Source organism: Coenobita brevimanus, chromosome 50 (genome assembly GCF_032717465.1).
Source record: "Coenobita brevimanus isolate Jiangsu-jjx chromosome 50, ASM3271746v2, whole genome shotgun sequence".
NCBI lineage: Eukaryota > Metazoa > Arthropoda > Malacostraca > Decapoda > Coenobitidae > Coenobita > Coenobita brevimanus.
In genome coordinates, this window is record NC_137003.1 from 20401667 (window position 1) to 20473755 (window position 72089).

The 72089-nt window shown below is 40.6% G+C and overlaps 1 protein-coding gene across 1 annotated transcript; it reads left to right on the top strand.

Moving 5' to 3' along the window:
* The first annotated feature begins 20053 nt into the window (after positions 1-20053).
* On the top strand, positions 20054-24393 carry LOC145399700 (uncharacterized). Its single transcript, XM_080272246.1, has 5 exons — positions 20054-20104; positions 21032-21255; positions 21536-21664; positions 22546-22695; positions 24306-24393. Exons 1-5 carry the CDS (start codon positions 20054-20056, stop codon positions 24391-24393), a joined length of 642 nt encoding a protein of 213 aa, XP_080128372.1.
* The last annotated feature ends 47696 nt before the right edge of the window (positions 24394-72089 follow it).

The window sequence follows — 72089 nt, forward strand, 5'->3', positions numbered from 1 at the left end:
ATAGCTGATCACTCAAAGTATACTGGAGATAATGGTCATAAAAATATCTGCAGATGATTTCAGTTACATGAAGCTAAGCATTTCTTCTTTAACCTACTGACGTGTTGACATATATGTATGTCCAAACGTTTTGTCACTGTGACTCCCATTGACATATATAAACGTGCTGCAATTGCAAGGTTCGTCATTTGCACACTTTTCAAATTTCACGTGTGATTTTTGTTACATATACACGGGACACTTTCCTCTACCCGATGCCAGGCAGGAACAATGCCTTACCCTGTGTGACCTCCCACCCACCCCACACGCCATTGTCTTAGCAAATCACCTGTTACCAGTTACCTGGCCAGTAAAAACATGTCATGCCACGGTATGATGTTCAAGGCCAGAGTGATTCCCCAATCAATGACAACATGGAGGACAAAATTTTATGTAGTGTTAGAGGAAGAAACAGCCAGAAATGACGATCAGTTAATGTCACCAAAAAAGATGCGGTATGCTGATGTGTTTGGTGAGTGAAACAATGCTTATATCGCCTATATTCCTGTGTGAAAACCAATATACTCTTGTACTACATATAAATTCATATCAAATAAATATCAAATATACCTATTATGAGTGGTTTGGAATAGTTACCCCTCCCATAGAACACGTTTTCTCTGGAGCCAGGCCCCATAAAAAACACAGCCAGGTGAGGGTATTGTTACCTGTGCCAGCATTTTAAAGCTCAAGTGAGTGATTTCTCTATGAATTTTCAATGTTTCTCATAAAAAGCGGAGGTTTTGGCCCCTCTCCCCCAAAAGAAAATTAAAATCTGCCGAGATTGGGGGAGGTCATTGGTAAAAAATCTGCTGGGATGGGGCGGGTTAACAGAGTTGTAAATATAAGGAACAAATTGCCTCTAAATGTAGGCTAGTAATCTGTGATGCAGTAATGACCTTTAAAAATCACATGGATAGGGGGCACCTCTCATCAAAGCCCCAGTTAAGTATGTTTTTTTTTTTTTTTCCTGAATGACACTGTTCTGTGGTCTATATGTTTTGTTTTCTTCAAAGCCTGGAAGTCACAACTGCAGAACAACATCGATAAATATTGCTGACTTATTATTACTCTTCCTTTCAGGTAGAGAGTGTAGAATTAAACTTCCATTTCTTCTTTCCTGTGATATTTCCATGACAGTTGTTTTACGTTGCATGGTGGCTCTTCTCTCTATTTTCTGCTGAAATCAGCTGAAGGGTTTGGTGGGTGAGAGGTGAAGGAGCCTCCCTGTTTTTCTATCCTTGTCGTTAGCTGATAGATTAGTTTTGTTAATTATAACCTTCCCTATACCAAACAACCACGGAAGGACCAACAGGTTTGTTTCTGCTTGTGTTCTTTTGTATTATTTTGTACTCTTTTGACCGATGAGAATCTGGGGACGAGTGGGAGGATGGTGATGTAGAGGGAGATAGGGAGTAGCAGCATCTAGTATTTTGGCTCCGTTGCAGCTCAGCAACTGCCTGTTCTAGAGTTTATTTTGAATCCACCAGTGAATCTATGGATGGTGGAGTAGTGAAGGCATGGGAGAAGGGTGACGTAGGTCGGTGATCCAAGTGAAAAAATTAGTGGTGGTATGGTGTCAATCACCCCCCCCCCCGCCCGTTTGTTCCGGGGATGGATGGTGGTGGCGAGTGGTGGAGGGTGTGAAGGAACCATGATTCTGTCTCTCCTCTTTTCCTTCACTGAACTACCCCTGTCAGCTATCTCAGCTACTGTCTGGGCGACACTTTCATGGGTTGGGGGAGCATGTCACGTCCTCTTCTTATTTATCTTGATGCTCTGGTTGTCTGGAGAGACCAAGTGATGAATTTCCTGGTCATTCGCTCTGGTGCTTGGGCATTGGCAGCATTTCTACTGTTAATCCTTCCCCCAGTGCAATATTTTGCCCTTTGTTTGTGCTTCATTAGGCTGGCTGAGGTGTTGGAGGAAGCAGCCACGACACTAGACCTGCTTCATTGGCGGAAACCAAGTTTCACATCCATCTCACTATCCTCCCACGTCAGCCTGCGTCCCCCATGGTGAGCTACTGGCTTTTAGACCCTCTTCCATTGGGGTGCCAGGTAGATGTACTTCGGGAGGCTGTCCAGATTTGGGTCACTAGACATGGTGTCCCTCCCTGATAGCAGATGTCACAGTGCTGGGGAATGACGATGTTTTCCTCTGTACAATCGCCCCAAGAAGTGACGGCAGAGTATGCTGAAGTTTTCGCTCGGGTGATAAGATATACTGTATATTTCTCCTCGTATAATCTTGAATTAAAACTTAATTTGTGTAATTGTATCATGCAAGCAGAGTGAGAGAAGAGTTCTGGACAAATGTGGAAGTGTGCATGGAAAAGTTTGGAAGGAACGAGAGTGTTTTTGATCGGTGATATGAATGGTAAAGTAGGGAATGTGAAGGTGGATGGTTGGTGAGTGGGGTGTGCCTGCTGAGATAGATGAGAATGGCAGTGCGTTAGTGGACATTTGTGCTGGGAGGGGGTTGGTGATAGCCAATACCCACTTCAGGCATAAAATGATCCACAGGTATACATGGCGAGTGATGAGAAGGGTGGGTGGTGAACTGAATGAAAGGAAGGCAATGATTGATTATGTGTGTGTGTAGATGAAAGGATGCGAAGATATGTAATGGATGCAAGAGCTTATAGAGGTTGGGGGAGTGGACTTTCTGACCACTACTTGGTGGTGGCCAGAATCAAGATACAAATAAAATGGAGTAATAAAAGAAGGGAAGGACGGGAAGAAGGAGTAGATGCAAGGAGAGTGGAATGGTTACAAAAGGATGAAAAAAAGGCAGAATATAAGAGAGAAAGGGAGGAACGATTGGGCAAATATGAATTGGAGCAGATGGGGGATGTGGAAGATGTGTGCAGGATATTCACAGAAGAAATATGTGCAGCATATGATGCGGTGTGTGAGATGAAGAGAAGACAGAGGGGGGGTGCAAGGAACAGCATGGTGGAAAGGAGAGGTGAGACAGGCTGTGACACAAAAGAAGAAAGCATACAATGAATGGATGAGAAATAGGGGCGTGGAAGAGTTGAGAGGCGGAAGAGAGAGTTATATGTAGAAAGAAAGAGAGAGGTAAAAAGTTTAGTAAGAGAGAGTAAGAAGAGAGTGGATGAGGAATTTGGGAGGAATTTGAGTGTAAGGTGGAGGGATTGTAAGAAAATGTTCTGGAAAGAGGTGAAGAGAGTAAGACAGGGTGGAAGTGAAGATAGCAGGGGAGTGAAAGATAAAAATGGTAGATTACTAGTGGAGAAGGGAGAAAAAGTGAGCAGATGGAGAGAACACTTTAAGGAATTGTTGAACATAGAGGATGGAAGTGATGCAAGTATAAGTGGCTGGGGAATGGCTGGGAGAAGAAGGGAGGTGAGAAGTCAAGAAGAAATCAGTAGGATAGAAGTTGTGGAAGCAATGAAGAAAGTTAAATTGGAGAAACCCCCAGGAACTGATGGAGTGTGTGGTAAAATGTTGAAGCATGGGGAAGAGATAGTAGTAGAATGGATGTGGAAGATGTGCAGATTGGCCTGGGAGGAAGGTAGAGTCCCAGAAGATTGGAAGTCAGGTATGATTATTCCCCTGTACAAAGGAAAAGGGGAAAAAGAAGTGTGTGGTAATCACAGGGGCATCTGTCTTCTTAGTATAATAGGAAAAGTGTATGGTAGGATAGTTACTGACAGAGTTAGGGAAATAACAGAGGAATTAGTTGGAGAAGAACAGGGAGGCTTTAGGAAGGGAAGAGGTTGTGTAGATCAGATATTCATTCTCAGATCTTTAGTGGAAAAGCTTCTAGAGAAGGGAAAGAAGTTGTATGCGGCGTTCATGGATTTGGAGAAAGCATATGACAGGATAGATAGACAAGGACTGTGGAAAGAATTAAGAATATATTATGGAGTAGATGGGAAGCTGCTGAATGCTGTGAAGAGTATGTATGATGGTGCTAAGGCTGCAGTGCGTGTGGATGGTGAACTGAGTGAATTTTTCTCTTTGAAGCTTGGGTTGAAACAGGGATGTGTCATGTCTCCATGGTTGTTCAATCTGTACATGGATGGGGTAATACAAGAGGTACAAGGTAGGGTAATGGATGTTGGAGTGGCCCTGGTGAGAGAGGGTAGTGTTTGGAAACTCCCTGTACTGTTGTTTGCAGATGATACTGTGTCGTTGAGTGAAGGCGAAAGGGAGCTGCAAGGCTTGGTGGATGAGTTTGGGAGAGTGTGTAAGAAACGGAATCTAAAGGTGGATGTAGGGAAGAGTGAAGTGATGGTCTTTGAGAGAGGTGAAGTCAGTGAATGTACAGCGAGGTTGGATGGTGAGGACTTGGAAAATGTGAGTACGTTTAAGTACTTGGGTAGTGTGATGAGTAAGGATGGAGGTTTGGAGGGTGAAGTGCTTGAAAGGGTACAGCAAGGAAGAAAGGTTGCTGGTTCCTTGAAAGCAGTGATAAGAAACAGGGAAGTGAGCATGGAAGTGAAAAAGTTACTACATGACAGTATTGTGATACCAACTCTAACGTATGGAAGTGAAGCTTGGACGTTGTTGGAAGGGCACAAATCAAGAGTGAGAGCAGTGGAAATGAGTTATTTAAGAGGAGCCTGCGGCGTTACATAGAGAGACAGGCTGACAAATGAGAATATAAAGGAGCATTGTGTTGTGGATGTGGATGTGATAGGAAGCGTTCGGAGGAATACACTGAGGTGGTTTGGCCATGTGGAGAGGATGGAGGGTGAAAGACTGACGAAGAGAGTGTATGTGAGTGAGGTGGAGGGGGGGGAGAGGGAGGGGGAGGCCGAGGATGAGATGGAGGGATGGGGTGGAGAGGTATATGAGAGAGGGGTGTGTGAGTTGGGAGCGGGGCAGTGAAATGGCGGGGGACAGGGCGACGTGGAGGCGATTTGTTTGTGGCCACCCCGAACGGGATTGAGGCGTCTGGCAATAGGTAGACAGATAGATAGTGTTAAAAAACAGTCAGTAAAGACTAAAATACATTTCCATTTCAGATTTGAAAGAATGAGTTTATTAGTTACGGTGGTAGGAAATCATCGGACGGAACTGCTTGAAACTCCCAGGACTATCGTTTCGGGGGAGTCGAGATTAATTTGTGGAGTTGAAATCTGTTATGGCCTAAACCAATAACTGATGAATAGCCTGACACTGAAATGATGTATAAATAAATACTGTTAAAATAAATAACTAATATTAATGAAATTCTTTGCTATAACACCAAACAATTACTCAGATAAATGACTTTCCGTTTTACTGTCTCCATGGACGGCAGAAGGCGAGATAATGAAGGAAGCAGGCTATTCAAGATGGACCATCCACAAGCACGAAGGGAGACCTCTGTTGCCCACAGACAATTACTGCATTATATATGCGACTTCAGATCTTGAACATAATTTGTATGCAAAGCCTAATTTAGTTTATTTATTCAGAAAAAAAAATATGAAAGAATAAGGTTGAGGAAAAAATGTATTCACTTGTCCATTATATGGATTAAGTGTGTTCAAGATTGCCTGGATTGCTAAGCCTAATTAAAAGAAATAATATTGACCGTGGCATTTATACCCTATAACAGAAAATATTTTGCTGCCTCGTGGAAAGAATAAAGCGGCAATAATTTTGATAGTATTCACTGAGGGGATAATGAGGGAGACGTGGGTAAGTGCCACCTAATATAATATATCCTTAATACCAAAGCATTTTCTGTGTCATCCTCTTTGTTATATCATGCTCACGGCATTTGAAAATCAACGACGGCACTGGATGAAAAAAAAAAAAAAATCTCAACTGGATTGATCCCGTGGAAATATCATTAGGCCAATGCTTCAGGAATATGTTGGGTATACTGTGCGGAGTAATGCGTAACATAATCACAATTGAAAGACGTGCATAGTAATACATAACACAATCACATTTGGAGACGTATCTGACAGTTTGAAATTCTGTGGGCGGGTTGGTCAGCGTCCTGATGTTCTTGTTGGAGCATCACTGCGCCTGCATCCCCTACTGATAGACTGTACCGCGCCATCAGCCATTCACTGAGATCGGCAATATACACTGATGATACTGAAAGACCACAGGGTCATGAAAGTACATTTTTACACCAAACTACTGGTGTTTTTATTAGTTCTTCGTACATATATAAACTGAGTTGTTACCACTTTCATCCAAACCTCCATTACCACCCACACACTCACAGAGATAAAAAGGTGCAATTGCTTTTATACTAGAGATACAGAGGCTTGGTTGCTGGTTAGACATCAAGCTGGTGGAGAGGTTTGACATGGTGGTGTGTCGTCAAGATTCGGTACAACAGGCTCTCCTCTCTTCGTCCTGAGAGTACCACAAAATAATGACCCCAGTAGTACATGCTTTCCTTTAAGCATTATAATCGACCCATTTGTTACAGGCAAAAAATCATGCCATGAAATGAATCTGTCCAAATAGTAATTACTGCATGCAAGGCAGCTGGAAGATTATTTGTGAGGAGGAAACTTAATGAATGGCACGGTTTACTCGCTGGATCTAAAACGACATTTCCCATTGATTTTGAGAGTCCAGTGTACGAGAATGTGCGATGCGTACCGGGGGTATAAAAGAGCTGGATTAAACTTGGCTCCCTCAGTGGCTGCCTGACCCTGCACAGCCAACTGCCTCACCCGCCACTGCCTCACCATTACCTCTTCAATGGTAAGTCTTGAGAGTGTGGCGCCTTGCTGGTGTGGCTGACGGTGTTAGTGTGGTGTTGGTGTGGCTGAGCGTGGTATTGTGATACCGTTGCGAGTGCAAATATGGTCGCGTGGATGTTTGCTGAATGTAATAGGGAAAAAGCGTATGATACCGTGCCAAGACAGGAAGTACGGAGATGTATGAGGGATAAGGGCGTTTCAGAAAAGAACTGGGGACTGGTTAAAGATAGGTACGACGGTCGTACCTATCTTTAACCAGTCGTACTACGACCGGGCCAGAACTCGGGTCAGAAGTAGTGTTGGTGTGACAGAAAAGTTTCCAGCACAAGTTGGGCTACATCAGGTATCCTCAATTTGTTAATGGATGTTTTGGAGAGAGACATCAGCGAAGAGGATCCCTGGGTTATGTTGTTTGGAGATGCTGTTATGCTGATATATACACCAGGGAGGGGAGTAGAACGGAAGTTGGAGTGGAGAAAGAAAATGGAGGATAGAGGACTTAAAATTAAAACAGTAGGGGAAAGACGGAATATCTATGCTTTAATGGAGAAGAAAAACAGGGAGATGTGAGTTTGTTAGGAGAAAAGTTGAAATGAGTTGGGACATTCAAGTATTTGGCCTGGACTATAACAAGTAACGGCAACCTAGATGCAGAAAATAACCAGAGGATACTGGCAGGATGTGAAACTGGAGGGATATGTCAGAAGTGTTATGTGATAGAAAAATCAGTGCAACTGTGAAAGGAAAATTGCATAAAACGGTGGTAAGGCCTCCAGTGATATCCGGTTCGAAAACTTGGTCCATAAAGAGTTCTCAGGAGAGAGAGCTGGGGATGGCGGAGATGTGGATGCTGAGATGGATGAACGGGGTCACGAGAATGATAAGATCAGGAATGAGAGAATTAGGGGAACGATTAAGGTTGTGGAAATCTCAAAGAAGGTGCAGGAGAGGGGACTACAATGGCACGGATGTGAAATGAGAAGGAATAGGACTATCTTTTTTTTAATAGATAATGAATGGAGGAAGGAAAAACAAAGGACAAAAAATCAGTCCATGTGCCTAAAGGCATCTTCCATTCATAAAATATTTATAACAACTGGATTTAAGTTGAAGTGGATTAAATGTTTCTGGGAAACAACTTCCAGGAAGTGAATTCCAGAGAGTAGTAGTTCTGGGGATAAATGAATTTTGATAAGCAGAGGTTCTCCATTGCGGGAGAGAGAGTGTGATTTCATGGGCGCTTCCAGCTGCCTGAGTATTTCGGGAGAAAATGTGAAGGGGAGGCACAACTGAAGCCAGTTCGTCAGAGCACTTACGGTAAAAATATCGATAAAATAATGCGAAAGAAGCAACATCTCTGCGTACTGATAATGGAGGAAGGTCCTGCGTAATGGCAGGATTATTGATTAATCTAATGGCTTTATTATGAATTTTACCCAACTGCCTCAATGCAACCGCTCCACATCCACTCCACAGTGGTGAACAGTATTCGATCTGAGAAAGCAAATGACTTTTGTATACTGTGGCTATCTGCTCGTCAGTGAAGAACTCACGAACTCTGTACATAAGTCCCATTTTTTTGTAAGCATTTTTAGCAAGGGATTTAACATAAGCTGTCCAGCTTAGGTTGGAGTTTAGAGTAACACCTAGGATATCAATTGTAGTGGATATGGGAATATTGACGTCATTTAAAATTATGTGAGAGTCTGAGGGATTCTTTCTGTTGGAGAAATTAATGTATTTAGTTTTCTGAGCATTAAATGAAGCTCGAGCGGCCGAGCACCACCACGGCACGCCAACCTGAACAACACATGTATACTTCTCGTGATTTACTGTTCAAAATTCGTTATTTAATCGAAACAAGGTATAATATATAGCAAAGTATCATTTGATAGATTTAATTATTTTCATATTTCATGTGTGTTGGTCATTTAGGCCATCAGGCCTGCTGTGATAATTTTTGTATTTAATGATGGTACAAAATTTTTCATTCCTCCAGAATATTCACCAGCCGCTAGATGATACATTTTGCTGCAATTATAAAACTAAATACTCTAGATCTAGCTACTTTTCCGCTGATTTGGCGACACTGATTAAAATCACACAGGACAGTATTTTCTCATGCAGTTTTAATGGTGAGGACACTTAGCTGTGAAGACAGAGAGTCAAATAAACTTGGATCTGAAGGGGCATTAGGGGAACGATAAACACAACAGAAATACTTAACTTTACCAAAAGAATTTAATTAGTATATGGAATAGTCGCAATAAGGACAATTAAATTTAGTAATCTCCTCCAGGACAATTTCTGATTTAGCAAGGCAACATACGCCTCCTTTAGGTCTGATATTTTGAATCAAGATATAACCAGGAAAGTTAAATCTAGCTTAATCAGATGTGGAGCTTACTTGTGTCTCTGTCAAAAATAACAGATCAGGGGATTCAAACTGGAGGAAATTTTGAACAGATTTGATGTTGGAGTGAAGTCTCCTAATATTGCAAAAGAAAATTTTACTGCACTGACAAACAGATTTAGGGCCCCGCAACACTGGAGGTGGCACAGTCGCTTGATGACGACCTGGAGGGCCCCTTGCAGTCGGACCAGCCCTGCCGGTGGTCACCCGAGAAACCACTGCACTAATTCCCAGTATAGCAGCAGACATGGTTCATTTTAAGGGGGGGAGAGCAGGGATGTGTTGTGGAATGTGTATGATATGCAATGACAAGAACGGTGTTTTATGGAGAGAGAATAGCTGGTTTAAGGCAATGTGATATAATATGGATGTGTGTGTTGTGTAAAGAGGGCAGCCTGATGCCCTCTGATGTTTGAAGCAGAAAGATGTGTAACCAGCTACCAAGGCCTAGAAGAGAAAATGGAATCCAGGCTATTCCCTGAGTTTCCCAATATCTTGGCGGTAGTACTTCCCTGGGCGGGGCTGCCTACCCCTAGTACTCTGAGAGAAGGAATAGGACTGAGTTGAAGAGTGATCGGTATGGAATTGGAGTGTAGACGGAGAAGGGGTCGGCCGAGGAGACGTTGGATGGACTGTATACATCAAGATATTATGGAGAAGAATATAGAAAGGGATGTATTTCGAGATGTGGGAGAATGGAGACGAAAACAGTGACCCCATATAAACATAGGCAACACTGCGGAAGAAGAAGAAAAGTAGGAGAGGTAAGGAATGTAATATAATAATACGGTAATAATAGCATAATGATAATGAAAATAATAATAATAATAAATGTTATATTAATAATGATAATAATAATAATAATAATAATAATAATAAAGAAGAAGGTACAGGAGGTAAGAATGGCGGAGAGTATCAACTGGGACTGTGTTCATATCGGCAGGGAATGTGTGAATCCATATTTTAAACTAAGACTGACGATAGAAAGCCAGATAGTGGAGAGACCAATAGTGGAAAGACATTGTGGAGAGATACTGTATAAGAAGAACTGTGTGATATATATATATATATATATATATATATATATATATATATATATATATATATATATACAGGTAAGCCCTTAATTCACACGAGGGTTACGTTCCCAGACCCTTCGCGTATGTGGTAAATTCGCGTATATGTTCTGCCCATGTGTGCACGTAATTACGCATGTGTATTAAGTGTATTACATCTGAATAATACTGTTATGCACTACATACACCTAATAAACTAGCATAAAGTAAGAAAAACAACAATAATGTAAGAAATTTACCACTGAAAGCTGAGAAGCACAGGTACAGGTGGAGACAGTATCAGTCTGGTGCCTCCCGTATGCTACATTCTCTACCTTCTTTATTGTACGAACAGTTGACTCATTCACTCCAAACATACGGTTCCAAGACAATTCACAGGTGTAGGTGGAGACACTTTAGCACAGTCCGAATCACTAGCTCTCACTGCCTCCCGTATGCTATGTTCTGCCTTCTTTATTGTACGAAGAGTTGACTCATTCACCCCAAACATGCGATTCCAAGACAATTCACCGTCAAAACATGGACGATTCCCCATCAGGACAATTCGCACCCTGGACGATTTCCCGTCATTCTATAAACATACGTATTATTGATTAATTAATACTTTAATAACTAATTTTCAGGGGGATTTTATAACTCATGTAAGTAAAAAACTAGTATACTCTACTTGCTAAATAAACTGGTATGTAAATAAATGACGGGGAATCGTCCTGACGGCGAATTGTCACCGACATTCCTTTACTAAGTTTGCCTAACACTTTAACTTTCTCTGTCAGCGACATCACCTAACGAGTCCATTTTGGTGTGTTACCACATGCATCACTAGCAATATGCTTAGGCCCCATGTTGGCAAACAAGGCAAGCAATCACTGGAAGGCAGAAAAATAAGCCATAAATGACGACTCGCGAGTCAAGCACGGTTCGACCGTCAGATTCAAACTGACTGTGTGTGCATGGTAGGCCGACCTTCCGCACACACACACACACACACACACACACACACACACACACACACACACACACACACATGTATGCACACGGGCAGTAGGTAGGCATGCTGGGAGGAGTTAATAACTAATTTTCAGGGGAATTTTATAACTCATATAAGTAAAAAACTTACTGAAAGCTGACAACCACAGGCGTTGGTGGGTGGTAGAGTGGGTGGTGGAGCAGGGATTTACTGAGTGGTGGGAGGAGGAGTCGACGGGTCATCGACCTTATCTTCCTCAACATCATCCTCGTCACTTTGGATGACTGGGGTTGTAGACTGATTGGGGGATGTACGTGATGAACGCTGGCTGAAGAACATTGTTATTTTAAGTTGAGATACAGCTCGCTTCATGTCACCGAAGATTTGCCGGTAACAAGCAAAAGCATTTTCAGCCTATTCTGTACACTTAAGGGATCTTATCATGTTGGGGTCTATGTTGTAAAAATGTTCTGTTACTGCCTTCAGCATCCTTAAACCCTCAGCCAAGTTATCTAGCGTCAACTGAGACGCAGGCGAGCCATCATCAACCTTCTCATCCTCCTCATCCTTCTCAGTAGACTGAGTCAGCTCCACCAGATCCTCGTTTGTTAACCCTACTCTGTGACTCTCCAGCAGTTCCTTCACTTCCTTTTCATCCATATCGTCAAATCCTTCCCCACCAATCTATCGTGCCAGTGATACGATGTGGGAGGCAGTGGATTTTTTTGAGACAGACTCAAACCCCTTAAATTCCTGAACACATTCTGGCCACAATTTTTTCCAACATGCATTCACTGTGTGTGGTTTTATTTCGTCCAAGGCCCCCTTGATCGTCTGAAGGCAGTCGGCGATGCTGTAGTCCTTCCACATCTGCATGACGGACTTATTCTCATCCTCCATCCCAGCCACAATGCGCTGCATGCACTTTTTGGTGTAATGTGCCTTAAAAGCGCGATTAACACCTTGATCCAGGGGTTGAATTAATGAAGATGTGTTAGGGGGGAGGTAGAGGATCTTAACACCCTCAGTTTCAAGTTCGTGGGCTGGTGGATGTCCAGGGGTATTATCCAAGATGAGGAGGACCTTGAAGTCAAGCTTTTTATTACACAGATAATTACACACTTCAGGTAAGAAGTTGGAGTGGTACCAGTCCTTCAGGAGAGGCTGGGTAGCCCATGCCTTAGCGTTTGCCATCCAGAAGACAGGTAGCTGCTTCTTGTCTTTTCCTTTAAGGGCACGAGGATTCTGAGCCCTGTAAATTAAGCCCGGCTTAATCATAAAACCAGCTGCATTGCAACAGAACATCAGCGTAAACCGATCTTTGGCTGCCTTGAATCCTGGGGCATGGGTCTCCTGACGGCTGAGGAAGGTCCTGGCAGGCATCTTTTTCCAGAAGAGAGCAGTTTCATCCATGTTGAAGACCTGCTCTGGCACGTAGCCTCCCTCACATTCAGGGAGAGAGATGGAGCCTCTGTGGTACAGTGGCAGAGTGTGTGCGTTTTGTACACAGGTGGGCCAGGGTTCGCGCCCCGCCAGGGTAATAAACTTTGGAAGTGTTCACCCGGTCACGTACTTCATTGGGGGACACAAGGGGTGCTGTGGTTGAACCAGTGTCGCTTACTGTAAAGTATGCTTGCACCCAGTCGGCTTGCACGGGCCGATTACACTTGGTTCACAGACTACACACACATCCAAACCCACTCCAACACTACAATTACACTTATAAGCACTTCTCACCCTACATGCAATCTCTACCAGAGAGCCGAAGCCACTTGATAGAGATACATTGGCTGTATCCTCTCGACTTCGGTCGGGATAGGCCGGTCCTGCAGTGGATACTCAAACAGCTGATGATGATGATGATGATGATGATGATGATGACAGAGAGAGAGAGAGATCTGTAAATAGTGCTCAACTTCAAACTCATCTGGGGTATCTTATGTGCTACAGAACGGTTCAGTCTGTTAGTGTGGGCATGGACGTGGCAGTTGGAATTTGATGCAGGGTAGACACTGATAACGCTGAGTCGTCCTCCCAGCACACAAAAAAATCGCCAAGCAGAGTTCAAGACGATCGTGTTATACAGACCATCCTGTATATTAAAAAAAAAAAAAAAAAAAGTAATGCCATGTGAAAGTGGAAGGAATGGGGAGCACTTTGTGCATGTTTGATTTGGATGTGAAAATGTTGAATGCTGTGAAAAGTTTTAATGCTTTTATGTTTAGAGGAGTAGACTGTAGCACCAGTCGAACAAGGCAATACTCCCAAGGTGAATGGAATGCTGATGACAGGGAGAGCTGGAGCTCCCGTTTCATCAGCCCCTGGGACTAGCTCCTGATCATCCCCCTTTGCTGAACTTTTTCAGTGTCTCAGTAACAGAGTAGACCAGCATGCACTCCAATCCAAGTTTCTTTAACTATCAACACCAAACTACATGTACAGTGTACTACACTTTTTTCCAAAATTAAGAAAAAAAATAATGGCTTCACATTACATAGCCTCGGAGTCCCCGGGGGTGAGGGCATAAATGCCTCTACCTTCCGCCCCTCTCCCGGTGACAACTCGAGCTGCCTGGAACCACTGTCTGACTCACGTCTTCATTTCTGCAACATTCGCGGCCTTTCCTCTAACTTTCGCTCTGTTGAGCACCACATCTCCTCATCTAAACCTCACCTTCTTTTCCTAACTGAGACTCAGCTGTCTGAGGCAACTGAAAGCAAACCCTTTTCTGTATCCTCCTACTTTCTGTACACTCATTTCAAAGCCAAAGGTGGCTATTGTGTATATATATGCAATGACTTATTTTGCTCTCATGTTCCTGAGCTCGATTCTTCCGAATTCTCTACGCTCTGGCTTCGGCTTTCCTGTCATTCTCTGACAAAATATATCTGCACTGTTTATTTCTCCCATAATTCTACTGACTGTCAAAAATTCTTTGACTATCGTACTTCTATGATGGAATACTTTCCATCCATTTCTCCTTTCTCTGAAATCTCCATTCTGGGAGATTTCAATGTTCACCACCACCTTTGGCTTTCCTCTCCTTTCACTGATCCACCTGGTGAACAAGCCAACATCTTTTCTACCCTTAATGACCCAGAGCAGCTTATACAGCACCCTACCCGTATCCCTGATCGCCTTGGAGAGAGCTCCAACATACTTGACCTCTTCCATACAACTTATCCTGCTGCTTACACTGTTAATCTTTCCTCTCCGTTGGGCTCCTCCAATCATAACCTTATTACCTTAACCTGTCCTATCACTCTGGTACGGCCTGTGGACCCTCCAAAGAAATGTCAACTGTGGCACTTTGGAGCTGCAGATTGGGAGGCCCTCAGGAAGAACTTTTTTTATTTTCCTTGGAATGATTATTGTTTCCATGGCCAGGAGTCATCAGAGTGTGCCTTGTGCACCTTGCCAAAAACCTTTCTAACAACTTTACCTCATCATCCTTCTATCCTCTTTTCTACTCTGATGGCTCTGTAGCTATTTCTTCTACTGATAAAGCAGATCTTTTCGCAAAGACTTTCTCCTCCAAATCCACCCTAGACGATTCCGGTGCTGTTCCTCCATCACTTCCCCCTTCTGACTTCCTCATGGCTGACATTAAAATGTCTTCACCTGAAGTATTCTCTGCCATCACAGGCCTCAATAATAACAAGGCATATGGGCCTCTTGGAGTCCCTCCTGTTGTCCTCAAGAACTGTGTTTCTGTGCTTACACCCTGCCTAGGTAAACACTTTTGCCTTTGTTTGTCAACTTGTACCTTTCCTTCTTCCCGGAAGTTTGCTCTCACTCAGCCAGTCCCAAAGAAGGGTGACCATTCCCAACCCTCTAACTATCGTCCAATTGCTTTAACATCCTCTGTCACAAAAGTTTTCGAGTCAATTCTTAACAGAAATATTTTAAACCATCTTTCCTATCACAGCCTTCTTTCTGATCGTCAATATGGGTTCCGTAAAGGATGCTCCACTGGCAATCTTCTCACCTACCTTTCAGACTCCTGGTCATCCTCCTTTCGGGACTTTGATGAAAGCTTTGCCGTTGCACTTGACATCTCAAAGGCTTTCGATCGAGTCTGGCATAAATCTTTAATTTCCAAACTGCCCTCTCACGGTTTCTATCCTTCAATCTGTACCTTCATCTATAGCTTCCTTTCTTGTCGTTCTATAGCTGCTGTTGTAGACGGCCATCGTTCTTCTCCTAGATCAATCAACAGTGGTGTTTCTTAGGGCTCTGTCCTATCACCAACTCTCTTCCTTTTATGTATCAATGACCTTCTAAGCTGTACATCTAACCCTATCCACTCATACGCTGATGACTCCACCCTTCACCTTTCCATTCAGTTCCCGCAACATACATCTCAGCAGTTACTTCAATAAACTAGGGACGAGGCTATGGCACACCTAATGTCTTACCAGGCTTGTATCTCTGACTAGAGAAAAAATAACCTTGTTTTTAATGCATCAAAGACTCAGTTCTTACACCTATCAACCCGACAAACTCTTCCACAGGTGTACCCACTAATGTTTTATAATATTCAGCTTAATCCTGGATCATCCTTGAACATGCTTGGGGTTTCATTCACTCGGGACTTATCATGGAAAGATCATATTACATCTCTTGTTAAATCTGCTTCCAAGAGATTAGGTGTGCTAAGCCGACTCTGTTCCTTCTAAACCCCTGCACAACTGTTGACTCTATTCACGGGTTTTATCTGCCCCTGTGTGGAGTACAGCATTCATGTGTGGGGAGGCTTCCCATATACAGCTCTTCTCAATAGGGTGGTTTCAAAAGTTTTTCTTCTCATTAACTCTCCTCCTCTTACTGGCTTCCATCAACCTTTGTCTCTTCGCCGCATTGTTGCATCTTTATCTCTTTTCTATCGCTACTTCAATGGTCACTGCTGCTCTGAACTGTTTGTTTGCATCCCTCCACCTCTACGACGTAGCTCCCGTCTAGCCGCAAACTCACATCCCATTTTCTGTCCATCTCTCTAATGCAAGAGTTAACCGTTACTCAGGTCAGCTATGGAGCTGTCTCCCTCTGTCTGTATTTCCTGCTGCCTATTATCTCCAGTCTTTCAAACGCAGTGTGTCCAGGCATCTCGAAATGATCGAGTCTTGAATTTGACTCTCTCTTGCATTTTGTTTTTCTCTCGGAAGGAACGCTTATTGCGGGCTCGTGGCCTTTGGTTCCTTCATCCTAGCATAAAAAGAACTACTTATGTGTAAAAGTTGATGGATTTCTATGTGAGTGTTTCAATATTGGTGTCAGTGTGAGGCACGATGATGATGTTGTTGATAATGATGATAATGATGATGATGATGGCTGGCTGACTATCTTCACCTGTCTCGGTGCTTTAAGAAAACTTGCTAATTTTGTGTCCCAAGCAATGGTGATGATACTGTATTCTTATCACTTTCCTAATGAAATCTTACTAGTATCTAGCTATTCATTCAGTGACTTCCATTGCTCTGGAATTGGTTTGAACTATGACTCCAGGAAAAAAAAAAAAAAAAAACTACATGGTGTCGTTTGATCTTTGACACTGATTGAATGTTAAGACCACAGACTGAGAGCAAAACAGTAGCCCGTCGAAGAATGTTATAGCAGAAACCGTAACTTGCACCAAACCCGTCCAGCAATGCTCTGACAGTTTTCTAAATTCATTTCCCATTGACACTAAAGCGAAATGTAAGAAAGAAAACAGAGGAAGGAATTTACCAAGTTGAATTTTCCATGGCAATTGTAATAAACGGAAAGTTAGTCATATTTCTCTTGATTTATGTATTAATGTATTCATATCTATCAAAACAGTAATTATTTAATTTTTCCCCGAAACAGAATAAAACCAAATGAAATGCGAATACCAGACACAGCAAGTGCGAGGATGAGAGGCATCAGATTATGATTTTTACTTTACATCTTTGAAAATTTAAGTAACCCACGAATTGCTCTTATCACGACAGTTTCATTACCTTTATTAATTTGTACACAGGAAAATGAACCGTGGTAAAACATTCACGAATACTGTCATGGCCCAACGCGCCAAGTTCGTGCAGCTCTGGGCGGAGGGACTGTCACTACGTGCCATAGCCGAGGTGACAGGCACCAGCAGCACCACAGTCAGGCGTTGGGTGAGGCGATGGTATAGAGACGGAGACCTGTGCACGAGGAAAACGGGGTTCAGGTCATCAGAGAAATCCGAGGTCAAGGCTTACCTCCTACCCCTAACCGAAGCATATGTCGACGCATTGAGGGTCCACCCTAGCCCCTCACATCAGACGCGATCACCATATATATCACATGACTCCAAAGACTTATGCCATTATAATGTGATATCTCACCCTGCTGTACAATTTTATGCACATTATTTTTATCAACCATCACCATAGATATATAAAGTGGACAGATCTGCCTCCCGAAATATATAATCAATATGCAGCATTTTATTTGATACTGGGCAATATTACTTTAGTATTCTGAACAGTAGGTAATGCGAAGCATATATAGTGCAGGGCAGTAAGGAAAAATTCAAAAACTTCAAAACCTGACTGTACCACTTTATATATCGAGTTTTGTACCATTTAAAACTGTCATTCCCCCTTCCTTGAGATAACAATACCTTCATAGAAACACTGTAATTGACCCCTTCACTTTGCCAGAGTCTTCATGAGCACAATAAACTATCTGATGACCTTGAAAATAAAATGGACAAAAGACCATGATGTTAAAGAAGAAAGTGGATATTTTAATATCCTTTACTTATACAGATCTCTCTCTAGTTCAATAAGGTGTGTGTGTGTGTGTGTGTGTGTGTGTGTGTGTGTGTGTGTGTGTGTGTGTGTGTGTGTGTGTGTGTGTGTGTGTGTGTGTGTGAAGTAAAGATGCTGCTTTATCTCCAGCAAGGGTGAATGAGGAAGATGAGGGTCCTGAAGATATGCATATTCCTGATACACGTCTTTTTCCTGCTGGACATTGATGGACTAAAGGTTTCAGGTAAGTGGCAATGCAGATTAATTTCACGTCAACAGAAATACAGATTAATTTCTAGTGGGGGACACAGACTGACAAATGAGGAAGTGAGGGAGCGTTGTGGTGTAGATGTGGATGTACTAGAAAGCGTTAGGAGAAACACATTGAGGTGGTTTGGCCATGAGGAGAGGATGGAGAGAGAGAGACTGACGAGGAGAGTGTATGTGAATGAGATGGAGGGGGGAGAGGGAGGGAGAGGCCAAGGATGAGATGTAGTGATGGAGTGGAGAGGTATTTTTGAGAGGGGGGGGGGATATGAGCTGGGAGCAAGACAAAGAAATGGAGGGGACAGGGCGACATGGAGGCGATTTGTTTGTGGCCATCCCTTACAGGATTAAGGCGTCTGGCAATAGATAGAGAGATAGGATAGCAATGAAGATTATTTCCAAGTAAGTAACTAAGCCGATATATGAAAAGCTTTCTCACTCGTCCCATAATTTAGATGAGCATAGAAAATAGAAATACGATAATATTCAGCAGCTTTCTTTGTGTGAACGGAACCAAAGTGCTGTTCCTTGGCTCCTTGAGTATCGTTGCTATTGCGTTTATGAAATATTCTACAGACGGTGAGATGTCCTCTGTAACGGACTCCTCAGTATTCTGTTATTTGTACAGTCACCTGAAGGCAGCTCTACATCTAGTGATTGAATGGTGTCTGCCCACACTTACCACAAAATAATAATTCAAAACATTAAAAACAGTATATGAGATATAATACCTATCAACTACGAATGCGTTAGAATTTAAAAGTTGAAAAACATTGTTTTTCATGTAATCTAAATATATAACAACAAATGACACCTGACAGACACATTATATAATACAGATGGGAGTGGTGAAGTGGCTACGGTTGGGGCACTGAATGCTGTACTTGCACCAACACAGCATTCTGATTCCAGTGTCTTTATTGTCACCAACACAAACTCTCCAGTAAGTAGATAAATTAAATGGTTTTACTATTACTCCAGTAATACATGAATACTGTTTAGGATTTTTTTTTTCTTTTCATGTAAATATAATAATCAATACATTTTTATAAGCATCAGTGACCTTAGTTTGCAGGTGTGAATGGTGTTGTAGCGCCGTGGGGTTTGGGGGTGTTCAAGGTGGCGGTGGACGACCATGACGCTAACGTGACGCAGGCACAGCTCTCCCGGGTGGTTGGCCAGGCACGCCGGGTAGGTCACTTTCTCATTACTGTTGAGGCAGGTAGATCACTCTCAAATTACTGCTGTGGTTGGTAGGCCACTCTGACATTACTGCTAAGGCTGGTAGGTCACTTTCACATTGCTGCTGAGGTGGGTAAATCACTCTCACATAACTGCTGAGGTGGGTAGGTCACTCTGACATTACAGAAGAGGCTGGTAGGCCACTCTCACACTACTGCTGAGGCGAGTAAGTCACTCTCACACTACTGCTGAGGCGAGTAAGTCACTCTCACATTACTGCTGTGGCGGGTAGGTCACTCATGTTAATGCTGAGGCGGGTTGGTCACTCTCTACAAACATCCTTGTACAAAGAGGTTCTTCTGTTGTGACATCGCCATGAAAGCTCTGGTGTGAAGCTCAACAGCCTGGAGTAACTGCATGCAACGTCAACATTAGAATAAATTTTCTATTGTTGCTGCTTAACCCCGGTCTGTTTGGCCGAACGGATCCGTCTAACACATGTTAGCAACTGTTTCTGTGGGACCGTCCAACGAGTAAAACACATATACAGTGTAAGGAACCGGTGCCCCCTTGTGGCAGACAGCACCTCACCAGGGTCGGCCCAAGCTCCATCCCCACGACGAGGTGTAGAACTATATATCGAGATCTGGCTCCCGGATGGACGCCACAGATGCTTCTCTCCACCGATGGTACACAGCGCCACCACGTGTAGGCTCCTCCTCTGCACCTTTAAACACAATGAAAACCGTCAACAGAAAGGCAGATGATGCATGGTAGACAGAGTGTCTTTGTTCAAGAAAATCGTTGAAAAGGCGTGTGAGTTCTGCTGCCCTGGAACTCGATTAGAGGAATGATGTTATGGGATAGGAGATTCGCCACCAAAGGTATTTTGTGTCTCTGGTCAAAGACAAAGGTATACAGTATATTCAGTTACGAAATAATTTTAATCTAAACACGGTACAGATACTTTTGCTTTACATTCACTAAATGGTGAGGTATCATTAAACTGGGACTAGTATGGGATGGGAGATTCACACCAAAGGTATTTTATGTCCCTGGTCAAAGATATACAGTATATTCAGTTACGAAATAATTAATTTTAATCTAAACACGGTACAGATACTTTTGCTTTACATTCACTAAATGGTGAGGTATCATTAAACTGAGACTAGTAACACCTATCCAGTAGTAATTCATAATATTTCCTTATTGTATCTTAATATGGCAGAAGTAACAAAACTTTCAATTAAGTATAAATGAATTTACAGTTTAAATTTTGATAGCAGAGAACTTTGAAAGCACCACATTATATTTTTTCTTGACTGGGAATATCAATCAAATACTTTGCATCATACGTAAGTTATTTCAACTACAAAAGAGTACGCTTCGCAAATTTTTATTATTAGGAAAGAATAGCCAGGCCATGCTTAACTGAGCCTACATGTAAGGTAAGTGCAACTTTAGTCTCCACACTGACGGCATAATTTATATTTTTGTTTATTAGAAAACATTTATATATTAGTGTTAAATATTGCATTGTGCTCCATAATTTGTACAAAATTGTTAGCATTAATAAACATTCTTGTAATATTGTATTTATGGACTGTAAACTCATATATTAAGTGTTGGCACCAGCAGCTGCGGCAGGTGTCACGGTCCGTGACGGTAGTGGTGATCAGTGACGACCCAGCCTTCCTCTCCGCCTTCATCCAGTTGTCTCTCAATGTTTACCTCCTGGTGTGGTCAACGAGGCTTATTGTTCTCACTCGTCTACCATTTCTCCGCCTCCGTCATCTCCGCAAGAGTCTGGCTGTGACAAACTCCATGTTGCTCATTATCTCCACTGTGCCAAAGCCTAAGTTAGCTGAAACTTTAGACTTATCAGTGGTAGTAGTATATGATTTGCACGTATGGTTAACCTATTTATGAGTAAGAAGTTTTGTTATCCACCAATTAGTTATTTCCTTTCTCTTCTGCTATTCTTTTTTGTACACTTGAATAACAAAACACGCATTTGTAAGCCTCGAATTTTTCATTTCTATACTTTGTCTTGAGATATATCATTATCATTTCTTCTAAGTAAGGTATTTCCTCATTCTTGTAGTGCTTCCTTATTTCCTTTCCCATGACCTTTTTCAGGTGCAGTGTATATATAGAAGAGCCCTATAGGTCCCTCGAGAACAGTCCAATACTGATCGCCTTCTGGATTGCCCAGCGAAACCTTACACTCACCTCACATTTCCCTCTCTTCCCGGAGAAATACAACACGTGAGTTTTTTCTGTGTGTGTGTGTGTGTGTGTGTGTGTGTGTGTGTGTGTGTGTGTGTGTGTGTGTGTGTGTGTGTGTGTGTGTGTGTGTGTGTGTGTGTGTGTGTGTGTGTGTGTGTGTGATGTTAACTTAAATAAGTAAAAATATATATATATCCTGGTATATAAAAACAACACCTAATTATTTCTCACTGTTCCATGAGCTTTACCCCTTTCAACACTTTGTTATGGACATCAGAGAGAGTCTGATATGCATCCTGTCCTTCCCACAAGCATAAGCTCATAATGCCAGAATGCGATATGGTCATAGTCCCTTTATTCAGTGCCAACATAATATGATAAAACTAACCACCAAACCACTTCCTCTTCACTATACTCTTCTGAAGTCCCTTTCACCATAACACAGTATCTCGTCTCATAAATCCCATCCTTACTACGCGATCAGACCTCACTCTAACCCCAACAAAAGATCTCTACACATACCCAGGTGATACATTTGTTCCTGCAGTTCACTGGGGTTTACGTCAAAATTAACTTGCCTCTACAGCAGGAAGAACAACGAAGAAAGAAACCTGTACTGTACACTGGGGAAATCATCTCACATAATGCCAGTATGTAGTGGTATGCTGCCTGACTCACACCTGCGAGTCCCGGGTTAGATTCCCGGCATATTGGCAGTACGTTAGAGGAAGAAGAACATTGTTACAGACATAATTTGCAAAAAAAAAATGGGAACACTTTTAAAAAGAGAACAAAGATTCTCCCAGACAAAAAAAAAAAAAAAATGTGCATTAAAAAGGGCAATACACCAAAAAAAAAAACAAAAAAACTACATAACGAATTTTTCGTTTCCTTGATTGCATTAATTTTGTTTTCGGTAGGCTGTCACAGCGCCCTCAGCTGCTAGTAGCGAGACTGTTAGTGATGCCGCACACCAAGACAGTAAATGACCCCACGGCACCCGGGGGAAAAAGAATTGTTGACCCGAGGGGAAGTCTGGCAGAAACTGTTGCCAAAGCCATGAATTTTACGTAAGTTTAAGATTTCTGTGCACGTTGTGACTGCCAGTTATGTGCAAGAATATTAATAGCCAGTGCAGGGTACAGATTATGCCGAAGGTTTATGATTTCTGTGATTTCAAAGGGTTATATATAAGTGTAAACACACGGGTGAGCCTGAATTCATTTGGACTGCTTTAAGCAGGCATAGTCTGAAGCGGTCAGCCAGTCTGTATCATACAGGTTTCCGGATAAAACGAGTCCAGGCTATACCTACAGGGTGTCCCGGGAGGTAAGTCAGAAACTTTGGGAAATGACAGATGAGGGAATTCTAAGTAAAAAATGTTAAATGAACATGTGTCCAAATCTCAACCGTTACGGAGCTACAATTACTGATGACCTTATGGGTGAATTATGAAGGAGACCATTTTCGCCCATTAGGTCATCAGTAATTGTAGCTCCGTAACGGTTTAGATTTGGGCACATGTTCATATAACATTTTTTGCTTAGAATTCCCTCATCTGTCATTTCCCAAAGTTTTTGACTTACCTCCAGGGACACCATATATATATATATATATATATATATATATATATATATATATATATATATATATATATATATATATCCTGAACAGAGTAAAGTATGTCGAATCCGTTGATCTTTCGTTTGGAGCACAGCAACCCAACGGTTCCTGGAATGGTATGGTTGGTATGATACAGAGAAAAGTAAGTATAATAATATATATATATATATATATATATATATATATATATATATATATATATATATATATATATATATATATATATATGAGTGTGTGTATTTGTGTGTGTACATGTGTTTGTGAGCATTTTTTTAATGGGAAGAAGAAGGAACCAAAGGCTGAGCCTATAAAGCAGTTCATTCCTAGAAAAAAAAATATGAAAAAGAGAGCCAAATTCAAGATTCTTTCATTTCGAGATGCCTGGACACACTGCGTTTGTAAGACTGGAGATCATAGGAAGTAGGAAATATAGACAGAGGGAGACAGTTCGAGAGATGACCTGTTGCATAAATGAAAGATTGGGAGTAACGGTTAACTCTTGCATTAGAGAGTTGGACAGAAAAGGGATGAGAGTTTGTTGCTAGATGCGTGCTACGCATTCGTTGTAGAGGTGGAGGGATGCAAGCAGACAGTTCAGAGCAGCAGTGACCATTGACGTGGCAGTCGAAAAGAGATAATGATGCAAAAGTGTGACAAAGAGACAGGGGTTGAAGGGAGCCAGTAAGAGGAGGAGAGCTGATGAGACGAAAAGTCTTTGACTCCAGCCTATTGAGAAGAGCTGTATGTGGGGAGCCTCCCCACTCATGAGAGTTGTACTCTAAACAGGGGTGAATAAAACTCATGTATGAAGTCAACAGCCAGGGTAAAGAAGGAACGGAGTCGGCTTAGCACACCTAATCTCTTGGAAGCAGATTTTACAAGGGATGCAATATGATCTTTCCAAAATAAGTCCCGAGGGAATGAAACCCCAAGCATGTTCAGTGATGACGCAGGATTGAGCTGGATGTTAAACATTAGTGGATACTCCTGTGGAAGAATTGATAGGTGTAAAAACTGAGTTTTTGATGCTTTAAGAACAAGGTTATTATTACACCAGTCAGAGATACGAGCCAAGTCAGACATCAGGTGTGCTACAGCCTCATCCCTCATTTGTTGATGTAACTGCTGAGATGGGCATTGCTTAAACCGAATGGAAAAGCGAAGGGTTGAATCGTTAGCGTATGAGTGGATAGGGTTAAATGTACAACTTAGAAGATAACTGATGAATAAAAGAAAGAGAACGAGTTAGTGATAGGACAGAGCCCTAAGGAACACCACTGTTGATTGATCTAGGAGAAGAACGATGAAAGGAAGCTATAGATGATGGCACAGATAGAATGATAGAAACCGTGAGAGGGCAGTTTGAAAATTAAAGATTTATGCCAGACAGATCGAAAGCCTTTAGATGTCAAGTGCAACGGCAAAGCTTTCGCCAAGTCCCGAAAGGAGGATGACCAGGAGTCTGAAAGGTAGGTGAGAAGATCGCCAGTGGAGCGGCCCTGACGGAACCCATACTGATGATCAGAAGGAAGGTTGTGATAGGAAAGATGCTTTAAAATTTTTCTAGTAAGAATTGACTTGAAAACTTTTGAGACACAGGATGTTAAAGCAATTGGACGATAGTCAGAGGGTTGGGAATGGTCACCATTCTTTGGACTGGCTGAATGAGAGAAAGCTTCCAGCAAGAAGGAAAGGTATAAGTTGAAAGACAAAGGCGAAAGAGTTTACCTAAGCAGGGTGTAAGCACAGAAGCATAATTCTTGAGGACAACAGGAGGGACTCCATCAGGCCCATATACCTTGTTAGTATTGAGGCCTGTGATGGCAGAAAATACATCAGCTGAGGAAATTTTATAGTTATGTCAACCATAAGGAAGTCCAAGGGGGGAAGCTATGGAGGAACAGCACCGGAATCGTCTAAGGTGGAATTGGAGGAGTGATCTGCTTTATCAGTAGAAGGAAGAAGTGAACTGAAGATATCTGCTTTATCAGTAAAAGGAATAGTTACAGAGCCATCAGAGTAGAAAAGAGGAGGGAAGGTTGATGAGGTAAAGTTGTTAGAAAGGTTTTTGGCAAGGTGCCAGAAGGAGGGGGAAGAATTCGAGTTGGAGAGCTGAGAGCATTTAGTACGGATGAAAATATTTTAGCAATGCGAAAAACAAACTTCGCACGATTCCAGGCAGAAACATAAAAAAGATATGATTTACTGTAGGGGTGGTCTGGGTCTGGTTCCTTTATACAGTAAGCCCTCTCCTTGTTGCAGACAGCATTAGAACAGGCATGATTAAACCAAGGCTTTCTTGCATTAGTCAAAGGATGAGAAAGGAATGTATGCCTCCATTCCCGAGAGAATAAACTCCGTAATGCGCAAGGCACACTCAGATGGCTCCCGGCCATGGAAGCAATAATCATTCCAGGGAAAATCAAAGAAGTACTGCCTGAGGGCCTCCCAGTCTGCGGCTCCAAAGTGCCACAGACAACGTTTCTTTGAAGGGTTCACAGGCCGTACTGGAACGATAGGACAGGTTAAACTAATAAGGTTATGATTGGAGGAGCCCAACGGAGAGAAAAGATTACGAATGTAAGGACAAGGATTAGGTGTAAGGAAGAGGTCAGGTATGTTGGAGCTCTCCCCAAGGCAGTCAGGGACACAGATAGTGTGCTGTACAAGCTGGTCTAGGTCATTAAGGATAGAAAAGATGTAGGCTTGTTCACCAGGTGGATCAGTGAAAGGAGAGGAGAGCCAAAGCATCAGTGCATGTGAGCATCAGTGCGTCAAAGATGGAAAGATGGATACTTCTGCATAATAAATACAGATGATAGAAGGAATAGTTTTTTCTTATTTCTGATCAGAACCATTTTAGTTCTGTTTCTCTTGTCTCTGACATCTGCATTTTACGTAGTTTCAGTGCTCACCTCCAATTTCGGCGATCCTCCCCATGCACGATCCACCGGGTGTACAAGCTTAGATCTCCTCTGTTCATGATGACATGGGGAACTGGGAGAGACTCAGACAGCACTTCCTTGACTTTCCCCAAAAGTATTATAGACAGGATGAACTAGAACCATTTGACTGTGCAGGAAGCCTGGAAAAAGCTATCCTTTCAAAAAAATAAAAAAAGTGAACAGTAAAAAAGCCAAGTAATAGAACTGTTCTTCTCGATACACCTTGATGCATTGAGTTATAAAATGGAAGACAGAGACAGGAAATGCAGATCAAGGAAGACTATTCAAAGCTAAGCAGTAGTATATCTTGAAGGGTTAAGAGTACCAGTTAATTCTTGTGCCAAGTTGGATAGCAAAAGGGTGACAGTAAGTGCCATCTTTATCATTAATAATATCTGGCTTCAGAAGATCTAATATTAAACAAGAGGAGGATAATGTAATGCCCACAAGTCAGCTTTGACAGACAAATGTAGCCTACTTTTTTAGGGACACAGAGATTAGCGGTATCTACATTTTCTTTGGCATTTGTAGTATTGGTTTTATGACAACGAGAACAGTCCTTATTGTAAACAGTTGTCTAGGATATACCAGAACTTTTTCATTGTGTTAGTGTCTGGTGATAAAGTTTCATATCCACAGGAAGTTGAATTTTCTCCAGGACCCTTCATGATAAACGCTGCCCGCTCTGCAGTGATAGACATAACTTTTCCCATGTACATTGAACAACACGCTATGGCCGCACGCAAAGGAACCCCTGAAGTGGACCCCTGGGGTTTTGTTCTGCCACTGGGACCTTTTGTGTGGCTGGCCATCCTGACGTCACTGCTGGGGATGTTGGGTGCCATGGTGCTGCTGCCTTGGTGCCTCCCAGCCAAAGCAAACAGGCAGACCAGATTAGCCCTTAAAACAGCCAACTGTGTTCGAGTGCTCTTCTCTCAAAGTAAGACAGGTTTACAATGATACCTTTAGAAAAATATATTTATGGCCATATTGTAAGTTGCATAGAGGGCTTTGCAGCACCTCTTCCTTGCTAATTTAATTTGCATATGACTCCTTACCTTCTTCTCGTGTGTTATTTACAGCGTTTTAATATCGACATAATATGCCTTAGTATTTTGAATGAGGATACTAAGATGTATTGGGCGGAATAAATTGCTAAGGAAGAGGTGCTACGAAGTCTCCAAAAGCCGCATAAAGTACCATCCTTAGTGGTAATAATGGAGAACGGTTTTCATTAAGTTTAGCCAGCTTTTACCAAGCACATACACGTGTCTCTCCAACAAAGACGTGACGGACACCTCAAGCTGGTGGTGGTGGGAGCGTGTGGTGCTGGGCGTGTGGATGCTGGTGATGCTGGTGCTGACACGGAGCTACGCCAGCAACCTCATGTCCATGCTGGCTGTTCGATACATCCCTATGCCCATCCAATCGCTTCAGGACGTCATCAACAATCCAGTCTCTGTTATGCTTCCAAGAGGGACTGCTATTGATCAGGCTATGGAAGTAAATGTTATATTCTCCATCAAAACTATTAAACCATGTATACTATTGAATCTACCGATGTATAGACCTACGAGCTGTCTATCTATCTATCGGTCTGTATGTGTCTATTTGTTCCTTTCTATCTATCTATTTAACTGTAGCCAGACGCCTTAATCTCGTGAGGGCTGGCTACAGACATGTGGCCTCCATGTCACCCTGTCCATCAACAGGCTACCTCTCTCTCTTCAACTCACCTCTTCCCTTCTCCCATTTATCCTTCCAACCACATTCCTTCATGATTCAAAATACAATAGACTCTCAGTAAGTTTAAGCTGAACAGAGCAACCCATTCTTTGCCACAAAATAGACTTGAAACAGAGATAATAATGACAAAGTTTTATTTTTTTTCTCTTGGATGGCGAGTTGTTTACCTCCTTCGGGAGGCATATGTTTTAAGCCTTCTTTGTTTGTTTGTCTGATAGCAGAATTACTTAGAAAGTTATGAACGGATTTTGATGAAATTTTGTGGAAGGATGGGCCATGAGCAAATGAATAAGGTTAAATTTTGGGCCAAATCCGGATCCGGACATGGAGTATCCCTTGCAATATCTCCAAAAGTTCTCAATGAATTTCAGTGAAATTATGTGGAAGGGTGCTCCATGGACCAAGAAAGGATTGTTTAAATTTTAGGGCTGATGCTGATCCGGATCCGGATCCTGTGTCCACGGATCCGGATCCGGGATAACCCAAAAAGATATGAACGGATTTTGGTGAAATTTAGGGGAAGGGTAGGACAAGGTCCAAGAAAATATATATATATATATATATATATATATATATATATATATATATATATATTGATTTTTGGGGCGGATCCGGATCTGGATCTTTTTAATGGCAATGGCATAGGGAGGTATGTGCTCTCTGATCGCATTCTAGTTCTTTTTTTTCGTGTTTTTCCTTCATCTAAAACTGTTATCTTCCCAATTTCACTACTGAGATGTAGCAATCAATTAACACTACAACTCAGTGCTAGTCACGAAGAAATGCTATGGAAAGGATGTAGAACCCCACAGGGTTAGGTGACATAAACTAGAAATGGACAAAAATATTGGCCAAATTAAAGTCTCAAAAATATCAGTATAACTAAAAGAAAAAAAACGCTAATTTGTTCGTGATAAAAAAACATCAAGGCACCTGCGATAATGTTAATGACTTGTGTTCTATCAGAAAGAATGTTGAACGTCATTAATGTGTGTTCCATTAACCAGAATACCCAGCGTTATTAATCCATGTTCCATTAACAAGAACGTCGAGAGTGGCATCGCGGAGAGACAGGTGATGCTTGAACTGCATCGAAGAGGCAAAGTCAAGCCCATCCACAGTTCAAAGCTCAAGAAAGGGCTGGAGGTGGAAGTGCGGCAGGGTGAACACACTCTCATCAGAGCAGAATCTACTTTGAGGATGGTCATTGCGGACGACTTTTCAGCAACAGGTGTTTATTTTTTATTTATTTATTTTTTTTTTCATTTTGTATTGATAGTTATTTTTAAGACACTCAGCTACTAAAGCTTCCCTGACATAAGTAACTTTCCGCTTACCTTCCATCTGATTTTTTGTCAACAGGTACTTGGGCATAATGTTAACATTATGTCTGCAGCTGATGGTATATTGTATAAGTGTAAACATATTATACACTTGCGACATTCCTGCATTACATACCTATCTACAAGTTCAAACCACTGAATGCGAGACTTCTGAAAATGATGGAAGTGCTTCACAATCCTCAAACTCATTTTTTGTGTGAGGAACGGAGGGTGGCGGAGGATACTGGAGGGGGAGGTATATCGAGGCGTCCAACGCATTAATGTCCTTAGTTCTACAGGCAGGATCAACATTTCTGTTGCCTGTCCTGTTTATTCTCCATGAACTTTGAAATTTATGCTTGTGCATACACATCAACCGACACTGATGAAGATAATCAATCTCGACTTTTTCACATTATCTACACGTATTTTTCGAAATCCATATAGAGAAAAGCTGGAGTTGACGATCAGACTTTGATATGTAAAAGATTCCGCTGGGTAACAACTACAACCTCATTTTAGCCACTGGAAAGTGTCAGACTTTACATATTATCACTCGGTTCTTTCTTATCAGGTGTCTGTGATTTCTACTTGGCTCGAGATAAATTCCTTTTCTGGATGGCCGGGATAGGTGGTCAGAAGGGCAGTCCTCTGGTGCCTGCCATGAGCCGCAGGTGAGTCGCTTCCCCAAACGACCACATCTACAACGGCGATAAGTTACAGAGGTAAAGAAATTAGCAACAAACACAGGTTAGAACATGGATTTTTTGTGTGTCTCTCTCTCACCCAACATCTCCACTTGTCAGGAATAAATCACCTACAAATTACCAACAGCTAACGCCTTAAATCTGAGGGTGGATGATAAATGTATTCTTCATTGTTTTTATCATACTATATTCTTAAGCTTTGGAGATGCTTTAAACTGGATTAGTTACTATAGCATCCATTAACCCGTTCATTACGAGAAGTCTGTCTTAAGGTGAATAGAAAGTCTGGTGAAAGTACAGAATATACAATCATGTCTCGAGACTGAAGGAGTTATTCATATATTCCCTTGTTGAACATCGTCAGTCTTCAATTTGCCATCACACACCGGCAGTAATGAAAAAAAAATAATAATCAACTTTACTGTCACACCAACTGTCAAGAAAGACGAGAGTCATGCTGTAGTGTTGACCAAACAAAGTCAAAATAGTGAAGCAACTGGGGTAAACCGTAAAGTACTATGGCCCTTTTGTCGATGGTTCTAACAGCTTTTGGTAAACCATGTTATGTAAATATATATTGTTTATGCATAGTTTTAGCAGGCTTGGTTATGATTAACATTTGCTCAGGTAAAGGTAATGTGTATCTTCCCTGACAATTTTATCATCCGATATGCTAACCATTTGTTTTACCACTACCAACTGCATTTTCATTCCTAACATATTTAAAGAAGTTCTAAATATTCATGAGTAGTCCGGATGACTTGCAAATTTGATCTGACTCTGAGAGTATATTACACAGTAGTCGCTAAAATACCCACAGATATATAGCATGGTGACGACATAGTATGACAGGCGGCGAGAGCCTGCTAACTAAACCACAAAAGGAATGCCAATCACAGAGCTTGAAATTCACGGCTCCAATGACTGAATAATTTGCTCCACAGAGTTCTAAGAGTGAAGGAGGCGGGGTTGTACCTGCAGTGGATCAGGTTCCAGACTCCAAATTTCACAAAATGCTTAACACTCCCCAACAAAGTCGCCGCCATGTCATCACTCGGCATTTCCAACATATGGGTAAAGTAAAAAACATTCATTTCCTTCCCGTTAGTTAGGGTGTATGATCAGGGTTTGGCATCCATTTTTTTTTTTTTTTTGACAGTCGTCGGATTAGCTCTGTCGGAGTCTGTGTGTGTGTGTGTGTGTGTGTGTGTGTGTGTGTGTGTGTGTGTGTGTGTGTGTGTGTGTGTGTTTCAAAGAATTTTCACATCTAACTTTCTCTGTTCAAAGGGAATGGTGGTGTTCTTAGTAGGGGGCTGGACTGTCAGCGTCGTGGTCTTCATACTGGAAATTCTCTACTTTCATCACCTCAAGTAACACCATAAGAACTGTAGTCATCTGGGGTAAAAAAAACAAGAACAAAATGCTTTTATGTAGGACTACAGGCTTTTATTATCAACAGTGGAAACACACCTGTAATTTTATATGATAATGCCTAGGTGTGAGCAAAACATATGGTAAAAATTAAATTCCTTATAATCTATTCAATATTTGATACAAATATATATGTGATATTTTTCACCCTATGGAACAGGGTTAAAAGGAATCACGCTGGAAGTCCAAAAAAAAAAAAAATCCATCATATGGCCCTCAGCACATACAATGAGGACCTCAATAGATTCAGAATGATCAAATAAACCTGCAGAATACTGGTTATCTTAATATCCTTCTATTTAATGTCCCTACAGTATAAAAGTTAAAAACATACATGAACACGTGTTCGGACACAGCAACATAAATACATTTTTTTTAATACCATCAGAGACAGAACATGCACCAATGACTGTAAATTTACATTTTAAGAACACTCTAACATAAAGAAGGTAATAATGTATCACTGGATTTACAACCTGGAGCAACAAATAATATAAATGAAAGTTCCACATTGAGTTAAATTGTTCTTGATATTACACATTACACTTTTAGATCATAATTAATAATTTCATTATGCTCACAATGAGCCACAGCTTCCTCCACAAAATAAAATGCCTGTTTTCCATGGGTTTTGGTATCTAGAATTGATTGGGCTGGCCCACACAAAATAGTCTACACTAACAATATCTTTATCATCCTTGACTGAAGGCTCGCTGAGTCACTTGATGGGGCACACCTTTTTAGGAATGTCACTTGAACCTCATCTAGATCATCATTACCACCCTTCTGGAATTCACCCCGAAAAGGAGCCATTTACCTGGGGAAAAAAAGAAAAAAACAGCTTCAGAAGGCTCCTGCCACACAGTATGTTTTGGTCTTCCTAATGATCTGAAAGAACGTTCAATTAGCAATTCTAAACATAAGCTTACATGTTCTCCAGTGCAAAATAATTCTATGACAGGAAAATAACAAATAAGTCCAAAAAGGTTTCCTTGACGAAAATTTCATACTTCTTTCCTTCCGGAAGACCACTCCGAAAGTCAGTAACATAAGGACATAGTTTTCACAGTACAGTTAGAGGACTGAGTGGCTATAAAAAAAAAAAAAAAAAAAAAATGTGCACTACAAAATTCTATAAGAGGCCTATTGCTTTTACTCCCAACGTACTTTTTTTTTTTTTTTTTTACCACAGATCACTGAATACCTTTTTGACTCCAACTTCGCCTGATATTGCAATCTCTCCATCTTGACTGCTGAAGTGTAGCAAAAAATTAACGCTAGAAAATAATGCTAATCACGAAAAAGTGCTGTGAAAAAGGATGTGGGACCAAGGCATTGTCCCATTCTATCACTGAGTTATATAAAACAAACTGCAAAATAACAAAATTCTGGGCCAAGTTAAAGTAAGGAAATATGACAATCGTCGATATCGCTCAAGGACGCACCTATTTCTCGACTGATGGAGCACTGACACAAACCTATGCATTTAAAAAACGATACATATCTGGTCAACATATCCAGATTCACAGAATTTTTATTGCAGTGTAAATCAATGTTAAATTATTACCTTAAGGTGTTCGTTACTCTAATTAACTCCCATTTTCTGGCATTTCTATTCTGAAAGGTTATTTCCGTCCAGAACTTTTTTCTGATTGAATATTTCCGTCCGGAACTTTTTTCTGATTGAATATTTGCGTCCGGAACTTTTTCTGAATGAATATTTCCGTCCGAAACGCGTGCACGCACGCGTGTGCGTGCGTGCGTGCGTGCGTGTGTGTGTGTGTGTGTGTGTGTGTGTGTGTGTGTGTGTGTGTGTGTGTGTGTGTGTTCAACGTCTCATCATTAACGGCCATTAATAGCTATCACAACATTCTAACAAATGGACACTTACATGAGTGACTTTTATATACAAGCAGTAGCATTAATTATGCACAATATTTTTCTTAATGTGCTCAGATACTTCATTATAAAAGGATCTCTTGGTTTATATTTACAGAAAACGGAACTGTACGAATCTGTAATATATGATTTGTCTCCTACCTTTGGCTGGAACTGATGTAGATGAAGCATTTTTTTTTTTTAATGTGTCCGACTCTGGGCATAGGCTTCTCAGCCTGCTTTCAAAGCCCAGCAGTCCTCCTACATACCATACACCTGTACATATCACCACTTCGGCGCTAACACCCACCGTCCATATTAAATACATGCTAGGGCTGTCTCATACAGGACTAGTGTATTGGTATTAGCGGGGGTATTTTTACGACATGTCGGGGGGTCTTCTTGTAGATCAGTAAAGCCTGATTTAATGAAACTCAAATCCTTAAACTGTTCCCTGCCCCAGCCGGGATTTGATCCTGGGTCCGTTAGGACTACAGGCAACCTCTCTACCGATTGAGCCACCGCCTCCCTTCTAACTGGAATTAAGTTGACAGAAACTGGCCTGAATATCTGTGACTGGGTGTGTTATTGGGCGCAGCCATTCATTTGATTATCATGAATACTGAGTGGAGGATGGATCTTTTTCTTCTTGTTCTTTCCAGTTCACTTGAAGGAAAGAGTTAAAACAAAGATTCGAAAAAAGAAAATAGTCCTAAAAATAATTGTCTTGATTAGAATAATAATGATTTATTAATTATGTCCACAGACACCTTATCAAATACCTAATGTACATGATCAAAACTGTGAATGGGTAAATGGGTTAGGATTAAATATACGAGCATGTTTAGCCTGTTTATTGTGAGGATGCAACAGTTATGAATCGATTTGGAATTCTTCATATTAACTACTAAGTACCGTTGGCATAGTAATTTTATCCAGTAGTCGGGGAGAGAGAGAGAGAGAGAGAGAGATAAAGGACTCGAGGCACAACACGATCAGGCTGGCCAAACTCCCCCCACAAGCACCACCAACATGCCCTGTTGGTGAAAAGTGCAAAAATTTTTGTATACCTATTTTTTTCATTATTAATAATTAACTGAGGCACAACACGATCAGGCTGGCCAAACTCCCCCCGCCCGCACCACCAACATGCCCTGTTGGTGAAAAGTGCAAAAATGTGTGTATACCTATTTTTTTTTTTTTTTTTAATATTAATAACTACAGTTTTGCCATACATATACAGTGGGTGCAGCATTTGACATTCACTTTACATTTGGTGTTGTATATACATTGCCATGCTTTGCAAGCCTTTATTTATTTCCACCACTGCCTTGATAATAATTAAAAATACATGCAACATATCACAATCCTATACAAGCAAATTCATCTTACTCATTTCTGACATACTTCCTACCATATTATACATTATATCACTTAATACACACATGGATTTTGCAACAGTACATAACGTCAATGGTACTGAAATGAACAGCGTCTTTTTCAGTGCCCCAGACAGCACTTTTATAATTAATGATGGTAATAAGAATCGTGCTCATAATTATTGCAAAACTCAAACTGTCGTGCAGGCATATATACCCATATATTATTGACACTGAGTATAGATCTGATGGTTACTTTTCTTGGAGCATTAGGACAGGAGGTCAAGTTTGGAGTGTAGACCTGAAGCCAGTGGTGGTAGAAACCTCCTCCCTTCAGCCTCTGTTCCAGAGAATACGTAATACGGATAATAAAAGAATAATACTATAATTGTTCCTTTCAGCATTTTCTTATATCATTCACACAAAAATAGGTACTGTATTACAAGATGTTTTTGGAATAGGTTATTTGCATTCATCTACCTATTTTTTTTTTTTTTTTAAATCAGAAATGGCATCTAGTGGCTGAAAGTTTGCATCCCACTTTCCATTTCATTTTGACTGTGCTATAGAAATTTTAGTTTTGTACTAGCCCATGATTTATTGTAATATAAATTTCTTTTTTAATGACGAGATATCATCTCCGCTGTTACTGATTTGTCACAAAAGGAATACTGTATTCATGTAACAGTATTGTTAACTCGCTTTCAGCAATAACGTAAACTGGCAGCCAGGTGTAAATCATTCAGGTTCTGAACGAATTTTTTATTCTACCGTGCCTTACACTGACAAAAAATTCATTAGTGAACTGACTGTTATCACCGCACCGAGGATCTTTCCATCTGGCCAGCTCAACCTAGTGGGCCTAAAAAAAAAAAAAAAAAAAAAAAAAAAAAACGGTCTATTGTCCTACACATAATTAAAGGCGGGGACAAGGGCTGTCTTTGGGTCCTGACATCGCGAACATCATAAGCACAATATCTTCACGGGCCAGGTAGAAGGCGCACCTACCTGTAAAGCAAAAAGCATTAAATCAGTATCACGCTACCTTGAAACTTTCTCAAGACATCCACAGTTTGCCCCAATACAGGATGCACGATTTATGATGCCTTCAGGGTTTTTACTTTAGATAAGTGTTAGTCAGTCCTTTGAGTACGAATTTTACTTTGTTATGAAGCCTTCTACTGCCAAAATGAAAATAGTGCCCCGTCTGATCTTCCCTTCACTTGCAACTCAAATATTTTATCAACCTAGCAAGCGATGTGCGTAGGCTGGTAGCATCACTGGTTTCAGCTGAATTATACCATTTAGACGTATTGACAATCACACAGGTAATAGATGGGGCACCCACCATCCACTCACTTGACGTAGTACTACCTTCCGGTGACTAATAACTTACTGACGAGCCAAATGGTTTCTTATGGAATGTGGCCCACAAGGGTCTATAGCCAAAGATACAACTCCCAGTTCCGTCTAGAGAAAATTAACAACTGGCGAAATGCAACGAAAACCCTACCTCCACTAGTACGTGTTTCAGATGGTTTGGTTTTTCTGCTACGTATTCGTCAAACACTGGGAAGATCCATCTGAGAGTTGCTGAGCTTACATTATTGCTTAAATAATTCAAATAATGTCACTCAAAAAAAAGTGAATGGTCAGGTTCGCCTTAAGGGTCGAGAGTAAGAAGTCTAGCCCAGGGTCCTTACGCTACTGATGTGGCAATAAAAATGATTAGGCGATAGACACTGAGTACTCTCTCTCTCTCCAGGTTACAAGTCATTCATTTTCTTACATATTTCACTCTCACTCAATACGAACATTGGAAAGTAGAATCTAAATGCTCTGAAACTGAATTATTTACACGCGGCTTCTTCATAATACCCTCTTTCTTTTTGTCGATAAGACCAAGTGAAAACAGTATTTATACAACATTATCACAGTCTGTATCGCATAGAACGAATCTTACCCGTTTCCGAAAATTCCTGTGCCATGAGCATGTTCGTCCTCGCGTCTGAGGTGTTGACGATGTAGGTGCCGCTCCTGACCACAGAGTCAAGGATGATCACGTAGGTTTCTGGTGCGATGACGCCAAACCGACCCACCTGACGTAGATCACCCACTTCTTTCAAAATTCCCTCATCGGCAGTCTAAGGAAACAAGATATCATTAACTTAACAAACACACAAGTGGCATTACCCATTTGCAGTCAATGGTGTTTTGTTGGTCGAGGTATTTACCCATTAGTGTAGGCATGATGTGAATATTTTGTTAGGTTTACCTATTGTTGTCTTTGGGCTGTAGTGTAGGGTAGCGATTTGTAACTTAGGTTTATCACTGTTTGGTTCCTAAATTATGTATCTGTTTTTTTCTTTTCATTAATTAATTCCACTAAAAATGGAAAACAAAAACAAAACTATGAAACATAAAAAACAACTAAAAATAGCTTAATGACCTGGGACTTCGCTGCAAGGGTCGATGGTGGAAAAAAAAAAAAAAAAAGGTTAAACAGATCACTAAATAATGATGAAGTTATCTCTCTCCAGCAGTCCATTATCCTCCATTTGGACACAGTGAGGGAGTTGAGGGATGCTTGTATAGCCAGTCAGAGGAACTCCCTAGCAATGTCAGTGACACCACGTGATGGTGTCTTTCTCCAGCACCTTTATGGAGGTAAACAAAATTTTCAAGAACATATAAGCCGAGACCTCTAGTGATGCAAATATTAATAGTACCCACTATTTGGTGATAATTGGCAACATAAACCAACAGACTTCGGCTGGCTTTCTACGAGTAGGAAGGTACTGTGCGTTGGGGTTGGCAATTCAGCGTAAACCTGATGACAAGTTTCTCGCACAGTCTTCTTACACAATGGCCTTAGCCAATGGGAGGCACCTAAAAGTGTGACGTCGTCTCGAACACTGGGTCGGGTTGGCTTTCAGCAATGACAGGAAGGTACTATACGTGGGGTTCTGTTGGCCAGCTTATACTCGGGGTCGTGTTTGCAGCATCGTCTCCTCCCACTAAGGTCTTAGCCAATGGGAAGTGTCAGTACTTGTGACGTTACTGTGCTAAGCTCCACGCAGTTATCAATGGGATGTGCAGGACCCATCAGGTCACATCTCTTGGCCCCTCCTATGTATAGCCAGCCAATGATAGGTGTCAAATCTAGTGACGTCGGTTTATGATCAGTCGAAGATTTCCTTCTTATTGACAGAGATAGAAACAGCATATTTAATAGAATAGATTTCTGGATCGTCTAAGGAAAATAGAGTTGGCCTGGCCTTTTTACGAGTATGTTGTAGTCTGTACTAGGCAATATAGTCCTGATAAATTTTAATAACAGTTGGAATTCTCCCCTGTAGTAGGGGGGACACAATCTGGCCAAACTGTGGGGTGGTACTACTACTCTGAGGCCAGGTTGTGTTAGGAAGAATACTGCCACCGTATTCCCTACGTGTCGTAAAAGGCAACTATATTGTTACACAGCCTATGATTTCATCATCCTTTGTGTAATTCTAACGTACAGTATGCTGCATGTTTGATCAAGAGCGTGTTCTACCTCAGTCCCCCCTTCTACCCTTATAGTAGAGTAAGTCGTTCTTGCTGTTGTTCAGAGCAGGATTGCCAACTCTTTGTCCCCTATGGCTTCATTTGCGCGTCCTTCTTACAAGTTGTGTCAAGCTCTGCCAGCCCTTATATAATGAGCTCAGTCTCTACATTATTTGCCACTTAGATCTACTCCTCATTTTGTTCACATCTCTGTCCTCCCCTGTACGGTTGTTGTTATTTTTGTGAGTGCTCAGGAAGTCTCGAACCATCTAGCAGCTGGGATATTTTAGTATAAGTGTTGTTGCATTTTTTCCTTGTGCTGTATGGCATGAAGTGTTGATTCGTAGGCCTAGTGAGGTTTTTGAGATTCATGTGTTTTTATGTCAGTCATTTTTGATAATATTTTGTATCTGTTATAATATATCTTGCATTCACTGAGCATTATCCGGTTTTCTCATTTTATCAGGGCTGACTTAGATAAATTTACTCTTGCTAATTTCGTGTTAATAGAGGCTATTGCAGTTAACCATATATTTAACCTGTTTCTTGCCATTACATTATCCTTATGAGTCCTGAATGTTTTGTTGTTAGTTTGAGCATTAAACTTTAACTTATAATTTTACCTAACTCCTTTGTTTTGAACCTGGAACTTTGGGGGACAGTTTTCTCTGTTCCGTAACATAAATTTGGCGACCTCTTATCAGGATATTCAGGATATTATCATAAGGATATTGCTTGATATTTTGTGACTGTGATTTATTCATGATGCCTACTATTACTACTCTTGATGAAGCCAAAGATTTTTTGTCAAATGTGCAAACAGTGTGTGATGTAGAAAACAGAACAAAGAATGAACTTAAGCTTGTTGCTCAACAATTGGGAATTGCTGTTCGCTCTCATCATTCTAAAGATCAAATTGTTGACATAATTAATAAAAGCTTGTTTAATGTAACTCCTCCACATGAGCAAATGCAGATTGAATAAGCTAAGCTACAGCTAGCCCTGCAGGAGGCTCGTGCTAAGGAGGCTGAATTTCAGGCAAATGCTAAGGAGGCTGAATCTCAGGCTCGTACTCAGGAGGCACAGGTACAGGCTCAGACACAAATTGAACTTGCTAGGATTCAGGCAGACCATGAGTATCGCATGAAACAAGGTGGAACTGGATCATCTAGCTCTGATGATTTTGATGTGGCTAAAAATGTTAAACTTGTCCCTCCTTTTAATGAATCTGATTTAACAAAGTATTTTCAGTTGTTTGAGAGGGTAGCTACAGGTTTCAATTGGCGCAAAAAGTATTGGCCAGTACTCCATCAAACTGTTCTCACCGGTAAAGCTCAAGTAAATTATGCATCTTTGCCTCAGGATCAATCTGATAATTATGATGTAGTTAAGAGCTTGATTCTTAAGGTCTATGAGCTTGTTCCTGAAGCCTATAGAGTAAAATTTAGGACAACTTATAAGCAAGATAAGCAATCCCATGTTGAGTATGCAAAAATCAAAGAAGATCTGTTAGAGCAGTGGTTAAATTCTAAGAATGTGGATTCTGATTTTGACGAATTTAAGCAGATGATTTTGCTGGAGGACTTCAAAAGGTGTATTAATAATGATGTAAGGCTATATCTTGATGAGAAAAGAATAGATAATTTGTCTGATGCTGCAGTTTTAGCTGATGAATATGTTCTCACTCACAAGGGATATTCTAAAGAAAAAAGGAAAGCTGAAAGTAAGTACATTGCCTCTACTCAGAGTACAGGTAACAGGAAAGAGAATAAAGATGATGTTTCTCAGGAAGTAAATACCAGCTCCACCTCTAGATTTCAGAAAAGTAAATGTACTTATTGTAGTAACCTTGGTCATACTACGGAGAAATATTTCAGGAGACAGCGTGATGTGAACAAAAAGGAGTCTTTAAATATTCAGTCAATTGGACTAGTGTCCACCCTTGCGAGTTCCCAGAATTCTTTAACTGAGTTAACTGAACCTGCTTTGAGGGGTAAATTAGATTCTCATAATGAAGCTCCTCTTTTGAGCAGTAACGTGGGTGACACTCTCAAGAGTTCATGTGCTAATTTCCTTTCTGATGGTTTTGTCAGTCCTCTGGACAGTAATGACAGGAAATCAGTTAAAATATATCGTGATACAGGTGCTTGCCAATCCCTTATGCTGACCAGTGTTCTAGGCCCTAATGTTAATTCCTCTGATGAAACTGTAATCTTACAAGGTGTAGGGAATAATTACTTCTCTGTCCCTCTGTGCAGAGTGAATTTAGAGTCTGGTTTTGTTAATGGTTCTGTTATGGTTGGGTTGGTTGAGACACTCCCAATGTCAGGTGTAACTTTCTTACTTGGAAATGATATTGGTGGAAGTCAAGTGTGTCCAGCTCCTCAGTTGTCTAGTGAGCCAGTGGCTGCGCTCCAGGATTGTGATGTCCCTGATGTGTTCTCTGCATGTGCTGTCACTATGGCTAAGTCTGAAGTTACTGGTGACTTAGAGGATAATGATGATGATGATGATGTTATCCAAGCTGACACTTTTCTTGCTAATTTGGACCACTCACCAGATGAGGCAGTACCCCGTAGTCTTGATAATTTGTCTCGTCAAGAGTTGGTTGAGTTGCAGGTTGCTGACCCTGAGTTGAAAGGTCTAGCTAACTCTGCTTGCAGTGAGGAAGAGTCAGCTGGTGCTTCTACTTATTATATAGTGTCAGGAGTACTTATGAGGAAGTGGAGACCCCCAACAGCATCAGCCGACTGTGAATGGGAGGTTGTACATCAAGTTGTCATCCCTCGTGTTTGTAGGCAGGATATCATTAGAGTGGCTCATGATTCCAGTTTGGCAGGACACCTTGGAGTGAGGAAGACTGTGGCACGCATTTTGAAACACTTCTACTGGCCAGGTATCTTCAGGGATGTTTCCTGGTATTGTAAGTCTTGTCACACATGTCAAGTTGTGGGGAAGTGTAATCAGACCGAAAAGGTTGCACCTCTAGTTCCCATTCCTCCTTTTGAGGCGCCATTCACTCGTGTGTGAGTGGATATTGTGGGCCCTCTTCCTAAGACTTCTTCAGGATTTTCTTATGTGTTGACCCTGATTGATATGGCTACTTGTTATCCTGAAGCCATTCCACTTAGAAATATCTCAGCAAAGAACGTGGTTAAGGAAATGCTAGGGTTCTTCACAAAGTTTGGTCTGCCCAAGGAGGTACAGTATGACCGGGGAAGTAATTTCATGTCAAATGTTTTCAAGCAGTCTCTGAAAGAGTTGGGCATCTCCCAGATCACGTCTTCAGCTTACCATCCCCAGACCCAAGGAGCGTTGGAGAGATATCATCAAACACTCAGATCGATGCTTAAGAAATACTGTTTGGAACATCAGAAACACTGGGATATTAGGTCTTCCATTCGTTGTATTTGCCGCAAGAGAATCTCCAAATGAATCACTGGGCTTCTCACCCTTTGAACTACTGTTTGGCCATGAAGTAAGAGGACCCCTTAAGCTACTCAAGGAATGCTGGCTGTCGGAGGAAGATAACGTCAACCTGCTGGAGTATGTGATGAAGTTCAAAGAACGGCTGTCCACTGCTTTACAGCTGGCGAGAGAGAATTTAGGAGCTGCTCAGAAGATGAAGACTTGGTATGATAAGAAGTCCAGGTTACGCCACTTTCAGCCAGATCAGGTTTTGATTCTGCTACCGGTGCATGGGCAACCTCTTCAAGCCAAGTGTAGTGGTCCTTATTTCGTGGAGAAGAAACTCAGTGATGTCAACTATGTCATCGCCACACCAGATCGTAGAAAGAACAAGCAACTTTGTCACATCAACATGCTAAAGTTATATCACAGGCGGGACGAAAATAACCCAGTCTGCACTGTAGCTGTTCCACCCGAGTCTGCAATTGAAGTTCTCCCATGCAGCATGAGCCTGAGTGATAGTTTGGGGAAGAATCCCGATATCATGAATGATCTCCAGACTAAGCTTTCTCATCTAGCTCCCGAGGAAAGGCAGGAGTTTTCGGCATTACTGCAGGAGTACCCGCAAGTGTTCCGTGCCACTCCAGGAAGAACCACTGTGTTGATGCATGATGTCGATGTTGGAGACACAAAGCCAATTAAACTGCCCCCTTACCGTGTGAACCCAGTGAAAGTTCCTCTCATCCAGAAGGAGCTTGGCTACCTGTTGGACCACAAGATGATTGAGCCCTGTCAGAGCGAGTGGAGTTCTCCTGTCACTCTAGTCCCTGAGCCGGGTGGGTCACAGCGGCTTTGCATCGACTACAGACGTGTTAATTAGATAACCAAAACAGACACTTACCCTCTCCCTCGCGTGGAAGATTGTATAGACAAGATCGGAAAGGCTAGGTACATAAGTAAGTTTGATTTGTTAAAAGCATACTGGCAAGTACCTATGACTGAACGTGCTAGGGAGATTTCATGTTTTGTAACACTAGGAAAGACTTTTGCATGTTCCGTAATGCCATATGGTATGAAGAATGCACCAGCCACTTTTCAGAAGCTCATGAATGTTGTAACAGAGGGTTTGGCAGGGTGTGTTGTTTATATTGATGATGTATTAATCTTCAGTGACAACTGGAAAGATGACCTATGCCATGTCAGTAACTTTCTTGAGCGTTTGGTTCATGCTAATCTTGTAGCTAATTTATCAAAGTGTGAGTTTGGTCAAGCTAAAGTTCAGTACCTTGGGTACGTAATTGATGATGGACATGTTGCACCACCAAGAGCTAAGGTTCAGGTTATAAGTGATCTTCCCAGACCAAAAAGTAGGAAAAAGCTACAAAGATTTTTGGGAATGGTTGGTTATTACAGGAGATTTGTTCTTAACTTTTCAATTCTTGTATCACCACTTACAGACCTACTGAAAAAGGGAGTTAAATTTGTCTAGACCGATAACTGTGAATCCTCTTTCAGCAAACTTAAAGCTATCCTATTAAGTCAGCCAGTGCTCGCTACTCCAAATTTTGCTAAGCCTTTTAAGATGGCTGTTGACGCAAGTTATACAGGAGCTGGGGCTGTTTTGTTGCAAGAGGATGATCAGGGTATTGAACACCCTGTATCTTATTACAGTAAGAAGTTCACTCCACCTCAAAAGAACTACTCAACTATTGAGAAAGAACTTTTGGCCTTGATTTTGGGTTTACAGCATTTTTCATTTTATTTGTGTTCTGGTTTTGACCCCATAGTCATTTATACCGATCATAACCCACTGAAATTCCTTAGTAAGTTTAAAGATAAAAATCAGAGATTGACAAGATGGAGTCTACTTCTTCAGGAGTATTCATTAGACATACAACATGTCAAGGGGAAAGAAAATGTTATTGCAGATTGCTTATCTAGACTTTAGACAGATTGATTTAGAGTAATAAGAAATTTCCTTTGTAAATTTCTTTTTCTTTGTGGGGAGGTGTTACATAGCCTATGACTTCATCATCCTTTGTGTAATTCTAACGTACAGTATGCTGCATGTTTGATCACGAGCGTGTTCTACCTCAGTCCCCCCTTCTTCCCTTATAGTAGAGTAAATCGTTCTTTCTGTTGTTCAGAGCAGGATTGTCAACTCTTTGTCCCCTATGGCTTCATTTGCGCGTCCTTCTTACAAGTTGTATCAAGCTCTACCGGCCCCTATATAATGAGTTCAGTCTCTACATTATTTGCCACTTAGATCTACTCCTCATTTTGTTCACATGTCTGTCCTCCCCTGTACGGTTGTTGTTATTTTTGTGAGTGCTCAGGAAGTCTCCAACCATCTAGCAGCTGTATAATTTGAGTATAAGTGTTGTTGCATTTTTTCCTTGTGCTGTATAGCATGAAGTGTTGATTCGTAGGCCAAGTGAGGTTTTTGAGATTCATGTGTTTTTATGTCAGTCATTTTTGATAATATTTTGTATCTGTAATAATATATCTTGCATTCACTGAGCATTATCCGGTTTTCTCATTTTATCAGGGCTGACTTAGATAAATTTACTCTTGCTAATTTCGTGTTAATAGAGGCTATTGCAGTTAACCATATATTTAACCTGTTTCTTGCCATTACATTATCCTTATGAGTCCTGAATGTTTTGTTGTTAGTTTGAGCATTAAACTTTAACTTATAATTTTACCTAACTCCTTTGTTTTGAACCTGGAACTTTGCGGGACAGTTTTCTCTGTTCCGTAACATAAATTTGGCGACCTCTTATCGGGATATTCAGGATATTATCATAAGGATATTGCTTGATATTTTGTGACTGATTTATTCATGATGCCTACTATTACTACTCTTGATGAAGCCAAAGATTTTTTGTCAAATGTGCAAACAGTGTGTGATGTAGAAAACAGAACAAAGAATGAACTTAAGCTTGTTGCTCAACAATTGGGAATTGCTGTTCGCTCTCATCATTCTAAAGATCAAATTATTGACATAATTAATAAAAGCTTGTTTAATGTAACTCCTCCACATGAGCAAATGCAGATTGAATTAGCTAAGCTACAGCTAGCCCTGCAGGAGGCTCGTGCTAAGGAGGCTGAATTTCAGGCAAATGCTAAGGAGGCTGAATCTCAGGCTCGTACTCAGGAGGCACAGGTACAGGCTCAGACACAAATTGAACTTGCTAGGATTCAGGCAGACCATGAGTATCGCATGAAACAAGGTGGAACTGGATCATCTAGCTCTGATGATTTTGATGTGGCTAAAAATGTTAAACTTGTCCCTCCTTTTAATGAATCTGATTTAACAAAGTATTTTCAGTTGTTTGAGAGGGTAGCTACAGGTTTTAATTGGCCCAAAAAGTATTGCCCAGTACTCCATCAAACTGTTCTCACCGGTAAAGCTCAAGTAAATTATGCATCTTTCCCTCAGGATCAATCTGATAATTATGATGTAGTTAAGAGCTTGATTCTTAAGGCCTATGAGCTTGTTCCTGAAGCCTATAGAGTAAAATTTAGGACAACTTATAAGCAAGATAAGCAATCCCATGTTGAGTATGCAAAAATCAAAGAAGATCTGTTAGAGCAGTGGTTAAATTCTAAGAATGTGGATTCTGATTTTGACAAATTTAAGCAGATGATTTTGCTGGAGGACTTCAAAAGGTGTATTAATAATGATGTAAGGCTATATCTTGATGAGAAAAGAATAGATAATTTGTCTGATGCTGCAGTTTTAGCTGATGAATATGTTCTCACTCACAAGGGATATTCTAAAGAAAAAAGGAAAGCTGAAAGTAAGTACACTGCCTCTACTCAGAGTACAGGTAAAAGGAAATAAAATAAAGATGATGTTTCTTAGGAAGTAAATACCAGCTCCACCTCTAGATTTCAGAAAAGTAAATGTACTTATTGTAGTAACCTTGGTCATACTACGGAGAAATATTTCAGGAGACAGCGTGATGTGAACAAAAAGGAGTCTTTAAATATTCAGTCAATTGGTCTAGTATCCACCCTTGCGAGTTCCCAGAATTCTTTAACCGAGTTAACTGAACCTGCTTTGAGGGGTAAATTAGACTCTCATAATGAAGCTCCTCTTTTGAGCAGTAACGTGGGTGACACTCTCAAGAGTTCATGTGCTAATTTCGTTTCTGATGGTTTTGTCAGTCCTCTGGACAGTAATGACAGGAAATCAGTTAAAATATATCGTGATACAGGTGCTTGCCAATCCCTTATGCTGACCAGTGTTCTAGGCCCTAATGTTAATTCCTCTGATGAAACTGTAATCTTACAAGGTGTAGGGAATAATTACTTCTCTGTCCCTCTGTGCAGAGTGAATTTAGAGTCTGGTTTTGTTAATGGTTCTGTTATGGTTGGGTTGGTTGAGACACTCCCAATGTCAGGTGTAACTTTCTTACTTGGAAATGATATTGGTGGAAGTCAAGTGTGTCCAGCTCCTCAGTTGTCTAGTGAGCCAGTGGCTGCGCTCCAGGATTGTGATGTCCCTGATGTGTTCTCTGCATGTGCTGTCACTATGGCTAAGTCTAAAGTTACTGGTGACTTAGAGGATAATGATGATGATGATGATGTTATCCTAGCTGACACTTTTCTTGCTAATTTGGACCACTCACCAGATGAGGCAGTACCCCGTAGTCTTGATAATTTGTCTCGTCAAGAGTTGGTTGAGTTGCAGGTTGCTGACCCTGAGTTGAAAGGTCTAGCTAACTCTGCTTGCAGTGAGGAAGAGTCAGCTGGTGCTTCTACTTATTATATAGTGTCAGGAGTACTTATGAGGAAGTGGAGACCCCCAACAGCATCAGCCGACTGTGAATGGGAGGTTGTACATCAAGTTGTCATCCCTCGTGTTTGTAGGCAGGATATCATTAGAGTGGCTCATGATTCCAGTTTGGCAGGACACCTTGGAGTGAGGAAGACTGTGGCACGCATTTTGAAACACTTCTACTGGCCAGGTATCTTCAGGGATGTTTCCTGGTATTGTAAGTCTTGTCACACATGTCAAGCTGTGGGGAAGTGTAATCAGACCGAAAAGGTTGCACCTCTAGTTCCCATTCCTCCTTTTGAGACGCCATTCACTCGTGTGTTAGTGGATAATGTGGGAGCTCTTCCTAAGACTTCTTCAGGATTTTCTTATGTGGTGACCCTGATTGATATGGCTACTTGTTATCCTGAAGCCATTCCACTTAGAAATGTCTCAGCAAAGAACGTGGTTAAGGAAATGCTAGGGTTCTTCACAAAGTTTGGTCTGCCCAAGGAGGTACAGTATGACTGGGGAAGTAATTTCATGTCAAATGTTTTCAAGCAGTCTCTGAAAGAGTTGGACATCTCCCAGATCACGTCTTCAGCTTACCATCCCCAGACCCAAGGAGCGTTGGAGAGATATCATCAAACACTCAGATCGATGCTCAAGAAATACTGTTTGGAACGTCAGAAAGACTGGGATAAAGGTCTTCCATTCGTTGTATTTGCCGCAAGAGAATCTCCAAATGAATCACTGGGCTTCTCACCTTTTGAACTACTGTTTGGCCATGAAGGAAGAGGACCCCTTAAGCTACTCAAGGAATGCTAGCTGTCGGAGGAAGATAACGTCAACCTGCTGGAGTATGTGATGAAGTTCAAAGAACCGCTGTCCACTGCTTTACAGCTGGCGAGAGAGAATTTAGGAGCTGCTCAGAAGATGAATACCTGGTATGATAAGAAGTCCAGGTTACGCCACTTTCAGCCAGATCAGGTTTTGATTCTGCTACCGGTGCATGGGCAACCTCTTCAAGCCAAGTGTAGTGGTCCTTATTTCGTGGAGAAGAAACTCAGTGATGTCAACTATGTCATCGCCACACCAGATCGTAGAAAGAACAAGCAACTTTGTCACATCAACATGCTAAAGATATATCACAGGCGGGACGAAAATAACCCAGTCTGCACTGTAGCTGTTCCACCTGAGTCTGCAAGTGAAGTTCTCCCATGCAGCATGAGCCTGAGTGATAGTTTGGGGAAGAATCCCGATATCATGAATGATCTCCAGACTAAGCTTTCTCATCTAGCTCCCGAGGAAAGGCAGGAGTTTTCGGCATTACTGCAGGAGTACCCGCAAGTGTTCCGTGCCACTCCAGGAAGAACCACTGTGTTGATGCATGATGTCGATGTTGGAGACACAAAGCCAATTAAACTGCCCCCTTACCGTGTGAACCCAGTGAAAGTTCCTCTCATCCAGAAGGAGCTTGGCTACCTGTTGGACCACAAGATGATTGAGCCCTGTCAGAGCGAGTGGAGTTCTCCTGTCACTCTAGTCCCTAAGCCGGGTGGGTCACAGCGGCTTTGCATCGACTACAGACGTGTTAATTAGATAACCAAAACAGACACTTACCCTCTCCCTCGCGTGGAAGATTGTATAGACAAGATCGGAAAGGCTAGGTACATAAGTAAGTTTGATTTGTTAAAAGCATACTGGCAAGTACCTATGACTGAACGTGCTAGGGAGATTTCATGTTTTGTAACACTAGGAAAGACTTTTGCATGTTCCGTAATGCCATATGGTATGAAGAATGCACCAGCCACTTTTCAGAAGCTCATGAATGTTGTAACAGAGGGTTTGGCAGGGTGTGTTGTTTATATTGATGATGTATTAATCTTCAGTGACAACTGGAAAGATGACCTATGCCATGTCAGTAACTTTCTTGAGCGTTTGGTTCATGCTAATCTTGTAGCTAATTTATCAAAGTGTGAGTTTGGTCAAGCTAAAGTTCAGTACCTTGGGTACGTAATTGATGATGGACATGTTGCACCACCAGGAGCTAAGGTTCAGGTTATAAGTGATCTTCCCAGACCTAAAAGTAGGAAAAAGCTACAAAGATTTTTGGGAATGGTAGGTTATTACAGGAGATTTGTTCTTAACTTTTCAATTCTTGTATCACCACTTACAGACCTACTGAAAAAGGGAGTTAAATTTGTCTGGACCGATAACTGTGAATCCTCTTTCAGCAAACTTAAAGCTATCCTATTAAGTCAGCCAGTGCTCGCTACTCCAAATTTTGCTAAGCCTTTTAAGATGGCTGTTGACGCAAGTTATACAGGAGCTGGGGCTGTTTTGCTGCAAGAGGATGATCAGGGTATTGAACACCCTGTATCTTATTACAGTAAGAAGTTCACTCCACCTCAAAAGAACTACTCAACTATTGAGAAAGAGCTTTTGGCCTTGATTTTGGGTTTACAACATTTTTCATTTTATTTGTGTTCTGGTTTTGACCCCATAGTCATTTATACCGATAATAACCCACTGAAATTCCTTAGTAAGTTTAAAGATAAAAATCAGAGATTGACAAGATGGAGTCTACTTCTTCAGGAGTATTCATTAGACATACAACATGTCAAGGGGAAAGAAAATGTTATTGCAGATTGCTTATCTAGACTTTAGACAGATTGTTTTAGAGTAATAAGAAATTTCCTTTGTAAATTTCTTTTTCTTTGTGGGGAGGTGTTACATAGCCTATGACTTCATCATCCTTTGTGTAATTCTAACGTACAGTATGCTGCATGTTTGATCAAGAGCGTGTTCTACCTCAGTCCCCCCTTCTACCCTTATAGTAGAGTAAATCGTTCTTTCTGTTGTTCAGAGCAGGATTGTCAACTCTTTGTCCCCTATGGCTTCATTTGCGCGTCCTTCTTACAAGTTGTATCAAGCTCTACCGGCCCCTGTATAATGAGCTCAGTCTCTACATTATTTGCCACTTAGATCTACTCCTCATTTTGTTCACATCTCTGTCCTCCCCTGTACGGTTGTTGTTATTTTTGTGAGTGCTCAGGAAGTCTCCAACCATTTAGCAGCTGTATAATTTGAGTATAAGTGTTGTTGCATTTTTTCCTTGTGCTGTATAGCATGAAGCGTTGATTCGTAGGCCTAGTGAGGTTTTTGTGATTCATTTGTTTTTATGTCAGTCATTTTTGATAATATTTTGTATCTGTAATAATATATCTTGCATTCACTGAGCATTATCCGGTTTTCTCATTTTATCAGGGCTGACTTAGATAAATTTACTCTTGCTAATTTCGTGTTAATAGAGGCTATTGCAGTTAACCATATATTTAACCTGTTTCTTGCCATTACATTATCCTTATGAGTCCTGAATTTTTTGTTGTTAGTTTGAGCATTAAACTTTAACTTATAATTTTACCTAACTCTTTTGTTTTGAACCTGGAACTTTGCGGGACAGTTTTCTCTGTTCCGTAACAATATATATATTATATATATTATATATATATATATATATTATATATATATATATTATATACATTATATATATATTATATATATATTATATATATATATATATATATATATATATATATATATATATATATATATATATATATATATATATATATATATATATATATATATATATATATATATATATATATATATCTTTATCTCCATCGGTTATCCCTCGTTCTTGCTACATGACTTGTCCACGTCCATTCCTGTTCTCTTATGTCTTCTCTAATGTCTTAGACACAATCTTCTCTCTCACCCAGGTTGATCTTCCCTCTCTCTTAAAAATATTCACAACATTGACCTTTCCATTGCCCTTTGAGTACAGATTGCTTGATTTTCCATCGATTTTGTTAGTTTCTCTCTCACAACCTTGCGTCATCGCTGGGATTATATAGTCACCATATACTTTATACTGCTGCATCCCCGTCCCACACTGCCACAGGCTCCAAAAGTAGTAGTTCAATATAGGAAGGACGTTGCCCAGAGAGTTGCTCTTCCAATTGTCTGCCTCTCGGTGTACAGAACACAAGATCAGCTGAGGCAAAGATAAACACTGGCTTCTTAAGTTCACTGTCTTTATTTTCCAAACAACTACGCTTAATGCTTTCCAAGTTCATTGTTTTCACATGCACTTGAGTTATACAAACGTTATTAACTGCAGTTACACTTAATGCTTGACAACAGTACTTCATCGTTTGCCAGCAAGTACTGATATTATGCAAACTGCACTGCCCTGACACGTAATGTTTCCCAACAATATTTCCTCAAGCATTGCACTGACACTGAACTACACTCAAACTGAACTGAAAACCAATGGAACTTGCTCTAGTCTCTTCCTCATCCTTATATAAGCTTGCATTACTCTCACAACTTCGAGCACACACTCGACTGGCAACAGTTACCAGCTCGGAGATATCCAAAACATGCCAGTTTTCTTACATTACATAACACTGTAAGTTATTTAGCATACTGACTTAAATTACATAATTCACAAGCGGTCACATAAATAAAACATTATAAAGAAAAAGAGCACAAAAATTAATGCATAACTTGCGAAACAACTGCATTCACAAACAGCAGGCAAACTAGCAGCTCTGACTCGTACCGGAACCTACGGGTAAAATCGGGAAACCTCGAGATACATCCCGGATACCTAACTGGCAAATCTTGCTTCCTAACAATACATACTGGCAAGCTACTTTTCATGATGTCTCTGTATTTGCCAGAAGCTTTCCTTTCAACTGTAATGCGTCTTTTTGTTTTGCTGTCATGGTCTTTCATTAGCTTAGTATTTGCCGCAAGCAATTGTATTTCTCGACATCAAGAATTTCTTTGCTTTTTCTGGTGACGCTTTTTGGTGTATTTGGGTTAAACAGTAGTTTTACTCTTGTTCATCTTTAGCCTTACTTTGAGTCTTTCTCTGTTTAGGCCATTTAACATTTCATGTAAAGTCTCTGCTGATTCTGAAATTAGGACAATGTCATCTGCAAATCTTAAATTATTTAGGTTTCTCCATCTATGTTCATTCCTCTGTTTTCCCATTCTTGCTTCCTGAAATTGCTTTCCATGCATGGTGTAAAAATTTCTGATAAAATTGTATCTCCTCGACGGACATCCTTCTCAGTCTTAAATTTTTCCGAGTCTTGATGTACTTTAACTGTAGCAGTTCCCTCTTTATATATGGTTTTAAGCATTTTACGATGTTCTCATTTACTCCTTGTTCACTCAATTAATTTATAATTGCTATGTGCTCCACTAAGACAAAAGCCTTTTGGTAATTTATAAGAAAAAAAAAAAAAGGAAGCACAGTGGTTCATTATACCCTGTGTTCTCAGTTAACTGCTTTATTGTGTGTAGATGATCACTAGTCGGTGCCCGTCTCAGAATCCTGCCTGCTCACTAGGTTGGTTTTATTCATAATTTGTTGTCATTCTGTGCGTAAGGACTTTAGGTAAGAGATTGTAAATAAGTGGTAATAAGCTAATGGGTCCATTGTTACTAAGATCTTTTTGTAAGGAAGGAAGGAAGGAATAAGTTAGTACTAGCACTGAGCCAGAATATGGCTAAATGGCACTAAGGTAGAAGGGAGCGGGGTAGATAGTTATATTAAATGTATGATAAGAAGTGCAGGAAGAAAAGTGATAATACTGGAAACAGAAACAGTGAAAGTCACCTAGGAAATCAGTTAGCTGTTGGGTCCGATGTAGTAAGGGAAGGAAGGAGAACTGTGGGTGGGTTGAGGATCAAGACTCATCAAATGACCATGAGTCAGGCTAGTATGACCCAAGGTCCAGAGAATACCTGTTCAGTCCACGAAGGGACGAAAACGGGTCCATGACCGCACATGACGTCACTAGGCCTGCTGCCTCAGTTTGACCCAGACCACCACACTGATCTGGTCGTGCTCAAAGTCGAAAAAATGCCACATTATTGTGCTACGGTTGCAATTCTCCTATTTGCACAAAAGAGACTATACTCTACACAGATTTCCTTAGAAAGAAGTGGATTAATCTGTGTTGAAGAAAAGGCAGTTTCAATCCTCAAAACGCATGGATATGTAGTTTACATTTTGAAGCTGATCCCTTTAAAGAAAATCTAAAATATGAACGGGGCTTTTCAATTCCAGCAAAGATCCAAAAATTAACGGTGGATGCAGTACCAACTTTGTGCCTTCCCACATCAAGAGCCAGGTGTAGACATTTATACAGTAGAGCTTTATGTGACATGTGTTTCAGTAATATTTAAAAGTAAGAGTTTTTTAAAATCTGATCTTAACAATAGCTTAAGAATGCTGATTTAACCCTTTGTGTGCCAATGTGGTCCCTGCAGACCCCAGCATGTTTGTAAAATGTTACCATTAAGCCACTTTTTATTTTCACAACCAGGCCTCCCATGACTTTTATTGTAAATGGGTATTTTACAGGCACATAAAATTTGAGCGAAAAATCTCACGTCATTTAGGAGTGACATTACAATAATTGTTAGTGGGATCCATTAAATATATATATATATATATATTTATATATATATATATATATATATATATATATATATATATATATATATATATATATATATATATATATATATATATATATATATATATATATATATATATATACAGTATATATATATATATATATATATATATATATATATATATATATATATATATATATATATATATATATATATATATATATATATATATATATATATATATATATATATATATATATATATATATATATATATATATATATATATATATATATATATATATATATATATATATATATATATATATATATATATATATATATATATATATATATATATATATATATATATATATATATATATATATATATATATATATATATATATATATATATATATATATATATATATATATATATATATATATATATATATATATATATATATATATATATATATATATATATATATACATATATATACATATACATATATATATATATATATATATATATATATATATATATATATATATATATATATATATATATATGGCAGAAGGTGACCAAGAAGAAGAAAATGATTCAGAAGGTGAATTATCCTGTTACAAAGCCCATGATTTCATTATCCCTTGTATAATTCTAACTTATGATACAGTTTTGTTCATGATTGCATCATCCTTTGTATGATCCTAATGTACAGTATGCTTCATGTTTGTTCACGATTCGCCACGTGGCTTCCATAGTGACCAGGCTTGAGTGTTCTATCTCACTTCCCCCTTTTCCCCTTATAGTAGAGTAAGTCGTTCTTTCTGTTGTTCAGAGCAGGATTGTCAACTCTTCGTCCCCTAATGTCTTCATTTGCGCGTCCTTCTTACAAGTTGAATCAGGCTCTGCCGGCCCCCTATATAATGAGCTCAGTCTCTGCATTGGTTGCCACTTAGATCTACTCCTCATCCTGTTCACATCTCTGTCCTCCCCTGTATAGTATATTATTATTTTTGTGAGTGCTCAGGAAGTCTCCAGCCATCTAGCTGCTGTATAATTTGAGTATAAGTGTTATTACCATTTTTCTTGTACTGTATGGCCTGAGGTGTTGATTCGTGAGCCTGGTGAAGTTTTTGTGATTCATATTGGTTTCATACTGTCAGCCAGTACTAGTAATGTTTTGTGTCTGTAATAATATTATATCTTGCTTTAACTGAGCATTATTTGGTTTTCTCATTTTATCAGGGCTGAGTTAGATAAATTTGCTCTAGCTAAATTCGTGTTAATAGAGGCTATTGCAGTTAACCATATATATAACCTGTTTTGCCATTACATTATCCTTATGAGTCCTGAATGTTTAGTTGTTAGTTTGAGCATTAAACTTTAACCTGTAATTTTACCTACGTCTTTTGTTTTGAACCTGGAACTTTGCGGGACAGTAGTGATTTTAGTATTCTCACTTGAAGTGTTCATTATCTCTCTCTGTTCCGTAACATTAATTTGGCGACCTCTTATCAGGATATTCAGTATATTATCATAAGGATATTACTTGATATTTTGTGACCCTGATTTATTCATGATGCCTACTATTACTACTGTTCATGAAGCCAAAGATTTTTTGGCAAATGTGCAAACAGTGTGTGATGTAGAAAACAGAACAAAGAATGAACTTAAGCTTGTTGCTCAACAATTAGGAATTGCTGTTCGCTCTCATCATTCTAAAGATCAAATTGTTGGCATGATTAATAAAAGCTTGTTTAATGTAACTCCTCCAGATGAGCAAACGCAGATTGAAATAGCTAAGATTCATCTAGCCCTGCAGGAGGCTCGTGCTAAGGAGGCTGCGTTTTAGGCACGTGCTAAGGAGGCTGAGTCTCAGGCTCGTATTCAGGAGGTTGAGTCTCAGGCTCGTAAAATTTAGGACAACTTATAAGCAAGACAAGCAATCCCATGTTGAGTATGCAAAAATCAAAGAAGATCTGTTAGAGCAGTGGTTAAATTCTAAGAATGTAAGTTCTGATTTTGATAAATTTAAGCAGATGATTTTGCTGGAGGGCTTCAAAAGGTGTATTAATAAAGATGTAAGCCTATATCTTGATGAGAAAAGAATAGATAATTTGTCTGATGCTGCAGTTTTAGCTGATGAATATGTTCTCACTAACAAGAGATATTCTAAAGAGAAAAGGAAAGCTGAGAGTAAGTACGTTGCCTCTACTCAGAGTACAGGTAACAGGAAAGTGAATAAAGATTATGTTTCTCGGGAAGTAAATACCAGCTCCACCTCTAGATTTCAGAAAAGTAAATGTACTTATTTTAGTAACCTTGGTCATACTACGGAGAAATGTTTCAGGAGACAGCGTGATGTGAACAAAAAGGAGTCTTTAAATATTCAGTCAATTGGTCTAGTGTCCACCCTTGAGAGTTCTCAGAATTCTTTAACCGAGTTAACTGAACCTGCTTTGAGGAGTAAATTAAATTCTCATGATGAAGCTCCTCTTTTGAGCAGTAACATGGGTGACAGTCTCAAGAGTTCATGTGCTAATTTCCTGTCTGATGGTTTTGTCAGTCCTCTGGACAGTAATGACAGGAAATCAGTTAATATATATCGTGATACAGGTGCTTGCCAATCCCTTATGCTGACCAGTGTTCTAGGTTCTTGTGCAGAGTGAATTTAGAGTCTGGTTTTGTTAATGGTTCCGTTATGGTTGGATTGGTTGAGACACTCCCAATGTCAGGTGTAACTTTCTTACTTGGAAATGATATTGGTGGAAGTCAAGTGTGTCCAGCTCCTTAGTTGTCTAGTGAATCAGTGACTGCGACCCAGGATTGTGATGTCCCTGATGTGTTCTCTGCATGTGCGGTCACTAGGGCTAAGTCTAAAGTTACTGGTGACTTGGCAGGATATCATTAGAGTGGCTCATGATTCCAGTTTGGCAGGACACCTTGGAGCGAGGAAGACTGTGGCACGCATTTTGAAACACTTCTACTGGCCAGGTATCTTCAGAGATGTTTCCTGGTATTGTAAGTCTTGGCACACCTGTTAAGTTCTGGGGAAGTGTAATCAGACAGAAAAGGTCGCACCTCTAGTTCCCATTTCTCCTTTTGATGTGCCATTCACCCGTGTGTTGGTAGATGGGTCCTCTTCCTAAGACTTCTTCAGGATTTTCTTATGTGTTGACCCTGATTGATATGGCTACTCGTTATTCTGAAGCCAATCCACTTAGAAATATCTCAGCAAAGAACGTGGTTAAGGAAATGCTAGGGTTCTTCACCAAGTTTGGTCTGCCCAAGGAGATACATTCAGACCGTGGAAGTAATTTCATGTCAAATGTTTTGAAGCAGTCTCTGAAAGAGCTGGCCATCACCCAGATCACGTCTTCAGCTTACCATCCCCAGACCCAAGGAGCGTTGGAGAGATATCATCAAACACTCAAATTGATGCTCAGGAAAGACTGTTTGGAACATCAGAAAGATTGGGAAAAAGGTCTTCCATTCGTGGTATTTGCCACAAGAGAATCTCCAAATGAATCACTGGGCTTCCCACCCTTTGAACTACTGTTTGGCCATGAAGTAAGAGGACCCCTTAAGCTACTTAAGGAATGCTGGCTGTGGGAGGATGACGTCAACCTGCTGGAGTATGTGATGAAGTTCAAAGAAGGGCTGTCCACTGCTTTACAGCTGGCGAGAGAGAATCTAGGAGCTGCTCAGGAGATGAAGATTTGGTATGATAAGATGTCCAGGTTACGCCACTTTCACCCAGGGGATCCGGTATTGATTCTGCTACCAGTGCATGGGCAACCTCTTCAAGCCAAGTTTAGTGGTCCTTATTTCGTGGAGAAGAGACTCAGTGATGTCAGCTATGTCATCGCCACACCAGATCGTAGAAAGAACAAGCAACTATGTCACATCAACATGCTAAAGTTATATCACCGGCGGGATGAAAATAACCCAGTCTGCACTGTAGCTGTTCCACCTGAGTCTGCAAGTGAAGCTCTCCCACGCAGTATGAGCCTGAGTGATAGTTTGGGGAAGAATCCTGATATCATGAATGATCTCCAGACTAAGCTTTCTCATCTAGCTCCCGAGGAAAGGCAGGAGTTTTCGGCATTACTGCAGGAGTACCCGCAAGTGTTCCATGACACTCCAGGAAGAACCACTGTGTTGATGCATGATGTCGATGTTGGAGACGCAAAGCCAATTAAACTGCCTCCTTACCGTGTGAACTCAGTGAAAGTTCCTCTCATCCAGAAGGAGCTTGTCTACCTGTTGGACCACAAGATGATTGAGCCCTGTCAGAGTGAGTGGAGTTCTCCTGTCACTCTAGTCCCTAAGCTGGGTGGGTCACAGTGGCTTCGCATCGACTACAGACATGTTAATCAGATAACCAAAACAGACACCTACCCTCTCCCTCGCGTAGAAGATTGTATAGACAAGATCGGAAAGGCTAGGTACATAAGTAAGTTTGATTTGTTAAAGGGATACTGGCAAGTACCTATGACTGAACGTGCTAGGGAGATCTCATGTTTTGTAACACTAAGAAAGACTTTTGCATGTTCTGTAATGCCATATGGTATGAAGAATGCACCAGCCACTTTTCAGAAGCTCATGAATGTTGTAACAGAGGGTTTGGCAGGGTATGTTGTTTATATTGATGATGTATTAATCTTCAGTGACAACTGGAAAGATGACCTATGCCATGTCAGTAAATTTCTTGATTGTTTGGTTCAGGCTAATCTTGTAGCTAATTTATCAAAGTGTGAGTTTGGTCAAGCTAAAGTTCAGTACCTTGGGTACGTAATTGGTGATGGACACGTTGGACCACCAGGAGCTAAGGTTCAGGTTATAAGTGATCTTCCCAGACCTAAAAGTAGGAAAGAGCTACAAAGATTTTTGGGAATGGTAGGTTATTACAGGAGATTTATTCTTAACTTTTCAATTCTTGTATCACCATTTACAGACCTACTGAAAAAAGGAGTTAAATTTGTCTGGACCAATAACTGTGAATCCTCTTTCAGCAGACTTAAAGCTATCCTATTAAGTCAGCCAGTGCTCGCTACTCCAAATTTTGCTAAGCCTTTTAAGATGGCTGTTGACGCAAGTGATACAGGAGCTGGGGCTGTTTTGCTGCAAGAGGATGATCAGGGTATTGAACACCCTGTATCTTATTACAGTAAGTTCACTCCACCTCAAAAGAACTACTCAACTATTGAGAAAGAGCTTTTGGCCTTGATTTTGGGTTTACAGCATTTTTCATTTTATTTGTGTTCTGGTTTTGAGCCCATAGTCATTTATACCGATCATAACCCACTGAAATTCCTTAGTAAGTTTAAAGATTAAAATCAGAGATTGACAAGATGGAGTCCACTTCTTCAGGGGTATTCATTAGATATACAACATGTCAAGGGGAAAGAAAATGTTATTGCAGATTACTTATCTACACTTTAGACAGATTGTTTTAGAGTAATAAGAAATTTCCTTTGTAAATTTCTTTTTCTTTGTGGGGAGGTGTTACATAGCCTATGATTTCATCATCCCTTGTATAATTCTAACTTATGATACAGTTTTGTTCATGATTGCATCATCCTTTGTATGATCCTAATGTACAGTATGCTTCATGTTTGTTCACGATTCGCCACATGGCTTCCATAGTGACCAGGCTTGAGAGTTCTATCTCACTTCCCCCTTTTCCCCTTATAGTAGAGTAAGTCGTTCTTTCTGTTGTTCAGAGCAGGATTGTCAACTCTTCGTCCCCTAATGCCTTCATTTGCGCGTCCTTCTTACAAGTTGAATCAGGCTCTGCCGGCCCCCTATATAATGAGCTCAGTCTCTGCATTGGTTGCCACTTAGATCTACTCCTCATCCTGTTCACATCTCTGTCCTCCCCTTTATAGTATATTATTATTTTTGTGAGTGCTCAGGAAGTCTCCAGCCATCTAGCTGCTGTATAATTTGAGTATAAGTGTTATTACCATTTTTCTTGTACTGTATGGCCTGAGGTGTTGATTCGTGAGCCTGGTGAAGTTTTTGTGATTCATATTGGTTTCATACTGTCAGCCAGTACTAGTAATATTTTGTGTCTGTAATAATATTATATCTTGCTTTAACTGAGCATTATCCGGTTTTCTCATTTTATCAGGGCTGAGTTAGATAAATTTGCTCTTGCTAAATTCGTGTTAATAGAGGCTATTGCAGTTAACCATATATATAACCTGTTTTGCCATTACATTATCCTTATGAGTCCTGAATGTTTAGTTGTTAGTTTGAGCATTAAACTTTAACCTGTAATTTTACCTACGTCTTTTGTTTTGAACCTGGAACTTTGCGGGACAGTAGTGATTTTAGTATTCTCACTTGAAGTGTTCATTATCTCTCTCTGTTCCGGAACAATATATATATATATATATATATATATATATATATATATATATATATATATATATATATATATATATATATATATATATTCAGGTTATAAACATTAAGGACAATGGCAATACCAGTATCAAAGTTTTATTCCTCAAGGGCGGTGGCAGAAGGTGACCAAGAAGAAGAAAATGATTCAGAAGGTGATTTATCTGTATCTGACATTGATGATTACGAAGTACTTGAATGATCGGACAATGAAATTAATGTGAGTAGTATTAAGTCTCCTGTGAGTGCTGATGATGATACTGATAAGACATGTGATGGTTGTAATACAGATGATGCCGATCAAGAGGATAAAACAATAAATCTTTGTATCATATTTGAACATTATAAGGACAGTTTTATTTTATGATCATGCCAATTTCCTTTATACAGTACATGAACTTGTTATTATGTTGAGAATCTTCTCCAAGAATACTGACGAGACATTCAAAAGTAGGATCAGTACTGCCATACTCAAACTTTAATAAAAATCGGATGCAATGAAATAATCTTCTTAAAATAATAATAATAATAAAAACAAGAAGGGACACTTGGTGGGTTGGCTCCACGTGCCGCGTCCTGGGCAACATAAGTACAAAGATTAGTAGATAAAACTTTATGCATATGGCAGAAATCCACCATTAAGTTTTGGGGTCAGGTGGGACCCCACCGGCCTTCCGCTTAACTAGGTAACCCCTGGCCCACGAAGAGTTAAAGAACATAGTATGCCTAAGCTATGGGGATAAATGCAGGAAAGCATATATATTACCAAACCTACTATAGCTTAAGAATGTTAATTAAAACAAATAGTATGCCTAAGCTATGGGGATAAATGCAGGAAAGCATATACCGTATATTAATATGCCTACAGTACTATAACTTAGGAATGTTGATTAAATAAATATAGTATGCTAAGCTGTGGGGATAAACACAGGAAAGCATAATGGGATAAATGCAGGAAAGCATATTGATTAATAAATCTAATGATATATATATATATATATATATATATATATATATATATATAGAGAGAGAGAGAGAGAGAGAGAGAGAGAGAGAGAGAGAGAGAGAGAGAGAGAGAGAGAGAAGAACAAGGACGTGGTTTACTTTTGAACACTGAGTGAGTGTGAGCTGATCCCGTGGGACAAAAAGCAAGGGAAGGGAGGGATTTAAGAAGGGAGGTGAGGCAAACTCATTAGTAAAGAAGGAAGGGCGTGCGGCGTTTGTAAAGGAATTACCACATGCAGGGGAAAAGTAAGATGGAGTGGGGTAAGACGAAAGGAGTAGGATGGAGGATAGAGGATGAAGGAAGAGAAAGGGGAAAAGGGAATGGAGGAGGGGAAAGAAAAGGAGGAATGAAGAAAAGAGAAATGGAGACATCACACACACACACACACACACACACACACACACACACACACACACACACACACACACACACACACACACACACACACCTTTCAGTTATGTAAACCAGCATTTATAGAAAATAAGTACAGATATACATAATTGTGCAGTACGGTATATTGTATGTATTGATGAGAATGAAACTAGAGTGAGAAGGTAAAGGAAGAGGAGGAGGGAAAGAACAGAGTAAGGGAAGGAAATACGTGAGGGAAGGAGAGAAGAGAATATAGGAAGAGTGGATAAGGAAAGGGAGGAGGGAATTGTTGGGAAATGAGGTACAGAAGGGAACAATGGTATGGGGAAAGAAAATGACGAAGGTGGAGAGGACAGACTAAGAATATTAATAAAAAGAGAAAGACTTGAGGGAAAACAGGAGAGGGAGTGAGGAGGAGCAGGCCAGCTGTCATCAGGCCTACTGATGTCATCACGGTCCCGCCCTCATGCGCGAGATCTGACGTGGTATTCTTTGGACTTTCGTATGACCACTGTGAAGACGAGAAAGGATTGTCTCCCATCGACGATTGGTGTGGGTTGATGCGTGCCAGGGAAGAACAGAGGGTTTAACACTACGAAATTTGCTGTGAATCTGTTGTCCCATGAGGATTGCCAACAATCATGGAAGAGGCAAGTTAGATGAGGGAAATAATCGGAGGCCGGAATGGGGCAGAGGGAGGACCTAGAGGAGAGAGCAGCAGACCGTGCCAATGAGTCAGGCTGTTCATTACCTGTAATCCTAATATCGCTAGGTAACCAGCAGTAGCGAACCGAATTGTTTCTCACAGAAAGACGGAACAGCCACTCCTGAATCTGGGTGATTAGAGGATGAGAAGGAGGCCTGGTGTGTAAGGATGTCAGAGCAATGAGAGAATCGGCAAAGATAATGGAGATGGAAGAAATGAACCTTGAAGAGACTTCATTGCAAAACGAATAGCATACAGTTCTGCAGTAAGGATACTTCCAATGGAGGGAAGTATATTCGAGAAGGAGGGAGACGGGAATACAACAGCAAACCCAAAGCCATGACAAAATTTAGAACCGTCAGTAAAGATATGCATGGCAGAAGTCTGAAAGGACATCTGTTTAACAGAAAGGGAGCAAAGGGTACCTGGGGGAAGAAAAGACTTAGAATAAGGGAAAAAAAGAAGGACCGACCAAAGCAGGAAACAGAAGCCAGGGTGGGAAGGAAACTGGACATAGTGGAAGGAAAGTAGGAAAGCTAAATCAACATACTGAAGAAGGGTGGGGCCTGAATGGGAAAAGGAAGCAGGAGATGGAAGACTGAGTGTAAAGAGCATTGTGTTACGTCCTCATCCCACACTGCCACAGGCTCCAACAGCAGTAGTTCAGTACAGGAAGGACGTTACCCAGTGAGTTGTTCTTTTTATGGTCAGCCTTCAGGTGTACAGTACACAAGATCAGCTGAGGCGTTGTAAATACACACTGGCTTCTTAAAGTTCACTGCCTTTATTTTCCAAATGGTTACACTTAGTGCTTTCCAGCTTCACTATTCTCACAAGCACTGGAGCTATACACACTTTACTAATTGCAATTACACTTAATGCTTGACAACACTTCACAGTTATTACACTTAACGCCTGACAACACTTCACTGTTATCAAACAAGTACCAATGATGTACAAACTTCAGTAACACGTCACTGTTTGCCACTGTTTTCACAAGCACCAAAAATATACAATCTTCACTGACACTGCACTCAAACTAAACCAAAACCGACTGAAGTTGTTCTAGTCTCTTTTCCATCCTTATATAAGCTCGCATTGTACTAGAATGATCTACTTCTCCAACATTCTAGGACATACTGGTTCTGCATCAGCCCCTGGCAACAGTTACCAACTAGGAGACATCAAAACATGCCAGAATTTTCCTACATTACATAACATTGTAAATTATTTACCATACAATCTTAATTAAAATTACATAATTTAACAAGCAAACACATAAATATAACATTATTGAGATAAAGAGCACAAAAATTGATACATAACTTAAGAAACAACTACACTCACAAACAGCAGGCAAACTGGCAACTCTGACTCATACCGGAACCGGAATTAGCTGCCGTAAACATTGGGAAACATCGAGAATTCTCTAGCAATACCTAACTGGCAAAACTCGCTTCTTAACACTACCCTCTCCCTAGTTCTTTGTCATCCCGACAAAACTACACAATTTATCCTATACAAACATAAACCTTAATCTTATTGGAACATCTAACTATACACAAGATAGTCCTTCAACTTATCAGGTCTTCTTCTATGCCACCTCTGACGATGTCCTTGTTCCTCCACACAGTCCACTCCTCCTGCAAGGTCCGGGTCCTCTTCCTGATTCGCTTCTTCCCTCGTGAAACTGTCACCATCCTCTTGCACTTCAGATCCCTGGTCTTCGTCAACATCCTCGCCTGATGGAGAGCACAATTCCTCGGAGATGTCCCAGCTGAACTGTCCTGTCCCATGGCCCTGCTACAGATGGTTCATGTGTACCACTTTTGGGCGAGACTTCCTGACTTCCTGAATTCGATATGTTACGTCTGATAGGCGGTCCAACACAATGTAAGACCCATCCCATGGGGTCTGCAGCTTCGGCGACTGTCTCATCATTCGTTAAGGATGATATAACCAAGCTTGATCACCATCCTTGAAGCTCACCTCATTTGCCTTGGCATCATACTTGCACTTCATCAGCTCTCCTGAAAACTTGAGGGCTCATCGCACTTGATGATGTGCACCTCCGACAGAAATTCGTGATACACGATAATCTGCCACCAGAGGTCAAGTTAATCGCGCATGTCTACCCCTTCCCCTAACTCCCCCTCCTTACCTCCACCAAAACATTGATTTGTTGAGAGGATGGATCGGAGATATGAAGCTTCGCTCACTCTTACGTCTTGCTGCATGTAATGTTACTTTCATTGATCTTACTATTAGGTGTGTTATCAAGTTCATAGATCCATCTTCAGTTCCAAGAGAAGTGATTATATCGAGGTTTCAACAGATTTCAATACAATGACCTTAATGTATAGAGTCTGGTTTCCAAATAGTTATCCAACGTGTTCTAAGCGGTAGACTAAAATCCAAGTAACAGTTAAAAGTTATATGGCCAGTTAAGTCCCTCTCTTGCCTTGTCATCTGGACAGCCACATATGCACCCACCTACAGTACTTATCCACCTACCCACCCAACCCATCAAACACAACCCACCGACCTCACTCCTGCCACCCACCCAGCCCATCGATCCCTGCTATCCACCCTGCTAAACCACGAATGCCACACACGAAGTTCACTCAATAATCCCATTCAGCTCAATTACTCATTCACTTTTCCAACCTGAACCCAACTAGCCACTCACTTAGTTCATCCCGACCACACAATCGTCTCAGCCACCCTTGCGACCAATGGTGCTCACTCACCCTGGCGACTCACTTTGCCCACACATCCCGACAACCTATCTTGGCCACCGACCTCTACCACCCACCCTCACCACTCACAAATTCCACCCACCCTTTCCACTCACGAATTCCATCCACCCTGGTCACCCAACAATGCCATCCATCTCATCCGTCCACACAACCCTCCCACCTCTCCCTGAACACTCCTCACCCACCTCACCCTGTCCATCCACCCATCCTGTCCACCCACTCCTCCCACCGACCCCCCCAACCATCCACACTTCTTACCCAACCCCATTCACTCATTTGAACCTATGTCATAAAAGACTTTGTGGTTCCTTTGTGGTTGAGTTATATATATATTAGACTTGTGGACGAGCGGTTATTATACTGGAGTAGCTTGTAGTAGATAATCTTCTTTCCCATTTGTCATGTAGTGACAGGAGAGGTAAAGAATAGTATAGGACTATTTTTATTTGTCTTGGAAATATTAACAAGTCTCTCACACAGAACGGAGTATAGAGTCCAGTCCTGCTAGCTATCTCTCTGTCTCGCTCTCTCTGTCTCTCTCTCAAGTTACCAAGCCCTTCTCCCTGCGACCTGTCTCTTATAAGACCTCTCTCCTTCTGCTCCTGCCTGTTCTGTGGCTAACCTCCCTCTGAGCTCTCTTTCCTAAATTCTGGTGTAGCAGGGGTTGTATCATGTGTGTTCCTTGTGAGTGGAAAGTTCTAGAAGCCTGTGTGTGAGTATGTGTGTATGTGTGTGTATGGTCACTAGGCGCTGTCGTGTGCCTAATAAGCATTCCTTGAGTTAAGAGTGTGTAAGCATGTTTAGCATTGCTCGATTCTCGCAGACACAATACCTTCTCATCATCATCTGACTCCCTGCTTCTATCTGTCTCTCTATCTATCTATTTATCTATCTATCTATTATGATTTGCAATTATAATATGGAGTCCCAACATACTGCTCGGCCGCGTGAAAATGGCGTACCATCGACAGTTAATAGTCATAACATATTAATACATATTATATACACATTATAATGAACTTATAAGCTAATTAAGTGAAATACATAATATTGTAAAAGTAACATAATTGTATGAATATTGTATACATATAATATTTATAGTAAATAGTGATTATTCAGTAATATTACATTTTAAACAAGTTGTATACATATTTGAATAAATGGATTAAAGTAAATTATTGAACTGTAATACAGTATGTACTTGGGTTATTGTAGTGAAATGCATAATTATGTTGGCCTTATAATTGTAGTTACATTTTGTTAATGCAACTATTACATAAGTGTCTTGGTGTTATAATTGTAGTTAAAGTTACATAAAAGTTACATCTTGTTAATGCAACTGTTAATTGGCAAAGTGTAACATAATGCAATCGTTTGTCGTTACATAATTGTTACATATCGTTTGTAGTTACATAATTGTAGTTAAAGTTACATAAAAGTTACATCTTGTTAATGCAACTGTTACATAATTGGCAAAGTGTAACATAATGCAATCGGTTGTCGTTACATAATTGTTACATATCGTTTGTAGGTACATAATTGTAGTTAAAGTTACATAAAAGTTACATCTTGTTAATGCAACTGTTACATAAATTGGTACATATTTTTTGTAGTTACATAATTGTAGTTAAAGTTACATAAAAGTTACATCTTGTTAATGCAACTGTTACATAAATTGGTACATATTGTTTGTAGTTACATAATTGTAGTTAAAGTTACATAAAAGTTACATCTTGTTAATGCAACTGTTACATAATTGGCAAAGTGTAACATAATGCAATCGTTTGTCGTTACATAATTGTTACATATCGTTTGTAGTTTCATAATTGTAGCAAGTGTAACATAATGCAATCGTTTGTCGTTACATAATTATAATATGGAGTTACATAAGTGTTACATAATTGTAATAATTGCAGTCCTAACATATGCTGCGGTCGATGATAGTGATGATGTGTCATGCCACTTGCTTGTGGAGACAACAATTTGCTCTTTTTTTTTTTTTTTTTTTTGTAGTTTATGTGGTATTTTGGCATATGTAGTAACACACTTATATTCATTTGTTTGTTATGTGATCTTACTCTATTTCTCTTTTTTCTTTCTTACTTTTCTTTCTGTCTTTTTTTTTTTTTTTTATGTATTGATTTTCCATAGTTTGTTTTTCTTCGCTTGTGTACGCTTTTTCTATGTTGTTCATGGTTGCATAATTACTGGCTAATTTCCTTGGGATACTTTTTTAAAGTTTAGTTTATATTGCACAGAGATTATAAAATGATATTATATAGTCCCATATTTTGTTATTTTATATAAAAAATATATATACATATATACAGTATTAACTATATACACTGACTTGTTGTTCACTTGTACCTATCGTGGGTAATATGTGTGTCAGCACATGTGTGGAAATCTTTGTCTTCACGATTGTGTTGAAGATGTTCACTCTTGCTAACGTCATTTGTGTTGGCCATTTTTTTTTCTCTAGTTTACCTTGTAACTTAATTTATATGTTTCCACTAGGTAGTTTTAATTAATAAATGTTTAATACAGTTATTTTAATCGCTCATTGAGTAACTGTGATGGTATATTTTCTTTATTACTTTGTAGATATTGTAATGTATAGCTGTATGTATGAAACACGTATTTTATGTAGGTATAAATGGTAACACTCGTTGGTAGTTAATAAATGTTATAATAAATGAATGAATATATACAGTGTAGAATATTTATTGTTGGTGATTATTTAGTGTTTGAGTTATGCAGATAACTGAAGTAAGTATGTGTATTTAAGTTGTAACTATACAGCACGTTTTATATGTTTGTGCAGAAGCTTATTGTCTATCACTGTATATTGTCTAAATGAAGTAACTATGTAACTCACTAATTTTTACCGTGGTGGGAATGGTGTGACTGGTGCTGCAGGTGGTGTGTTGACCGACGTGGCGTCTTTTCAGCAAGCACGCATGATGACGTCGACTTCCCACACTGGTAGCTGTGATGAGTGAATGAGTAGCGATGAGTAACTTGAGTGAAGACGAGTAAGATGCGTTATAAATGTGGCTCTGGTGTTTTGCTGCGTGTCTTGACCTCTGCGTCAGCGATGAAGGTAGGCGGGAGAGAGTGGTGGGGGTTTGTGTGCTTGTTGCTTTGGTCTTTCCTCTTCTTTACTTGCTTTGTTTTATATTCTTCTTGCTGCTGCTTGAAGTTACGTGAAGATTATAGAGTTGTTTTGTAGACTTTTGGGCTATTTGCATTGTAGGCTGTATTTTGTAGAAATTCACTGTAGAACTGAAGCTAATCTCGTAGAGTCTCGCCTGCTTTTGTAGAAATTTGCTTTTTATTCGGAGACGATGTCCGTAGATTCGCTGCTACCAAATGTCATAAAAGACTTTGTGGTTCCTTTGTGGATGAGTTATATATATATTAGACTTGTGGACGAGCGGTTATTATACTGGAGTAGCTTGTAGTAGATAATCTTCTTTCCCATTTGTCATGTAGTGACAGGAGAGGTAAAGAATAATATAGGACTATTTTTATTTGTCTTGGAAATATTAACAAGTCTCTCACACAGGGCGGAGTATAGAGTCCAGTCCCGCTAGCTATCTCTCTGTCTCGCTCTCTCTGTCTCTCTCTCAAGTTACCAAGCCCTTCTCCCTGCGACCTGTCTCTTCTAAGACCTCTCTCCTTCTGCTCCTGCCTGTTCTGTGGCTAACCTCCCTCTGAGCTCTCTTTCCTAAATTCTGGTGTAGCAGGGGTTGTATCACGTGTGTTCCTTGTGAGTGGAAAGTTCTAGAAGCCTGTGTGTGAGTATGTGTGTATGTGTGTGAATGGTCACTAGGCGCTGTCGTGTGCCTAATAAGCATTCCTTGAGTTAAGAGTGTGTAAGCATGTTTAGCATTGCTCGATTCTCGCAGACACAATACCTTCTCATCATCTGACTCCCTGCTTCTATCTGTCTCTCTATCTATCTATTTATCTATCTATCTATTATGATTTGCAATTATAATATGGAGTCCCAACACCTACTCCATTCACCCCGCCACCCCATTCACCCATTTGAACCCAACCCCATTCACTCCGCCACCCCATTCACCCATTTGAACCCGATTTATCCATCAAACTCATCTTATCCAAACCTAACTTACCGACCCCTCCCCAACCACCCACATATCCAGCCACCTACCCACCCAGCCCACCAAACGCATCCACTCATTAACCCATTTACCCCTACAACCCACCCAAAACCACTCCACACACCACACCCAACAACTGCCCCCCCCCTCCACCATTACCACTGTCCACCCACCCTGGCGATGCACCGAACTACCACACCCACCAACTAAACCTCACCAACTCCACCCACCCAACAAAATGACACACACACACACACACACACACACACACACACACACACACACACACACACAGGGAGAGAGAGAGAAAACAAAACACGCATAAGCAAACAGAGAGAAAGACAGACAGATAGAAACACACACACACACACACACACACACACACACACACACACACACACACACACTGGCGCATACAGAGAGAGAGAGAGAGAGAGAGAGAGAGAGAGAGAGAGAGAGAGAGAGAGAGAGAGAGAGAGAGAGAGAGAGAGAGAGAGAGAGAGAGAGAGAGAGGGAGAGAGAAAATGGGAGAAATGGAGTTCCCCCGAGCTAAGCCCTGTATTGGACTATATAGCCCCGCTAGGGTTACAGGAGGGAGCTACCCCTCCCGGCACGGCAGTCCGGGCGTGGCTTGAACTTGCAATCCCCCGATCACAAGTCCAGCGCGCTACCACTGTGCTACCGCGCCCCCCACAGAGAGAGAGAGAGAGAGAGACTCAGTAAGACACAAACAAAACACGCTTAAACACACACACACACACACACACACACACACACACACACACACACACACACACACACACTCATTGTTCCCCTATTCAAGAAAGGAAATAAACAGAATCCACTCAACTATAAACCAGTATCTCTTACCAGTGTTGTATGCAGGGTAATAAAAAAACTAATGAGAAATATTTAGGTAAACCAACTGCAGTAATACAATATGATAACAGAAAGACAGTTCGGTTTAGAAAAGGAAAATCATGCATTACAAATCTATTAAGCTACTATGATAGAGTTGCAGAATCACTACGGAAAAGGGAAGGATGGGTGGACGGTATTTATTTTGATATTAAGGAAGCATTTGACGTAATACCACATCAAAGACTTTTATGGAAGCTGTACCATCGAGGAGGAATCCAAGGTAATCTGTTCTGTTATGTGCAGGATTTTGTCAGGAAAGGGAAATGAGAACACTACTTAGGAGTAATAACTCATCATGGAGGGAAGTGACTAACAGAGTTCCACAGGGCTCAGTGATGGCACCAATTATGTTTTTAGTATATATTAATGATATCGGCTAGACAGGAACATTTGAATGGGATGCTATCTAAATATGTTAGCTGATGATGCAAAAATACAAAGGAGAATTACAGACTCTTGCAGAGAGCTACAAGAAGAATTAAGCAAGCTTATAAATGAAGCAATAGATGACAAATGGAAGTCAATGTGGACAAATGCCATGTGATTAAGTTTGGTAAAAGTGGAAAAGGACCAGATCGGTATTATAAGATAGGAAGTTCAACCCTACACATATCAGAAAAGAAGGACCTAAGAGTGATTTTCAATAATAGACTTTTTCTCCGGCAGACCACATAAATGAGAAGGTACGAAACATGCACACACTGCTTCCTAATATGAGAATAGCATTCATATATATAAATGAAGGCATGCAGAGAAAGATAATGACCTCATTCATCAGACCAACCCTCGAATTTGCATCAGTGGTCTGGAATCCTCATCTTAAAAAACACATAGATAAGATTGAAAAAGTACAATGGGCTGCTACAAGATGGTTACCAAGTTTAAAGGATCTAAGCTATGAAGAAAGACTAGAAAAACTGAACCTTCCAATACTACATGAGAGAAGGAGGAGGAAACATGATGACGCTATATAAAAACATCTCAGGGAAAGAAAGAATAGACATCAATGAGTATATAACCTATGGGGAAGTATCAGCAAGAGGACACTGAAAAAAAAAAAAACGGCATAAAAAGAGAGGTGAAAAAGACGTAAGGAAATTCAGTTTCTCAAATAGGACAACTGATCAATGGAATGCGCTACCGAATGAAAAAATGCGTGCCAAAACAATTCATAAATTTAAGGATATGTATGATAAAAATGGTTTAATACACGGGGGAGTACGAGCTTGACGCGGTCTTGTAAAGATACAATTAGATATGAACACACACACACACACACATACACACACACACACACACACACACACACACACACACACACACACACACACACACACACATGCGGAAGGGCGGGAAAGGAGGGAGGGAGGATTTGGGTACAATGAAGGGGACGGGTGAGATGTGGAAGTGTCTAGCATTGTTCTAATAGCAGCTTGCACAGTACATTGACTCGTAAGTCCGATATACACCCTTTAATTCAGCTATAATATGGATGTATTTCCATTAGGATTCCATGATATGCCATCCAATTGGCAACAGTTTCATGAGCAAATACTTTGGTAAAATACTGAATATCATAACTATGCTAATTTCAGTATTACATGCTGTTCATACTGTTCAATGATTATACAGTCAACCATCAAACAATAATTCGTAAGACGTGGGGCCAATCTTCCTCGGGGGTTTCACTGAGGATGATTAGTGAGTGAAGTTGTTGTGAACTACTCTCTCCCTGTGTGTGTGTGTGTGTGTGTGTGTGTGTGTGTGTGTGTGTGTGTGTGTGTGTGTGTATGAGTCAGTTGTTTGGGTGGATGGAGTTGATGAGATTGAGTTGGTGGGTGTGGTAGATCGGTGCATCGCCAGGGTGGGTGGACAGTGGTAATGATGGAGAGGGGGGGGGCAGTTGTTGGGTGTGGTGTGTGGAGTGGGTCTGGGTGGGTTGTAGTGGATGCGTTTGGTAGGCTGGGTGGGTAGGTGGCTGGATATGTGGGTGGTCGAGGAGGGGTCGGCAAGTTAGGTTTGGATAAGATAAGTTTGATGGATAAGTCGAGTTCAAATGGGTGAATGGGGTGTCGGAATGAATGGGGTTGGGTTCAAATGGGTGAATGGGGTGGAGAAGCCAATGGGGTTGGGTTCAGATGGGTGAATGGGGTGGAGGAGCCAATGGGGTTGGGTTCAAATGAGTGAATGGGGTTGGGTAAGAAGGGTGGATGGGCGGGCAGGTCGGTGGGAGGAGTGAGTGGACAGGATGGGTGGATGGGTAGGGTGAGGTGGGTGGGGAGTGTTCAGGAAGAGGTGGGAGGGTTGTGCGGATGGATGAGATGGATGGCACTGTTGGGTGACCAGGGTGGGTGGAATTCGTGAGTGGGAAGGGTGGGTGGAATTCGTGAGTGGTGAGGGTGGGTGGTAGAAGTCAGTGGCCAAGATAGGTTGTCGGGATGTGTGGGTAAAGTGAGTCGCCAGGGTGAGTGGGCACCATTGGTCGCCAGGGTGGCTTGGATGATTGAATGGTCGGGATGCTCTAAGTGGGTGGTTGGGTTGGGTGACTGGATGGGTTCAGAGTGGAGAAGTGAATGAGTAAATGAGTTAAGTGGGATTACTGGGTGAACTTCGTGTGTGGCATTCGTGGGTTAGTAGGGTGGATAGCAGGGATCAGTGGTCTGGATGGGTGGCAGAGGTGAGGTCGGTGGGTTGTGTTGGATGGGTTGGGTGGGTAGGTGGATGAGTAGGTGGGTGCATAAATTATGTGGCTGTCCAGATGACAAGGCAAGAGAGGGACTTATCTGGCCATATAACTTTTAACTGTTACTTGGATTTTAGATTACCGCTTAGAACACGCTGGATTATTATTTGGAAACCAGACTCTATACATTAAGGTCATTGTATTGAAATCT

What these genes read in the sequence shown, in the direction of transcription:
- LOC145399700 (XM_080272246.1), top strand. Translation starts at nt 20,054, where the DNA reads ATGGACGCCACAGATGCTTCTCTCCACCGATGGTACACAGCGCCACCA. An exon ending in TCCACTGTGCCAAAGCCTAA is followed by an intron (nt 21,256 to 21,535) that starts GTTAGCTGAAAC and finishes GACCTTTTTCAG; the next exon opens with GTGCAGTGTATATATAGAAG. An exon ending in TTCCCGGAGAAATACAACAC is followed by an intron (nt 21,665 to 22,545) that starts GTGAGTTTTTTC and finishes TGTTTTCGGTAG; the next exon opens with GCTGTCACAGCGCCCTCAGC.